The sequence below is a fragment of the Nicotiana tabacum genome, chromosome 10 (assembly GCF_000715075.1).
Source record: "Nicotiana tabacum cultivar K326 chromosome 10, ASM71507v2, whole genome shotgun sequence".
NCBI classification, from domain to species: Eukaryota; Viridiplantae; Streptophyta; class Magnoliopsida; order Solanales; family Solanaceae; genus Nicotiana; species Nicotiana tabacum.
In genome coordinates this window covers 36,955,453-37,027,541 of record NC_134089.1, presented here as the reverse complement: position 1 = coordinate 37,027,541, position 72,089 = coordinate 36,955,453, and the positions used below count along the sequence as shown (strand labels likewise).

Here is a 72,089-nt window from a genome sequence, read left to right as displayed (position 1 = left end):
AAACACGAGACCTAAAGCTCATACCATAATAGAAGAAGAAGCAGATGGCGAACCCTGGTTTCATGATATCAAGGAATACCTCAGAATGGGGATATATCCAGAACATGCCTCTAGAGACCAAAAAGAGCCCTTCGGCGTTTGTCGAATGGTTTCTTCCTCAGTGGAGGAGTATTGTACAAAAGAACCCTGGATTTGGGATTGTTGAGATGCATAGATGCCAGTCAAGCAACGACGGTTATGGCAGAGGTACATGCTGGAGTTTGTGGACCACACATGAGTGGGTATGTATTGGCAAGGAAGATCCTTCGAACAGGGTGTTATTGGCTCACCATGGAACACGACTGTATCACTTTCGTGAGGAAATGCCATCAGTGCCAGATACATGGAGATTTGATTCATTCTCCGCCAACAGAGTTACATACGATGTCAGCACCCTGGCCGTCTGTGGCATGGGGCATGGACGTCATTGGGCCCATCGAGCCGGCAGCATCCAACGGTCATAGGTTCATTCTAGTGACCATTGATTACTTCACCAAATGGGTTGAGGCTAAAACCTTCAAATCAGTAACCAAGAAGGCAGTGGTGGACTTTGTTCACTCCCATATCATCTGCAGATTTGGGATCCCAAAAGTGATCATCACGGATAACGGTGCGAATCTTAATAGCAGCTTGATAAGAGAGGTATGCCAACAATTCAAGATCACACACCGTAATTCCACCCCATATCGTCCCAAGGCAAATGGAGCAGTCAAAGCAGCCAATAAGAATATCAAGAAGATACTGCGAAAGATGGTGGAAGGTTCCAGACAATGGCACGAGAGATTACCCTTTGCTTTGTTGGGTTACCGCACCACCGTCCGAACTTCCATAGGCATAACTCCTTATTTGTTGGTGTACGGAACTGAGGCCGTAATACCAGCGGAAGTCGAAATTCTGTCCCTTCGAATTGTCGCTGAAGCCGGGATTGATGATGATGAATGGGTCAAAGCTCGATTGGAACAGTTGAGCCTGATAGATGAGAAAAGATTGGCAGCAGTGTGCCATGGTCAGCTGTACCAGAAGAGAATGGCAAGAACATATAATAAGAAGGTGCGCCCCAGGAAGTTTGAAGTAGGGCAGCAAGTATTGAAGAAGATCCTCCCGCACCAGGTCGAGGCAAAAGGCAAATTCGCCCCAAATTGGCAAGGGCCTTATATCGTGACCAGAGTATTGTCCAACGGTGCTTTGTGTTTGACAGATGTCGAAGGTAGATGTGTCGACATGGCTATCAATTCAGATGCAGTCAAGAGATATTATGCGTAGTTTCTTTAATTATGGCAATTTTTGGTTTATTTGTTTGTATTTGGCATTTATTGGATAATGAGATGACGGAGGCAATTCTTTCTTCTATCCAAACACTGTTTAACCCTTGCTTCCCCCTTTGAGCCTTAAGTTATTCTTTCATACCCCTCTTTTGGAATCACTAATGGAAAAGACATGAAAAAAAGAAAAAGAAAAAGAAAATGAAAAGAAGGAAAAAAAAAGAAGATAAAATCATAAGGAATATAAAACCGTGGGAACTACGTTTGACTTGATTCCTCAAAGAGGATACGTAGGCGCCTCACGGCTCGGTCATGGTATGCATCATAGTGAATATAGGATGCATAATGTACATAGTGTGCCTAACAGGCCCAGTGTGCGTAACGCACATAGCGCAACATAAGTGTAAAAAATAAATTCCCCAAGCAAGAAAACTGGGGCAGAGGTTATGTTTTAAGTTCCAACAAAGATTTGATTCCAAAAGTTGTAGCACACCACCCCACCAAATTATTTTCAATTTCATAGCCTTTCTTTAACTCCACACCAAAACCATCATCAACGTCCAAAAGACCTCCCGATCAATGTTCAAGAGATGTCGAGTCAGGCAAATGAGGCCGAGAACAATACACCAATCCCCAGCAAAGAAGAGGATCGTAAGACTGGGAATGAATTGATGGTCAAAGGAATCTCCAGAAGAGAGGGTCGTATCTACAACGCCCCGATTCCTCGAAAGAAATAAAATGAGAGAGTCTTATCAGTGAAAACCTTCACAGGCACCGAGAGGCGATATAAGATGAGGGATATGAAATGAGAGAGTCTTATCGGTGAAAACTTTCACAGGCACCGAGAGGCAATGTAAGATGAGGGATGTGAAATGAGAGAGTCTTATTGGTGAAAACCTTCACAGGCACCATAAGGCGCCGGGAGATGAGAGAAAAGAGAGAGTCTCATTAGTGAAAACCCATCGAAGGGCACTATGAGGCGACAAGACAGATCAACAAAAACGACCACATTTGCAACGAAATGGACAGTCATTTATCATCCCCAGCAAGTCAGACCATCGGGCAAATCGATTGATACAAATAGACTGGGTCGGGAATCTATGGTGCAAGTCATGATCACGGGGACCAGCCATGTCCTCCAGATAAGTTCTTTTGAGTTTCTTCTCCCACCAAAATATGGGTTCAGAAAGATTTTCTCCTTTTCTAGCTTTTATTTCTCTTCCTAAAATTTATCTTGAAAAGGATTTTTCAAAGCTTACTACTAGAGACCGAAGGGGAATTCATCCAATACAGGATAACACAAACAGTTTTAAAAGCCGACCCCAGGCAACGCAATGATCGTGCCCGGCAATTTTGGAGGAAGTAAGCTCCTAAAAGGGAGTGGTTTCGGGAGTTAAAAGCAGACTCCCACAGCATGTGCTTAAAGAGAAAGCAGAAAAGGGGATTAATTGAGAGCCAAATCCCCAGCAGGCTAGAGACCCCCAGCAGGCAACTCTGCCCACTAATCAATTATGGGACATAGAGCAAGAAAAGAGAAGAAAGGAAAAATCATCCGCCAGAAAAGCACCCTCTACCACCACGGTGAAAACTAATTAAACATTTTTGTCTACTGCAGGAAAACAAAGGATTGATGATGGCAGCAAGATGCAACGCCAGGGAAGTCACCAAAACCGGGGCAAAATATTTTCTGCCGATTGTCAAAAAAATTTCGGAAGAACGGGGAAACAATATCAAATACATTTAAGTTCTAGGTCGCCCACCAGTATAATGCGGGAATACATTTAAGTTCTAGGTCGCCCACCAGTATAATGCGGGAATACATTTAAGTTCTAGGTCGCCCACCAGTATAATGCGGGAATACATTTAAGTTCTAGGTCGCCCACCAGTATAATGCGGGAATACATTTAAGTTCTAGGTCGCCCACCAGTATAATGCGGGAATACATTTAAGTTCTAGGTCGCCCACCAGTATAATGCGGGAATACATTTAAGTTCTAGGTCGCCCACCAGTATAATGCGGGAATACATTTAAGTTCTAGGTCGCCCACCAGTATAATGCGGGAATACATTTAAGTTCTAGGTCGCCCACCAGTATAATGCGGGAATACATTTAAGTTCTAGGTCGCCCACCAGTATAATGCGGGAATACATTTAAGTTCTAGGTCGCCCACCAGTATAATGCGGGAATACATTTAAGTTCTAGGTCGCCCACCAGTATAATGCGGGAATACATTTAAGTTCTAGGTCGCCCACCAGTATAATGCGGGAATACATTTAAGTTCTAGGTCGCCCACCAGTATAATGCGGGAATACATTTAAGTTCTAGGTCGCCCACCAGTATAATGCGGGAATACATTTAAGTCCTAGGTCGCCCACCAGTATAATGCGGGAATACATTTAAGTCCTAGGTCGCCCACCAGTATAATGCGGGAATACATTTAAGTTCTAGGTCGCCCACCAGTATAATGCGGGAATACATTTAAGTTCTAGGTCGCCCACCAGTATAATGCGGGAATACATTTAAGTTCTAGGTCGCCCACCAGTATAATGCGGGAATACTTTTTAGCTCTAGATTTTGGAATCAACAACCTCACCTGAAGGCGGAAGGGTACAACAGAGATCCCCAAGCAGGAAACAATAAAATCCCCAGCACCAAGAAGCAGAAGGCCGCAAAGGCAAGCGCGCAGTTCAAAGGAAGAAGGGACGTGTCTCAAAAGAAGCAGTTTGGGAACGTTATAGCATGCCCAACATAACAATTTTGATAAGGGAAGCCATACCACTGGAGAGGCCAGTGAAAGATTTAAAGAAGAAAGCCATGTTCCCAGCGAATCAAGCAAAGTGATGAGAACAGACATTCAGAAAAGGTGAAGGACCAGCTTCATCTCCAAAGTTCACAAAATAAGGGCATCAGAGGAAAGCGTTAGCCGACAAGAAAGCAAGGCAACAAGAACAAGTTAAAGATAGATGAGATCTCACACTCTAGCTTAGCTTCTTGTTTTTCTTTTCAAGAACAATGTAACAAGGAGATCAGTGAGCAGTAGCATCCTATAGCAGCATGCAACAGCGCACAACAGCAGCAAGCACTACAGTCACACGGCAATCCCAGCTACCAAAATTTCCCGAACTACATTGACCTGATTCCTGTTAAGCCCAGGATATGTAGGAAACCTCTGAAGCAAAGGTTCGGTCAAATCCTTTTCAAAAAATGCTTCACACGGAGTATTCGGACGAGCAAAAATCGCCCGCTTTATCTTTGCGCGAAAACCCTTTGTGTCTTCGTGCAAACAGGGGCAGCTGTAAGCACGTGATTTTTGCTTCACGAGCAATCACTACAAAAGGAAAACAAATAGTGATAAATGACCTCACTGTACAATTTGTCGCTTTCCGAGACATGTGTTGTTAGTCATTTGTGGGTCTGCCCGCTTTGCATTTAATCTCACCGATCAAAACACAAAGCATGTCTGTCAGGATAATCAAAAATCATAATTCGGTCGTTAAAAAAGAACGAAAATTCGAAAAAATGTATACAGGTGCATCGTTCGTTCTAGGTTGTGATTTAACTTACTTAAACATTTTAATTTGGTATGATAATTGTGTTGAGGTGTTACATTGTTGTTTGTTTTAATTTTATTTATTTTATTATTTATTTTGTTATTTTTCATTTGATTTAGTTGTATTTAGAAAACAAAGAAAAGAGGGATTAAAATTGATTTGGGCCCAGAAAGTGAAACAAAAAAGGCCCAAAACCGGCACTCAAACCCAGTCCAAATCCGGCCTGCCCAAACGTTGGTTCAAACGACGCCGTATCAGCGTCCTTATTAGAGCCGTTGATCTGACTCAAACAAACGGTCCTGATCAAGCCACTCATTCAACCCCAAACGACGTCGTCTTAGGCATTTGATCTGAGCCGTTCAACCCCTTGATCCAACGGACCCAGGTTTTCCCCCCTAAACCCGTCCAGTTTTGACCCGATCCAGCCGTACCCGGCATCACCCACTACCAAAACCCAAACGACACCGTCTTCCCTAAGTGGATAGATCCTGGCCATAGATCTCATTTGATCCGACGGCCAGGATCTAAACCCCTAGACCATATATAAACTCAACCCTTCACCCCACGCCCCCTATCCGAACCCCTCCCCTTCAGTCGTCTCCTTCCCCAAGCCCTGAAACCTCCAAACCCTAACGCCGCCCTAGTTTCCCTTTCACCAGAACCCGGCGGCACGAACGCCGGTGATCACCTCCTGAACACCCTAAGACCCCCTCACTCTCCTGAACATGGATCTGCTATCCATTTGCCTCGAATCACTTTCCTTCGTCTCGAATCTTCATTTGAAGATTTGAGTCGAACCCGGACCTATACCAAATTACCCCATATTCATACCAGACACTCCCCTGACCCTCCTCGTGACCAAACCAAGCTTGGTTTGGTCCGAATCTACCCACAACTCCTAAAAAACCAGATCTGAAAATCCAGACCTTAGAACACATGCACCTGGGAAATCAGGCCAGTCTTGAAAGGGGTTTTGAGGTTTAATGGATCTTGACCAAGGTGTTCTCATGTGAGAACACCCTGGTTAAAATTTATTCAACCTCAAATGGTCAAAGCTAAGTCGGACTTGGGTCATTTCGGTTTAAACTTCCCCAGTAAGTGTCCTATATCCTTTTTAGTTTTGGTTAAGTTTGTCAGCATGATTTGTTGTTGTGAGTATTTGTTATTGTCTGTTACTTTTTCTGTTTTCTTCCATCTCTAGCAAAGACTTTTTATTTGGTCGATTGATTTTCTATGTGTGTGTTCTGAATGTATCCTATGATAAGCATGCCCGATTAGGATAGTCGTCGCATGAATAGCTTATATAGGTTCCTAGTGATCGACCAAGTTGTCCGAAGCCCTTTAGGTCCCTGTATGTGTTTGTTTATTTGAACGACTGATTATTACCTGTTATAATTAGTATAGTCGACTCGATAAATGTCGTCGATTAGTTCTCTATAATTGATGGATCAAATAAGCTAATAATTTCACGTGACTAATTGAACCTTGTCAATGACTGAATGCCCCAGCATTGTCTGAAATGAGTTTGTTTGCATTGCAAAAATGACTGAAAAGGTTCAGTCCAGGGCAGTCCTGAAATTGAACTTTCAGAAGTTCAAAAATGTCATGATGCTGCAATAGGCAGGGCAGTAATAATCAAGGGTTAACAAGGGTATTCTGGGGTGTTGAAAAGGACAGAAAAGATTAGTTTAAACGAACTGACAAGTGAGGTACTAATTAAGATTAAACTAATGCCAATGGGGAACAAAACATAAGAGCATGGGAGTTTAAAATGAATACTAAAATGAACCCATAACTCTTGATTAAAGAAAAACCAGGCGTGGGGAACAAAGGGGGCTGGCATCAAAAGATGCTTAAGGATGGGTTTAATAGGTATGGGCAGACTGCAAGTTGCAGGATCCATGCAGCTTGGCTGCACTGGGTTATTAGCTTATAAATAAGCTGTTTCAGAACATAAAAGGGGGCTGGATTTTTTTAGTCTGGAGGCTGAAACTTTTAATCTGAGGAGAGGTCTAGTGAGTTTAAAGAAAACTGGAAAACATAAGGCAGTTTCCAATAAACATTGTAACCAAACACTGCTTGAAAGTTGCATAAGAGTGCATATTGGTCAAGCTGTCTTGGCCAAGTTCTGTTGTTTGCATTGACTGAGCTGTTTGTGGTTGTCGAACTGTTGGTGTTGCTGCATTGAATACTCTGTTACTGCTGTTGTTTCATCACTCTTTCCTGGGATTGCTCATTTGGTGCTCGACTATTTGCTGGTTTTCTTTGTTCTGGGAAATATTGTTGGTTGTCGTGGGCTGTGGAAAACACTTGGATTGTTGATTTGTTGTTGTGTTGTTGCTGTGTATCTGCTGTTGCTGTGTTTACTGCATACTGCCCAGCTGATCATTCCTTTCTTCTTTGTCCTCTATACCAGGTACACAACCAATGCACTGTCAAAAAATGTAATTGGAAAATTTGAGCATGAATACAAATGAAAGTCCTGAAGAATGTCTTTTATACATAGATTTGTACATTAAATATTCATGTAATGTGTAATAGTTTGCATTCTTGTTTAGATACTGAAGGTAGCCTGTGTGCCCAGTAGATGTAAATATGGGGTGATTGAATGCTAGTTTGTATATGTAGGTTAATAGATAAAAGGGTCTCCAATGCAGTAGGTTGTATCCTAGATTTTATATGATTAGCATGTCCTTAAATACATAGAACTATCCATGCTAGTTAATTTCATGTCCTTTTGATAAATTGTCTCCTTATAATTGACAAACCATTGCCTTAAAATAAACGGCGCAAGTCTGCACTTCTCAACCTCACGAAGGTCGAGCCCGGATCAAACGAACCCGCAGGCTTTCATCGGAAAGGCATTGGCCCAGGTCCAGCCGATACTGTGTGGGCTGGGTTTGGGCCCACGATGCTCGATTAGCTGCCCATGGACATGGCTATGTTTTTTTTATTCTGCAAAGGCACTCGGAATTCCATTATAATAACCAGCAAGCATGTAATTGAATAGGGTCATTTTTATTCTCAACTAGTAGAGACAAATGCGAAGAGAAACGTAGTAGCTATAGGATATCCTCTTAAAATAAAGCCGAGAAGAGCCTCGACAAACAAAAACGCACAAGATGCGGGGCCCTCGTTAAATGTATATTATCGAAGCATTTAGTTTCCAGGACGGGTCGTTTAGCAAATCTCACAACCCTCCTAAAATAACAACACGTTAGACTCTTTAGGACGCGCCTTAATAAATCTTACCTTCTTAAACCCGTGTGCACATTTATGTGACCCAAATCCAATTCTCAACGGAGTCGAAATGTGTTTCTAATCACGGGTACATTGATTGTGACGTGGTTCGAGATGCGTGTCCATGACGTTGCAAATTCATTTTAAAATAAGAATGAGATGAGCCTCACCAAATAAAATACAAATTGCGGGGCCCTCAGTAAATATTTGCTTTTAAAATTGTTTAGATTTCAGGATGGACCGTTTAGTAAAATTCCACGGTCCTACCCAAAATAAATACGCTAGTCGCTTTAGGCGCGCCTTTAATAATTTAATTTCCTTAAACTCGGGTGCACATTGATGTGACCCAAATCCAAATCTCAACGGAGTCAAAGTGTGTCGACGACCACGGGTACATTGATTGTAACGCGGTTCGAGATACATTTTTACAACGTTGCAATTCTTGATAAAAACAGTAAATGATAAAAGCGGTTGAAAGATAAAATTTGCACATAAGTTCATATTGTATTTAAAATCAGGTAAATAAGCCGAATATAACAGTTGAGCGACCGTGCTAGAACCACGGAACTCGGGAATGCCTAACACCTTCTCCCGGGTTAACAGAATTCCTTATCCGGATTTCTGGTACGCAGACTGTAATATAGAGTCATTATTTTCCTCGATTCGGGATTAAAATTGGTGACTTGGGACACCCTAAATCTCCCAAGTGGCGACTCTGAAATAAATAAATAAATCCCCTTTCGATTGTCCTTTAATTGGAAAAACTCCCTTGCGCCCTCGCGGGTGCGGAAAAAGGAGGTGTGACACCGGTTACTTCTTTAGGAGTGTTCGTTCGCTAACGGAGCACAAGAGTTTGGTTATATTTGGGACCATGTTGGAGTGGGTGACTCTCAACAATGGTTCTAGTGGTTTCAAGAATTAAAGTGCGGTGTCTAAGGATTTGGGGTCCGTTGTGTGGTTAAGGATTGAGTTTTTGCAGCGGATTATGAAAGGAACTTGAAGTGTTTCTATGTTAGTATTGGGGTCTACGGTGCGACATTAGAGTGATAGAAGGAAACAACTTCAGATGCGTAGAAGATCTTTCAGAACGGGTGTATCAGATGTAGATACTATTGAACACATGAGGAGGGTATGGGATGGTTTATTGGTATTAAACAATGTGGTCTCATGATTTGGATCACTCAAGATAAGTGTTGTTTGAGATCCATTATGTGTTTGAATAAAGCTATTATTTCGAAGGCAAGTCAAGGATAAATTGGAAGAAGTTGTATCAGTTAGTAATGATTTGAATCAGCATGGTTGTGGAAATGATCAGTTCCTTCGGTGTGGTGAGTCTATACAGGTGATTCGTGGTCGTACGTGCGGGCTTGATAGCCATCGTAATTTGATTGATTTCGAGGTATTTGATTATGATGTCCTTGTTATGAATAAATGGATCTCGAAAGAGTTATGGAGGTGTAGACTACGACTTGAGGTTTGCATTTTCTGCCGTTATGGGAAATCGGTTGCATGTTGCAATTACTCCTCTGAAATGAGTTGAGTGAAAGGGCTCTAGCCGATGAAGTGTTTATTCTATTGGTGGTTTAGGGGTTATGATGAAATTCTTGTACTCTCGCATAGCGGCATGATAGATGTAGTGAGCGATATGGAAATTGGAAGTTGAGGATCAAGGTTGCGGTTTGGTATTGATAAGAATGTCACGAGCTCAGAGGAGCGGGGGAGGATTTCAGATGTTCAGAATATGCTGACACTATTTTCAGGCAGCCTGAGGATGGCATGTTTTGTGGTATAAGTGTTGGGTATTGAAGTGTGAATGCTTAACTATTACTATAGAAATAGCATGGTCGATGGCCATTGATGTTCAGATTTTGCTACCTGGTGCGGAAGGTTGTGGGAGTATATCCCACGGGAAGATCGTATATGTATGATATGTTAGTCATCTGATTGTTAGAGATTGAAATCAGGTATGGAGATTCTAGTATTGTCACTAATGGGAGAGTTATGCTTGAGAGGAGCTCAATTCTTTTGGTTATGGACTGTGGGAGTTTGTTACGGATTGGACGGCTGCTCGTGTGTGTCATTAATAGGGTCATTGTGGATTCTTGAAAGGCTATTGGCCCAGTACGGGATGATTGGAATCGGCTTGAGGTCCCTTGGTTAATCTAATATGAATATATACTCTACATTAGGTAGGAGGTGTTCATTCAGCATAACATTGCTCATAGAGGAGTCTTCAGACATTGGATGTTATTCTTGTCGTCAACTATTCTTTGTAATACTCTATTATGCCATGTGGGTAGTGAGACAACTTGATTATTCATGCACGTGTTGTGATCACGTATAGCTTGTGGTGTTATAGGAGCAAGATGCCTCTCGAGATGCAAGTCGTTTATTGTGCCTTAGTCGTGCTTGGCATTTTGTAGCGCATGACGCTATATGTCTCCTCGGGGTTGTGGTTATACACTTGGCGTGCTTGTGGTCGATATTTGAGCATTTTGTGGGTATGAGAATTTTGGCTCGGTAGGTATTTCCTTATTGATTGTTATGTGTGGATCGGGTGGCACGCCGCCACGAGTATCTTGTTTGGATCGGGTTGCATGTCACAACAGTGAGATGTTGAGTACAGTCCCTTATACTTATTTTTTGTTGCTTGTTTCTCATCTTTGAGATAGGCTCATAGCATCTGTTGGATCATTTTATTCGTTACGCGGGCTGGATAGTTCTTACCCGAGTTAGTTTTTCTTAATTGGTAATATTCAAGTTGTGGCTTATTGACTCATTGATGTCATTGTATGAGATGTTAGGTGATTTTTATGTCATTTGTCGGTCGAGCAGCTTGAACTAGGTGAGACGAGGTTGTCATGCATGGAATTAGTGCAATCAGATTTATATAAGGTATATCACTATTCAGTTTTGAATGAGGCAAAGGTTCTTATTGAGCGGAGGAATTCCATGAATTATTGATTTAGTAAGTAGTTATAAGTTTCTACACATATCTTTCATCATTGCAACATTACGAGGGTTGGAATCAGACTCATATGTGTTATGATATATACTGCGGGCATTAGATTGGTGAATTTACAGTTATTGTGGTGGGAGGATGTTATATTGGGCATACGAATTATGCGGTGCAATGGGTAACTACAGCATGGGTGGATGATCGTGTTTTGGGTTCAACGTGTTGAGATTGATACGGTGTTTGTATGTTAGAATCGGTCTCATGGAGAATTCTAGAAGTTGGAATTTGGTTCTGAGGCTTGTAGGCTAAGGTAGCAGGAAGGATCTTCAGTCTGGCTTGTGATAATATGATCACATGGGTTGTGGGGGGCTCGGGTAGGTGCATGAGGTTTGAATGAGTGATTTTGGGCAACTCCGAAACGGTCCTTGGCACATTCGATGACGAACATATGTTTAAGTGGAGGAAAATGTAATGACCTGACTGGTCGTCTTGAGCTCTAGCACATCGTTCGGTAGTTTGAGGCCTTGAGTAGCTTCACTTCATGTTTTATGACTTATACACGTAGTCGGAATTGAATTCCAGGAAGTTCGAAGTTGATTCGAAAGGAAAATTCTCAATTCGGAAGCTTTAAGTTGGAAGAGTTGACCAAGGATTGACTTTTGAGTAAACAACCTTGGAATCGAGATTTGAAGGTTCCAATAGGTTCGTATGATGATTTTGGACTTGGGCGTATGTTCAGTTTAAGTATCGGATGGTCTGAGAGCATTTCAGTGCTTATTGTGGAAAGTTGACATTTTGAAGATTTTGGAATTTTTTAAGTTTGATTTGAAGTAGACTTTGATGTTATTGATGTCCGTTTGGGATTTCGAGCCTTTGACTAGGTTCGTATCGTGATTTGTACGTAAAGTTTGGCGTCATTCCAAAATATTTAGATATGATTCGGACGTGTTAGTCGAAGTTTGAATGTTTGAAAGTTAAAAGAAGGAATTGATCATTGATTCATTGTTTTGATGTTACTCGTGGCATTTCGAGCCTTTGGATATGTTTGTATAAGGTATTGGATCTAGTTGGAATGATTGGAGGGGGTCCCGAGGCTTCGGATATGTTTCGGATGGGCTATGATTCATTTCGCCATGTTTGAGTTGCTGTTTTCGAGGTATGTGCATCCTTCTTCGCGATTACGAAGATATGATCGCGTTCGCGAAAGTCTGTTGGGTGTCTGGATATTTTTTAATCACATTCGCGAATAAGGGCACACGTTCGTGAAGCCTTGGAGGAGGCAGTGCTTCTCAAGTGCGAGGGTGATTACGTGATCGCATAGAAGGGCAAGCAGGAGGTGGGAACTAGGAAGTTGTCTTACGCGTTCGCGAGCATGGCGTCGCGGTCGGGTAGGGACAGTGGAGTTGGTCACCGCGTTTGAGACCGGTGTACTGCGTTCGCGAAGAGAGAATTTGGTAGCTAGGGAGTTTGGTCTTCGCGATCGCGTAGGCTTTCCCAAGATCGCGAAGAAGGGTCGTCTCGGCAAAGTTGTTTTAATTCGGGAGTTGGCTCACTTTTTTCTCATTTGCACTTGGATGGCTGAATTTGGGGAGCTATTTGGAGGAGATTTTCATCAATCAACACAAGGCAAGTGATTCTCACCTGTTTTAAATTAAATACATGAGTTATATATGGATTTAAACATGGAAATTTGTAGAAATTGTGGGATTTTGGGGAAAACCCAAATATTTGATTTTTTTAATATTTTGACCACGATGTTGGGCATGGAATTTTGGAAATAAATTGTATATTTTAGTTCGTGGCATTATGGGTAATGTTTATCTTCACAAATGTTGAAATCAGGGCACGTGGGCCCGAGGGTTGACTTTGTTAACTTTTCGACAGGAGTTGAAAATTGTTAATAAATTGATTAATTGTGAGTGTTGGAGTATATTTTTATTTATTTGCATGTTGTTTGACTAGTTTCGGATTGATGACCATCGTTTGAGGTGTTAGAGAGGTGTTGGAGCCAGTTATAGAACATCAGATCGAGGTAAGTCTTATGTCTAACCTTGTGAGAGAGAAACTACGCCGTAGGTATCAAATTGTTATGTGCTACTAGTTATGGGTGCTACATGTGCACGGGGTGACAAGAGTATGTACGTAGCTAAAAACATGTTTATGTCCAGGTAGACTTTGGACTTTATCATGTAATATTTTAATTTTTTGAACTCAGTTTGCCAGCTTAATTAATTGATTTTACAATTGAAATTGATTTGGAATTATATTAGGTTGAGCTTTATCACCTTGAGTTGCTGGCGAGATATTTGATAAACGGTAAAAGGACAGGTTTACTTTATGCTCATGTACTTGTGTTGTAAGCACGTGACTCATAATTCGATAAGTTTCTTCCTTTCTTGTTGATCGGACTGAACGCCTTCGTAGTATATTGAGATGCATCTCTGGTTCGTGCTGGTCGACCCTCGGCAGGGTACACACCACTTTGGATCGGACCTTACGACCTCGTCATAATCGTTCGTAATACCGTTAGGAGTCCGAATATTCATGAGATTCCCCTTTGATTGAGACCTGACACTTCTATAGTATTCCTTATCCGTTTGAGATTGCACTTAACATTACTGATCTGTTGAGATAGCACATGAGATTTGAGAGATTTGCATCATTAAAAGAAATATTGGAGAAATATGTGACTTACATTTTTTACCTTATTGTTACTGTTATGTTTCTTATCTGTTATAATTTATTATACCGTTTTATTTTACCACTAGTAAGTGTCGATGCCAATCCCTCGTCACTACTTCTCTATGGTTAAGCTAGATACTTACTGAGTACGCATTGATTTACGTACTCATGCTACACTTTTTTGCTAAATGTGTAGGATCTAACAGGTTCATTTGGTGGTCATCTAGCGCGTAGGCGTAGCTGCTGAGGGGACTTTGTAGTGAGCTGCTTTCTATGCTACGCACTGTAGCCCATCGAGTCTCCATCTTATTTTTTTACTTTATTCTGTCTATTCTACATTTCAGACAGAAGTTGTATTATTATTACACTCAGACGCTCTTGTGACACCCGATTTTACTATATTCTAATGATATTTATGGATTCACATAATATTGTCATCTTTTATTTTTATATCTTGTTAATTATGTATGTACTTATGATCTTCCATGCATAAACTTCTTCACGTAATCAAACTTATGATTTCAAAAGTAATAAAATGAATAATTATTTAGATGATTCACCGTTGACTTGCCTAACGACTACGTTGGGCGCCATCACGACCTGCAGTGAGTTTTGGGTCGTGACAATCGTATGGCTTAAAAATTTAATACCCTTATAGTTGTTGCAGTTTTAGATATTCCCCTTGTTCTTGTACAACAAAGTCATCATAGTCCACCTCAACTATTCAGGCATTTTCTTCCTCCAAAAATGATGTTGAACAACCTAGAAAGCCATTCCAAGCCCGCCTTACTCATGCTCTTCCAGAATTCCACAAGGATCTCGTATGGCCCGACCGCTCTACCCCTACTCATCTTGCGCATAGCCACTTCAACCTCTCGCACTCTTATGCATCTATAATACCCAAGATCTCGATACCGCTCCGAGTACTCTAACTCACCCAACACAATGCTCTTATATCCCTTTTCATTCAAGATTTTATGGAAGTACGACTGTCATCCCTGCCTAATTTGTGGCCCTCCAACAAAACTCTACCCTGCTCGTCTTTTATGTACCTCACTTGGTCAAGATCACATGTCTTTCTCTCTCTCACCTTCGCCAGCCTGTACAACTTCTTGTCCTCGTCTTTGTCCCCAATTTATTCATATAAACGCCCAAACGCCGCGGTCTTAGATGCATTAATCGCTAACTTCGCCTCCTTCTTAGCTTTCTTATACCCCCTCCCTATTATCCCTCCCCCCTCTCTCGTCTATGCTCTCAACTAGCTTCAAATACGCTGCTTTCTTAGCTTTCACTTTCCCTTGAACCTCTTTGTTTCACCACCAGTCTTCTTTGTGGCTACCAGAGAAACCTTTCGAGACCCATAACACCTATCTCATTGCTTCTCTAATACAATTCAATGTCATAGTCCATATACAACTCGCGTCCTTGCTAATCCTCCAAGCCACCATAGCCAGCAACTTCTCCCTTAATTCATGGGCTTTGTCCTTAGTCAATGCACCCCAACTGGCCCTAGATAGACTAGACATAACCCTCTTCCTCCTCCTCCACATGATCTCTAAGTCCATAACCAAAAGCATATGTTGGGTCGTAAGCTTCTCACTCAGGATGACCTTGCAATATGTCCATAAACCTCTATCACATTTTATGAGGAGTAGATAATTAATTTGGGTCTTGCTCACCATAATCCGAAAGGTTATCAGGTGCTCCACCTTCTTCAAAAAATACGAGTTAGCAATCACCAGATTAAAAGTTTTAGCGCACTCCAGCAATGAAGTACGTCCTCCGTTTATATCTCCAAAACTAAAGCCACCATGCACACGGTCATACCCCCCCTCCCAGACAACCTCCCAATGTGGCTGTTAAAATCTCCTCATATAATAAGATTCTCGGTGGATAGTATACCCCGCATCACCCATCTAAATCCACATATAATTGCCTTTTACGCCCTCGTCCAAACATACCTGAGGCGCGCAAGCACTAACTATGTTCAGAGTACACCCTCCCACGACTATCTTATTGGTCATCAACCTGGCATTCACCCTCCTAGCCTCAACCACTAGCTCCCTCATATCCCAATCAACTAAGATGCCTACCCCGTTCTTCTCTCTCACCCTTTCCGAATACCACAACTTAAACCCATCAGCCTCCTGAGCCCTGCTCCCCGCCCATCTAGTCTCCTGGACACAGGCTATCTTAATCTTCCTCTTGTGGAGAATATTTGCTAACTCTATAAACTTTTCTAAAGTCCCTATGCTCCATGACTCACTCTCAATCTAGAGGATCCCTTACCCTCTACCACCTGCTCCTTGAGGACATGACCTCACTCTATCATAACTCGCAGTGACTACTAGACCAGCAAAAAGCTACAATGAATAGACTAAAAAGTAACCCAAATTATGTATTAACTATAACACTAAAGTTATCGGCAGAGACACATAAAGGCAGGAAAGTCTAACTAAATACAAGTTAAAACAAGATACTGTAGATGTAAAAGAGATAGAAACAAATAAGTTTTACAACATATCCAACATTATCAATTTAGTTTAACTATATTATTAATGTTAAAAAAATTTAATATATATTTTTCTTTCTAGGTTTCATATTTAAATAAAAAACTTTAATAATTTTTTTGATAAATATTTGAAATCGTTTATCCGTTTAAATAATACACATACTAATTGTAAAATGAATATTAGTATTGTCTTTTTTGTAATTTAACACTCACAAGCGATTCTTGTTGCTTTCTTGAGCTGAGGGTCTCCTGGAACAGCCTCTCTGCCTCTCGGGGTAGGGGTAAGGTCTGCGTACATATTACCCTCCCCAAACCCCACTTGTGGAATTATACTAGGCCGTTGTTGTTATTGTTGTTGTAATATGTTTATCAATTATACTTAGAAAAAGGTTCTTAAGTATACATCAATATACAATGATAAAAGGTTTAAGTCTTATAGATAACATCCCTTTCTTATTTTTCCATCATATATACCTTATGTAATAATAAAACTTAAAAAATGTAACCAAGTCAAAATACTGTTTAATATCAAAGATTGAATGAATATTCCATCATAAGTTATCAAGCATTCAAGGTAGTTTACGTTATTTAATTTGGATATATACACTCACAAAGAAAATGGATAAGCAAATAAATACAAGCTAATGCAATCCATCAGAAATTAGAGTTTTTTTTTGTTCCATCAGCCTCACATGCCAAATATACTAATGGCGAGAAATAAATTAAGTTGCGGAAAAAACGGACTTACTATATTTAACAACGAGCCTAATTTATAACAGCGAAAAAGGAAATAACATTTGAAGGATGATCAAATTTACAAGCAATTTTTGAATTCAAAGCATTGAGAGTCTTGAAACAAAGCCAACGAGAAGAAAATGAAGTGGAGATCACAAAACACAATTAGCTTTGAAAAAAAATCGTGGAAATTTGTTGGAATTTGCAAGAAAAAATGGTACAATTTTCGTCGTCGTTTTAATTTCTAAATTGAAAAGGCATCTTTTAGCCTTTTGGAAAAATCAAACATCCTCTTATTAATTAACTCGAAATTGCGATGTATTCCATTATCGTTTAAAATTTGATGATTTTTTCATTAGGGTTATATGTTTCTAAAAACCCTATTATTTCTTAGTTAATAATTAGATTCCTAGCTATTTATTATAGTTATAGTTTTATTGTATATATATGGACAGATTATAAGTCCCACAAATGACAGTGGATCCATTATTGGAAAATGGAAGTGTAAATATAAATGTACAATCATAGTTATCATGTGTTGCCTTATTATAGTATTGATTTGATCCATTTTTGAGCTTCTTATGCAAATGAATACTGGCAAATCAGGCAAAGGACAAAACCTTTAAATCGTTGAATGGATTCGACTTCATTATTTTCTTGGGTTTTGTACTGTTTGATGTTTTGATTAGAAGGTTGTTGACTGCAAATTACTTTGGAACTTAAATAGGAAAAAGGGATAAACTATAATTAAAGGGAGGATAGCATGGGAACCGGAACCTAAACAAGTTTCATGGATAACTACCCAGTAAAATCCCATAAAGTGAGGTCTGAGAAGGGTAATGTGTACGCAGATTTTACCCCTACCCCAATAGGACAGAAAAACTATTTCCGATAGACCCTCGGCTCAGAACTTACCCAAGTTAACCCACTTTATATATAACTTGAGATTCTTTTTTCATTCCTTAATCCAATATTAAAGACCTACTTCTAATATTCTTTTTTCCCCTTTCTTCTTATCTTTCATACAAAAACAAGCTTTAGTGTGTAGTTCATCAAATGTTGACTCCATATAATCACAAAAGCATTGTGGCCTCAACTACCCAGTCATATTCAAAAATTTAAATGATACAGAAGAATATGAGTATGTCGTTGTAGTATTAGCACAAGACGCTACCATATTTATATGTTACGGCCATCTTTATACTCATCTTTTCAATTGAAATGAGCAAAGTTCTAAATGCTTTGTCCATGAATAACAAATTTAACTTTTAAGAAATTAAGTTATCGTTACACCAATAAACGTTCTATATTTGTCATGACTGGTGAGAAATCCTGTGATTGGACACACACTTTATGCTCCTCATTTTTTGCGTAGATGTTGTTAAATTTTTTTTAATTGATTTTAATTTTTACTTTTTTTAGGTGTTTGGATTTAGTGTTCCAATCGAAAAAAAAACAATAGGAGTTTAAAACTTAAATTTGAAGTAATATGGAGTACCTAGATTTGAATTAAATTTCATATCTTGTTTTTTTTTAACTTGTTAGTTGTTTGGGTTGATTGTTCTTCTTCTAATCAATTGGAAACATCAAGAGAAGTACAAAAAAGATGATTTGGAGTAGATTTGAAGTTTTGAACTAAGTTCGAGTTAAATTTCAGAAAAGAATCAAGGAAAAAGACGAAGTCAATTTTTGTATAATAGTGTATTGTATAATAATATATATGGGTGTATAAATACCTCTTATACATTATTAAACACTTTATATAAGCATATGTATATTTGGGTTGTAACTCAAATTAAAATTATCATTGACACAACCGGCTAAAATTCGGGCGGGTTATATATGTTTGGGTCTAATTTGCCGCCTCTACCACTAGGCTATTATCTACCTCTATTTATAACAAACTGGCAATGCTCAAAAGCTTAAGTATTGTTCCCAGAGACCCGATTGATGAAAATTGAAATGACACTTTAGTGTTAATATATTAATATCCTTTTCTCCAAAAAAAGGTCACATAATATTATAATAATAGTAAGTAATGAATAACATACTAATTATAAGCAAAACAATTTGTGCTAAACTGTAGTTTTGTTTGATTTTGAGATGAAAAATAAAGTAGTAATAAGAGTTTTCTTAAAACAATATGATTTAATATGCTCAAACACGATATATTACAACATGACATAATATTCTTTAATATTGACGGCAAAATAAATACAAGTACTACAATTAAGATGTTGAGTTGTTACAAAAAAAAGGTTATCAAATACGAGATTTGAGAAACGATTTCACGTTTTACTTCTTAATTAATATCTAATTATTATTTAAAAGATTTTATTTGCACATAACTTAAATAATTCAAATCATAATTTAACATAATTTGTACTATATGTATATCATGCGCGTACTAATACTTTCTTTAACAGTAACAAAGAGAAAAAGAAAAAAAAAGAAAGAAATACAAAGAGGATGACTGGATGGCATTGGGTGCATATTTTTAGAGTTGTGTTTGGATATTGATATAATTTTCGATTTTTTTTTAAAGTTTTGTGAGTAAAAATTTTGAAAAACAACTATTTGGAGATTTTTAAATTTTCGAAAATTTCTAAAATACATTTTCAAGTAAAAATTAGAAATTTTATGAACAAAATTTCGGAAAAAAGGAAAAAAAATTGAAAAAAGAAAAAAAAAATTATATCCAAACGGACCTTAAAAAAATTATAATCCAGCTTGAGCCTGCGAAAACGTTGGAAACAACAAAGAATGGCCAAAGCCTCACTTTGCCAGGCTGTTCCCACTCTACTAAAATCTCAATTTACATTTTAAGCCTCCACTATTCAAACAAATTTGATAAAGGAAAATATCATTATAGTTATCTTTTCAACCGTTTTTAGTTAATGAAAATATTGAACTTGCATAAATGAACTGCTTGGAAAAATCAAAGTGGCAATCTTGATCAGCCCCCTCGTGTGTAATTAGTTGTCATTATGATAATTCCACTAGGAAGATCATGGCAATCATAAATATTAGTAACAATCTAATACTTTGTAATAGCGCAATAGTTTGTGATAGGGTGCCAGTCAGGCCCCAATCCTCTGTACGCGTTAACTAATTATTAATATATATTATCTTTCTGACCGCCCTCCCAAAAAAAAAGAGAACAATATGCATTTGAAGTTAACTTATATTTATTTCTAATTAATAATGTTCTTGGCATCAAGTTAATTAACATGTTGAAGACATGAGTATGAGATTTTTTTTTCCTGATGTCTAAATTATCTTTTGCCCTATTTTATACGACATAATTGCTGTTGGAAAAATTATGTAGATATTTTATTTGACTATATATTTTTATATAATTTTTAAATATTTAAGGGATAAAAATAGCTTATAATAAATTTGGTAATTGAGAGAAATTTTAAAAAATTTCACCTAATTTTTTTAAAAAAAAGGGCAATATAAAGTCAATGCTAAATAGATTACAGCTATTAGTTGGAAAAAAAAAAAGAAAAGATTACAGCTATTACAATGATAATTTATGCTACGAAGGGTAAATTAGTAATTCCACTTCAACACCTCCAGACACCCCGCAAGGCATCAAAACGCAACCGGAGCAAACCCGCGCCCTACCCCCCCACCCTCCCCGTTCTCTTCGGAAAACCCAGATCTGAAAAAGGTCCTCAGTTCAAAAAAATTTCAAACCCAAACCCTAATTTTGCCATTCAAAACATTAGTCCGATTGGAATCAAGCTCCACAATTGATCCGGATCGAGAAATCCTCACGCAGCTATGGGGGATTTCAATCTCGCACTCGTAATCGTTGCCATAGTCGTGTGTATTCTCGTATTCCTCTTCAATATATACCTCCTCGTCAATTACCAGCATCCCGATGATGCTAATCAAGCTTATTTTCCCAAATTCGTCGTCGTTTTGGGCCTCTCAATTGCTGCCATTTCGATCCTCATGTTGCCGGCCGACGTGGCGAACCGGCAGGCTTGTCGACATGCGATTTATAACGGCGCGTGTAATCTCACGCTTCCTATGAAGGATCTATGGCTTGCTATCTACATTGCTGATGCTGTTCTTGTTTTCTTCATTATTCCTTTTGCTATGTTCTACTACGAAGGCGATCAGGATAAGTCCGTTTTATGCTCTATTTCAATTTTTTTGATATTGTTTGTTGTCGTGATGTTTTGACCTTTTTTTTTTGGTGCAGGACTATTGGAAAAAGGATTAAAAGTGCAATGTGTTGGGTGGTGACCACAGCAATCGTGTGTGCTTTGTTGCTTGGAATTTTATATGGTTAGTTTTTCAAGTGACTTGTGTTGGTCAGACTTGTTGACATGTATAATATGCTGTTGCATTTCTACCTTTTGGATGCTAGGGTCATGTAGGGTGAGCTCGGGGCGAGTCAATTTGGATTGAGAAATGTCAGAATTTAGGTACAGAGATGGGGATTGTACATACCAATCAAAATAATCAATTAACCATAATCGAAAATTAGCTGGGTTGGGTCAATTAATTATCTGTATCCATGCCCCCAGGGCTTAGTTTAAGTGGCAAAGGTAGGGACCTGTGAATTAGGTCACAGGTTCGAGCCAGCTCTATGCGAACTAAGCCTTATATTTAAGCCAAGAAAGGTAGAGGGGTGGGCCCATTATCCCGAGTTTCAAAAGCTGCAATTCGTCCTAAGGGTTTGACCCAGACAGATTTCTTTGTCAATCAAATAAATCTGTATCCATTAAATGTAAGAGTTAGACTATAAGGGTGTTTGGATTGGCTTTTAAGCTGGTCAAATCAGTTTTTAAGCTCTTTTTAGCTTTTTCAGTGTTTGGCAAAGTCAAAACATGCTTATAATAAGTTTAAAACTGCTTAAAACAAGCCAAAAGCAATAAGCGAGGCAACCCCAACTTATTGTTTTTTGGCTTAAAAGCTATTTCTGCGGAAAAACCACTTTTTTTAAGCCAATCCATTTTATGGCTACATTCGAGCTACCCCAACTCTTCCTTTATCATGGCTTGAACTGACAATGCATTGTGAAGTTCACAAAGGAAAGTTAGGTCAAATAACTACTTTAGTGGTCTAATGAGTTAAATGATCAGCTAACCAAGGAAAGCTGGTTGTGTTGCTTCACTGGTGATTGGACCTCACTATTATGTGTCTATCTTAGGAATTATTACAAATTCTTCAGCTAATAGGTTTTGCTGATGAGTTGTTGACCCCTGATGATGTTGGGGAAACATGAAGAGATATCTGAATGCCATTTATGGTTATTGTGTCAAGAGTTAAGTTCTCTGCCGCTCTAGTTTTTATTTATTTTTATGTTAGATCTTGATTTTCCCACCTTGTGGGATTTCACTGGGTTTGTTGTTGTTAGATCTTGATTCTCTTTAAAATACACCAAGTTGGTGTTAAAAACTTACATCTGGTTTTGTGGCTCAGTCACGATCTTCCCATAGATTTTCCCACCCTTGCCACACTAGTTTTTGTAGTTGCTTCCAGTGTCTAGTTTGACATACTGAATTGTGACTTTGTGCGAGATTCCACAACCTCATGGAATTTTACTTACGGACACCTTAGAAACAAGGGGGTGGGGGTGGTGATGATCATGTTCTCGCAGGTTATTTAAGAATTTTACTACCACTCAAGTAGCTTAATTTTTTTTAGAATTCTTTGGGTACCTAAAATATTTTTGCTGGCACCTTGCTCTCTATATTATGCAATGGGGAACATGTTACTTTCTTCAGGGTTTATAGTTTTCTATGTCAATTTGGTACCTTTTTTGCTTCTAATTTTGTGGATTTCCGTTGCTCATTTACCCCGTGTTTTTTCCTCTTCTGGGATAACTATACCGAAGTGGCTGTTTAATTGCTCAAATTCTGTTATTTGAGTTTATTTATTACTTTGATTTTATCATTCAACATGCTTCTTCTGCTATCTTTATTTACCCATCTTTTGAATAATCCAGGGCTTGCTGGAAAGGCGGACTTCACTGTAAGACACCTATCATCAGCCAACGCTCCCTTTCCAAATTCATTCAACTTTAACAGTGGTCAACAGTGTATAAACGGTGCTCGACAGGTTGGTTCATATCTAAATGTTTCCATTTGTTAGTTTGATATCTTTTATCTGGTTCTGAAGCTGCCTTTCTAATTCTTGCCTTCCATTGTACCAGTGTTCAGCGTATTCTGCTAATGCTTCCTCTGAAACAACCTGGACTATGCGTGCTACTTTTCCTGAATATGTTGTTGCTCTGGCTACTATTGTCGGATCTGTGCTTTTCACGGTATGCCAATGCTTAAACTTTTAGACACTTGAATATTGTTATTGTTTTGATGAAGACACTGGTTGTCCAGTTCTTCAGTCATTTTCGTCTTGGTAGAATGCAAATTTGCTGTTGATATAAATTCTTTTCGTATAAGGGTGGTTATTTGACCATGAACATTTTGTTGCCTCCTTGTTTAGTTAAGGGGGCTTGGTAATCTGTCCTTGTCAGGTTGAGGAGCGGCATTAGAGGGTAAATAAGGGAAATCATCTCCCTGATATACATGTTTGGTACTGACATATCTGGCTTACGTTATATCTCCAGATTTTTGGTGGTGTTGGCATTGCTTGTCTCCCATTGGGACTTATATTTTCGTTCATCAGGCGTCCAAAGGCTGTTATTACACGATCACAGTATATCAAGGTACTTTTATGTCTCAGCAGCTCTTGGCATATATTTTCCTGATTGAAAGTTTAAAATAAAGAAAGATATGCATGCTGATAATGCTTTACTTTGATTCTGTAGGAAGCTACCGAGCTAGGTAAAAAAGCAAAAGAACTGAAAAAAGCAGCTGATGCACTTCATCAAGAAGAAAGGAGTGGAAGTAAGGGAAGAAAATGGCGGAAGAATGTGAAGGCAGTCGAGAAGGTCTATGTCTTCTTTATCATGGGTTTTCTAAATGTTCGTTTCATTTTAGCACTGCAATAAATAGGCGGACTTAAAAATGGAATGTTTTAGACAATAGATGGAAATATGTAAACAAATTGTACTATTATGTGAAATATATAAACAACACTATCATGTGATCCGTGCATTTCACTGTATAATCATTGTAGAATATCTAAGAGAATTTTTTTGAGAAAGGTAAATATATATCTAAGAGTAAAACACTATGTTGTCTTTTTATAAAATTGAACATGCTATAAATTACTTGAAAATAGCATACGTGGCAAATCTGTCTTTTTCATATTCTTTTCCTACTTCATGTACAAAGTATTCTGACTCCTTTTAGATATATAAACATTGTTTACAATTAGAAATGAAGGACTTCACTTTACCTTCAAAAAAGAAAACACTTGAATGATGGATGACAAATTTAAAAAGTCTCTAAGTGGCTGAAGGAATCTACGGAGGCTAGAGGAGAACGGAGGATAAATTTTGGGAAGTTACTGTAAGGATATTGTACTCTCTAGATCCAGAAACATATGAAGAATTTGGTAAAATAATTTTATTTTTTGGTGTATTTGCCAACTTAAATCCCTTTATGCATGAAAAATATTCTTATTTGGAGACTACAAAAAAGTATTATAAACCACAAACTATTTTTAAAAAAGTTGTTAAATTTTGAGGGATTTCCGACTGAAGATAAAGCTGTTTAATCTGCGAATTAACAAATAAATAGAACTTTTGTTAAGTTGAGTTTGCACCTGTCCAGCAAAGTGACAGAATAAACCATGCTCTGCTACTTTATAGGATGTATGGATAGTCATGGTCTGTGTATGCAGGTGGCCCTCCTCTTGATATGCATGATCAGCTTGTTCTTTTAATTCTGTTTTGAAGTTATTTATGATTTTATTTCAGACCTCAACCAATTTTTATCACATTTATCATAGATGTTTGATGAAGAATCTGATTTTTTCTTGTCTGATAAATACATTCTGGGAAATTCTAGTTTCTTTATGTGTTAACATGATATTTGTTCAACTTTACTTTACCTTGCAGGAGGTGCTTCTTCTTGAAGAGGATGTCAAGGCTCTAGAGGAGATGTACCCTCAAGGTGAAAAGGTAAAGAAATGATGCTTTTATAGTTGGTCAGTTCCTTCCTGCCAAAGTTTATTTCCAGTGCAAACAAATCTGATAGCCTTCATTTTTGCAGGCTGAGACTGCTTGGGCAATGACAGTACTAGGCTATTTGGCAAAACTCATCCTAGGCGTTTTAGGGTATGTGGTGGTGTTATGGAAATCCTAATTTCCGCTAAATCTTTTGAATTAATTTAATGACAGTTGATAGTTCTGTGTTTTTTGGTCCAATGTAAACAGGCTGATTGTCTCTGTAGCTTGGGTTGCCCATATCGTAATATATCTTCTGATTGATCCTCCACTTTCTTCTTTCCTTAATGAGGTTTTCATCAAACTTGACGATGTTTGGGGTACATTCAACCTTTATCTCCCTTTTCTTATTAGTTATGTGTGGTCGCTAATACATGAATTATGATGCTTATTTTTCTGTTAATTCTCCAGGTCTTTTGGGCACTGCAGCTTTTGCATTTTTTTGCTTCTACCTTCTGCTTGCGGTGATTGCTGGAGCAATGATGCTTGGCTTGAAATTAGTTTTTATCACAATTCATCCCATGAAGTAAACATCTTCTGCTGTTTGAATTTTGCTTTATTGATCTGTTTGCTACCTGCGTTGCTCCTCCCTCTTCCCTGTCTCACTTTTGTGCTGGACCACTGTTTACAGATGGGGAGCTACGCTTATGAACTCCTTTCTTTTCAATGTGGGCCTCATTCTTCTCTGCTCTATCAGGTAGGATTAACACATAATATTTTCATTGATCTAACAACTGATCTTAATGATGAATATGTTATAAATGCTTAGACCGCGGATATGGTTTAGGTTATGCCCATGCGAGTAGTAAAAGTCTTAATGTACCAGCTACCATTTTAAATTTATAGGCAATAGTATAGTTACCGTTTGACTGAAGTGATGGAGGGAGTAGCATGCTAACCCAGGACCTCCAAGTAATTGCTAGACACTACAAAAGAAGCAACCTGCTTCTTGGATGGCCTTGAGGGGAATTATAGTTGTTGTCTTGATCTCATTGGGTTTAGTGGTTCTGGACCATTTACTAGTTACCACTATATGTAGGCAACTGTAGATATGAAAGCAAGAACTCCTCCAGTGGCTATCCTGAAACTTTCCTGCTGAATGTTATGATCAGGCACTTGCTAAGAGGGCTCCATTGCTCCTTATTTTTAAATCGAAATCAGCTAGCTTTTGTTTTAAAAATAAAATAAAAATAGCTTTACTTCATTGTTGGATGATGGTTTCATCTGTTAAATACTTTGCTGAGTCGGTAGGTGGTGTATTTTTGAGGGTGCTAAATGTATGTTTACTTAGTTATCACGGTTTTCTGAAAGCACATTAGCCACTCTGCAGTTATGGATTAATAATGAAATTCTTCTGCTTCCACTTACTGTGAAAGTTTGGTCATATGATCCTCTTGTCTTTCTGTGCCTGCAGTGTCATTCAGTTTTGTGCTACGGCGTTTGCATACTATGCTCAAGCCACTGCAGCTCAAGAAATATTTGGTCACAATCTGCAGTCACTTCGTGGAATAAAATATTTGTACAAGTAAGTTACTGTTATGCCTAGATTTTTTCGAAGAACTGGTTTTTCCTACTGCAAGAATCGTTTTACGAATGGTAAAATGTGTCATTGCAGGTACAATGTTTTTCAAATTGGATTCATCGTTTTAGCTGGGCTGACATTTGTTTACTATGCTGCATTTGTAAGTTCTTCACTGTCTGACATCTCAATATGTGTTCTTAAGGTGGAGGAGAAATTTAATTAGTTCTCTAACTTTACAGGGGTGGAGAAGGAAAAAGCCCAGCGGGAGGTTCCAGCTTTCCAGTTAAAAGTATAGCAGTGCATGCATCTGACCAGATCTGGACTTACTCCTTTTATCACTAATGTTGAGGCATTAAACCCTGGTGTATGTTGCCTGGTTTTGTTTTATATTATTGTTGGAGAAGAGGTAAACACCATCCGTCGTTAAATTTGATTTCTGCAGTGGAAGTTGGGTGTTGGTGACTCTGTACTGCTGCTGCTACTGTCCTTGCTGATTTTACTTTAGTTTTTTTCCACATTCTGTATCTATCATTTGTTTGGTAATGTTTTCATTCGTTTGGGCATGTAGTCATCTGAATCTTGGGCAGCTGGTTTGAGATTTGTCCTTGTTGTATCATATAGTCTGTCATATACGAAAATTCTTGAATGCTTGTATATTTATTGTAACATTTTTTATTTTGATTCTGAATCCTACCGTCCTCTTGTTGGCTGCTTCGTTTTTGGTGGAGATTGATCAGAAGATTTGTGATGGTTATGTAGCTTGTTGCCGTTATATATGAACCTAATTTAAAACTTCTCTGCATTTTTACAGTAAGCAAGAGGTTTAGACAAGAGGGGTTGCTCTGATGGTAAGCAACCTCCACTTCCAACCAAGAGGTTGTGAGTTCGAGTCTCCCCAAGAGCAAGGTGGGAAGTTCTTGGAGGGAAGGATGCCGGGGGTCTATTTGGAAACAGCCTCTCTACTTCAGGATAGGGGTAAGGTCTGCGTACACACTACCCTCCCCAGACCTCACTAAGTGGGATTATACTGGGTTGTTGTTGTTGTTGTTCTGCATTTTTACAGTGAAGTGCATCTTCGTAAAGTAGATAAGAATCAAATACCAATAGTCCAATACTATGTATTCTGCTTCCCAATTTAGACTTCCTATTTTAACAGCATGATTATTAAGGTAAGTATTGAAGTAATATTCTGACGCCAAAGTAGTTCCAGAAAGTTGAAGAAAAAGGAAAAAATTTCTAATACTATATAACTAGGCCTCGGTAAATTTTATAACACAAATTGTCGTACTAAATAGTGTAGAGAATATTTTTTTCATTTATATAAGGACAATACAAACTAAAGAGTAACGCAGTTAATACACAAGCTGCTTTTTTTGCACTCGAAAATTCATACTTTGATGCCGCCTTCGAATTGGAGCCAAAATAACGGGTGAAGTACACAAATAGTCGTTAAAGTGGATGGTTTTGAATTTTTGTCCTCGATTTCCCCGTGGGCAAAACTTTAAATTTAGCAAGTGTTGTTCATCGCTTGTTCCAGAGTAGTACTTTTAATTTTTAACTTTGAAGTTATGCCAGAGGGCAAGCGTGATTCAAAAGTTAAAGATCACCCCAAAAAGTGTCATATTTGTGCAAATTTTTGTAAAATAACTGTCCGGACTTTGGATGATTTATGCAAAAGTGCACGGTTAGCCACTAATAACACATGTATTTACTTTTAAGCCACTGTTTAAAATGTCTTTAGCCTTTAGCCACTGCTTTAATAAACTTTAACTGCCCGGACGAAAATACCCTTCTGCTCATGTCCTTAACTTTTGAACTTAACTTCAGGACTTCTGGACTACATGTCCTTAACTTTTGAACTTGGAACTCTAAGTTCAGGACTTCAGGCCTACATGTCCTTAACTTTTGAACTTAACTTCAGGACTACACGTCCTTAACTTTTGAACTTGGAACTCTAAGTTCAGGACTTCAGGCCTACATGTCCTTAACTTTTGAACTTAACTTCAGGACTACACGTCCTTAACTTTTGAACTTGTAACTGTAAGTTAAAGACTAAGTGTCCTTAACTTTTGAGCTTGTTAGTCTAAGTTCAGGACCTATTGTTCTTAACTTTTGGGCTTCTTAGCCTAAGTTCATGACCAATTCTCCTTAACTTTTGAGCTTGTTAGTCTAAGTTCAGGACTTCAGGACCTATTGTCTTTAACTTTTGAACTTGTAACAGTAAGTTCACGACCTATTGTCCTTAACTTTTGAGCTTGTTAGTCTAAGTTCAGGACTTCAGGACCTATTGTCCTTAACTTTTGAACTTGTAACTGTAAGTTCAGGACCTATTGTCCTTAACTTTTGAGCTTGTTAGTCTAAGTTCAGGACCAAGTGTCATTAACTGTTGAACTTGTAACTCTAAGTTCAGGACCAAGTGTCATTAACTTTTGAATTTGGAACTCGAAGTTCAGGACTAAGTATCCTTAACTTTTGAACTTGTAACTGTAAGTTCAGGATCCATAACGTAGCAGAAAACCAAAAATACGTCACAGAAATCATAAACCGAAATACATCTACCACCATAATTGCATACGATCAAAGATCACGACTAGTTTAATTAGCACACCACTGAAGCTCACAAACCAGAACCAACACAAATTGAAAAGAAGAAAAGAACGACATGAAGAGGACGTGCCAAGAAACGAGAACCTCTGCTGCTAGATCCACAGCTTCTACTGAAAGCAAGGTGGAAACAGAAAGTACTAAAATCTTTGTTGGTGTTCTGACCGAGCAGAGAACTTAAACTATCTTCGTTAGAGGAGAGACGTGCATTACTGGAGTTGTATATCACTAGAGAAGGAAAGAAAGAGATGGTTCCAGTGCAGTCGCCACCGGAAATCCTTCCGTCTCACAGACGGCGGCACGGTTCTTCTCCCTAACACATGAAAGAGATAGAAGAAAGGGCAACACAGTCTTTTCAGACTCCCCCGTTCCAGTTTATATGAACCTATTTTCTTTTTGGTCCGTTCCAAAAAGAATGACCCCTTTCTAAATTTGGAAATAATTTTGCTTAAACGTCCAATTCTACCCTTAATGAGAAGCTTATATAACCACACAAATACTCTAGCCCCTTTTTGACTTGTTTAGAATCACAAATTCCAAAAGTCTTCATTTTTTCTTAAACTTCGTGTCCAATCAAACAGGTTCACATAATTTGGAACGGAGGGAGTATTAATTTTAATAGACTAGTGGCTACTATTGCTAAGCATTAAAAATGTTGGATAAAAAGGAAATACCACTTTAAAAAGTGGCTACCCCACACAATTTTTATTGTCCCTTTTTATAGGCCATTGTTTAGATTTTCCCTATTTTAAAAAGTTGTGCAAATATAATCCTAAAAAATTAGACTTTGCAGACAACGTTAAACTCGAGTCTAACATTTGCTCGTATAATTTTTTTAGTTTAATCATAAAATGTTAGATTGTGGTCTAACGTTAACTTACAAATTTTAGACCGTAACATAAAGTTTTCATAAGATATTCAGTTTGTTCAAAAAGAAACTTTAGACTGTGGTCTAAAAGGTCCAAAAGAATTAAAAAGAGGACCATTTACTAAACAACGATACAAAAAAGGAAAATGGGCAAAAAATCCACCAGACTTCGACATTAAAAGAGGGGATTGTTTGTAAGATGCTATAATATTAAAATACGTAATACAGTTAATACTTCCCCTTTCATCTCAATGGTGGTATTTTGTTGCTTTTAAAGATATTGAATATGCGATGTATGGATTTAGAAAGTAGTCTAGAAAACATAAAAAAAAAAAAACCTCTTCCATGCCATATTATCCTTTTGGTAATCAGATAACCAAATTGGGTGGATTATAGGAAAGTACAGAGATGATTTCAATGCTAAAACAGTCTGCGTATACTAGAAAAGGGGAAGGGTTAATTTATTCCTTAAAATTTTGATATTCTTGAACATAGTCAATCCGCGTTCAAATAAAGGAGGACAGTAGTAGTAGGTTCACGATCAATGTAAAAGTATTCAACTTATGATGAATCATCATAGTAAACATTGTTTGGAATGAAATGGACCAAAACAGCAAAACAACAAACATGGAGAAGCATATAACTAACCACAACAAATTTAGGAATTTGGGATTGAGGTGTAATTGATGAGAAATCTTACTAGCATGAGCTTATGAACAATCATAGTCTGGATTTAGTGCCATTGAGTCTGCCATTGAAGATCCAACTGCGAAACGTTCACAGCGGTCTCACCCTTGGGATCAACAAAGATGTATGGAGAGATTTCAGGGAATTCTATAGGCAATGATCTCCAATGCAGGTTTGGTTCCCACTCTGCCTCTTTGAGAACTTTTAAGATTTCCTTTACTACAAGCTTGCTGCCTTCAGATGACAAATGTATTCCATCCCTTCAGAGCCCAAACCCGACCAACCATGCAAATGAGGAAAAACAAGAAAATTAACCTGAGACGATGATTGACAACAGAATGTGTACCAAAGAAGATCTAATATTTCAAGAAAAGAGGAGATAATGTATCATCCCGTTAGATCCATAATCACAACCACTGGCAAAAATCAAGAAATATATGGTATGCTCGATGAGGATAATTGTTGAGGACTTGAGGTGGTCTATAGATCAGATGAGCAAAAGGAGAGAAAAAGCTGTGCCATATATAAATGCTTTTCTTATCTCCTAGCATTTTCAGGTTTTGCAGAAGATCTAAAAGCAATTTCAGTCGTTACTGAGAAAACATGGTAGCGTTCCGGTTTATTACTATAGGTCTAGCAAAACATAATGATCTATTGCGAATTTGGACTTGAACCAGTTAACTCTTCAAAGTAGGAGACTTGGGGAAGGGGAAGAAAACACACTTTTTAAAGCTGGAAGCCACAGTTTTTTTTGTTACATGTTTAGCATAAGAAAACACAAAAAATGTCATAAATGGATCTCATACAAAAACAACTTACGTAAAGCAAGCAGTCAACCAATCATCCCTTTGCTGAAGAGTCTTCCAAAGATCAATAACCTTCACACCCAGCTCTTGGCATAATTGTATGCAAGCTTCTGAATATTTCCGACAGGAATCATTTGATCGACCAAGACCGTCACTGGTTGTGTGCAGTAATGAGAAGCATGTATTACTATTCTAGCAATATAAATTCAAGAAACCATTAAAAAAACCTCCATGTTTAACATTGATTACCCGAACACTTCAGTGATTTGTGCCTCATTCACAGTAGGTGCACTGAGAAAGATTATCTGAGTCTTCTCAGAGAGGCTCTGGTAGTGCAGCAGATGTATGTTAGCAATACATACCAAATTCAGTATTGTATGGAGAAAAGGGTTGAACGCTGAAGTGCTAACTAGATTTTATAAGAACTTTTAGTTTACATTACAACAACAACAACAACAAACCTAGTGTAATCCCACAAAGTGGGGTCTGGGAGGGGTAGAGTGTACACAGACCTTACCCCTACCTTGTGAAGGTAGAGAAGCTGTTTAATTTTTAGTTTACATTAATTTAATTTTTTATTTTGGTGAAATTCCTACTTGAAAAGTAAGTGCGCCAAATTTACGGTTGCATCCTGATCAATTTGATTGAGTTATTCTAGGATGAATAAAGTGTCACTAAAATAAAAAGCTGAAATGTATATAATCAATTTTGAAACAAAAAAGATTATCTTGCACATGCAGGCATTTGAGAAGAAAAAACAAAAGGATAATCTTCTTGTCTAAGTTAATCCTAACCACATTAGAATATAATCATGAAAGAAGTGCAACTCAATTTTAGAAATGTTACCTTCAGATGAATTGCAATCTTCCTCATGTTCTCTACATATTCAGGAAGAGGAACATGAGCACTCAGGCCACTTGGGTGAGGCTCCATGGAATCGTTCCCTCCGAAATAAACTATGACTAGAGAAGGCTGTACAGCTGCATCCTAAGTTGGGAAACTTCGTGAGGAGGTCGATATGATAAGGACAGAGGACTTGGGATGGAAAGATGGCATTGACCGTCATGCCACAGAAAAAGAAACTGCAATAATTTCCTTGACGTTGCCTGGCAAATGCTACATTGTTTTGGAACATGGATAAAGAACTAGGAAGGACAGCGTGATTCGGCCATTTACCAATTACCTTGGGGAACACTTCATCCAAGACTTGAAGAGCACACCTTGAATTCCAACCGGCATATCCACGCAGCACTATATCTGCCTATTTCAATAGCATAAACAACAACAACAAACCCAGTGTAATCTTCAATAGCATAGAAGATTATTATAAATTGCCAGACTTTTGTACAAACAATTGACAGGAAAATTATGACAAAATCTTGAGCACATACAAAAAGAATAAGCAGGGCATTCACCGAGGCTTACAATTATTACATGCTTGTTAAAACAGATTTCCGTAATAAAACATGTATTTACACCACTTATTCGTCGAAAACAAAAGTGCAACTCAAACTAAACAATTATCATTTCACTTTTTGACACAGGAAAGAAGAAGTACCAATACATTGAAAAGCTTTCATAAGTTAACCATATCCGGGAGCATAAAGTAACAGCATAATGCAAGATGAAATAATCATTTAAAGCAATAAAAGAGGTGAACTTAAGTCCAAACTCAATCAAAGGCTTGCTAGAAATCTTTACCATAACATCATTTAGCACTTAAAATTGAAGCTGTCAACTGACCAATTAATGATCATGATTCAAGGCGCAAAAGAAGCATCATTTAGCTGTTGGAAAACTCGCTACAACAGGATAAACTTTTCAATCAAGTAAACCTACCATGTTCTAAGGAATTGTTAATTAAATGTTTGAAAGATTCTTTTGGGCAATTCATGCCAAACCACTACAATTATCTCCCTTGTTAGAGCTGTTCAAACTCAACCTCTCTTTCTTACTGTTGATATTATTATATGAATTGCACTGATTAAGATTGATTAGGTTTAATGTGATTTATTTTGATTGTTGCAACTATGCGTAGATTAAGATATGTATCGTTTCTAGAATCACACGCTTACCAAAGTCATAATCTATGTAATGAATATATATTCTCAACCAACATTGGTGGAATAATCAAACTTCTCATGTACCATGTATTCTATCTAATTCGTCATTGACCGCTCGAATTGTTCATGGTACTGAAGTAGACAACAAACTTTCCTCTGCGTCTGTTCTACCGCTTCTGTCATATACTACAAGAGCCACTGATAATCTAATGGCCTTTTCAGCTCATCATATAGTCAAAAAAAGGTCTAAACAATATCATCTCCACTGCTTGTTAATGTCAGCAATCTTATTGCTGCTTCACATGAAGACTGGAAAAAGAGATGGCACTATGTATTTTAATGTTTGTATGTCTTCACACAGTTTTTCTCCAAATTTCTGATAACAAAAATTTGTTCACATGCAGAGGCGCGCCTTTGTTTTACTAGGATCAGTTGAACCCAGTAACTTCAAAACAAAGTATAAATATATGCGGAAAACTAGTAAAATCCCAATAAATATGAAGTTTCTTAGATAATGGTACCCCAACAGGGGACTTATAAATATATGCGGAAAACTAGTAAAATCCCAATAAATATGAAATTTCTTAGATAATGGTACCCCAACAGAGGACTACGCCAGTTGCATATAGTCCCCTGTTGGGGTACCATTATCTAAGAAACTTCATATTTATTATGAACATATACTTTCAAAAGCGCAATACATAATGGTAGGAACTAAAGGTTGAACCATTTAAATCTAAATTCTGAATCCGCATCTGTTCAGGGGCACATAGATAAAAATAAAGAAGTTTTTTGCAGCCTTAGCCTTGACATCAATCTTGTGGTATCCTAAGCTTTTTCCAAGCAACAAAAGAAGAATTAGCTTGTACCAAAATTCATGTTCACTCATGCATTGGTACACCGCAGTGTAGTTAGTATTAAAGAAACTGTTATTAGGACCATAAAAAAGAACACGCACTGAAGAAAGAGCAATCTATTCTAAGACCAGTTGAATGCACTTCTGACTCATTCTATTTGAGTATGATAAAAAGTGCAAAAATAAAGTGGTACCCACTACCCACTACCTCAAGATTCACAGCACTAATTACAGAAATCCATGTAATAACATAACACAAACACATACACATATGACCTACCATGAAAATTGAAAATCTACTAAAACATCATAATCTTTGGGTATAAAAACAAAACCCCAGAAGAAAAAAGAGATGTAGAACCCAACGGAAATCACGAAAATGGACAGAAAAGTAGCAATCTTGGAAATGCAAAGGATGAAGAAAGAACCTTGCGAGCATAAAGGTCAGCGAGAATTGCACCCCATCCTTGATAACTATAGCTGAACTGTACTATGGATGACCCAAACAGCACAAACTGTGGACGATTTGTTGGTCCTACCATTTTCTCTTGCTGATGATTCAAGTCTTCGAAAATATAGAGGAAAAACAGGAGACTCCAAAAACGACAATGTCAGATGAATAATATTTTTCTCCGACCCCTTAACTATTTTTTAATACATGGCCTTCAATGAACAATTGTTTACTGCTCCACGCGGCGGCTCTAGCCAAGATATTAAGGTGATGTTTGGTTTGAGTGAGGGATAAAGTACTCTCCTCATAAAATTATGGAAAATTTCAATAAATGGGATCCCTATTTTTTAATTTTATAGCTCATATTTTAATTTACAATCAACTAGTCCAAAAATAATATGCTAAAATTCAATATACAACTCCAATATATATTCTCGAAATTACTATTTAATTTTTAAAAAAATTGCTCAAGCTTTTAAGTTAATTTTTGAATCAGTAACTGTAACTTAAATATTAGTTCATCAAACCAAATCCATTTGGGTGGTGAAAAGTAGATTTTTAACAAGCTTAAATATGTGGGTTTAGATTCCAAATTTGATTTTGTGAGAAATTTGGAGTATGTGTTATTTAGAATTGTTAGAAATAGTATAATGAGGTTGTATATAACATTTGAAGTAATTTAAAAGAGATTTGGACTGGTTTTGAACAAGAATTGCAACTTAAAATCGTGGAAGAAGTTGGTCCATAGACGCTAGTATGAAGGTGTATAATAGTGTATAAGATGTGTTTATACATTCATATACACTATTATACAAGATTATACAAAAAACTGACTTCGTATTCTTCTTTGCGTCTTGTTGAAATTTAACTCAAATCTTGCTCAAATCTACTCTAAATCAATTCAAATTTACATTTTTAACTCCTTTTGATATTTTTCAATCAATTGGAACAACACTCCATCCAAACAACTAACAAACTCAAAAAATCATATTTTTGAAAGCAAAGTTTTGAATGGCCTTCAATGGTGGACTTCTACTCTTCAATTTTCTTACATTGCAACCAGGTGACACAAGGGGAGAATCAGTAATGACGGATGACCCCTTGAAACATATGTAGAAGATGTGAGAAGAAAAAAGAGTGAAAGCAGTGGTTGTGAGAACACACATTTAATTTCATAGCTTTTAGAAGCAATAGTTGTAAGAACACAAAGTTTGAATTTGCTAGTGCTTTCAAAATATATACAATATGAGCTAGATCAGGTAAAATTTAAAAACATAGGACATTTTTGTTATGGTGTGATGTCAAATGTATTTTCTTGTAATTCTTTCTAAATTATTTGCTTACCAATTATGGTGGTATTGGGCCAATTTGTACATACTTCCACTAATTACATTGGTTGCCTTTGAGATGGCAGTTTGGGCGGGCGGGCCAGGGCAGGCAAGCCATAACCCACTAAAATTTGACATGCCATGTCCTGTCCCGTTTAGCCTTTTTCCAAATTTTTGTCCCGCCCTACTAAGTCCTGCCTGCCCTGTTCCGTTTAGATTTTTTTTATATTTTTTCCTCTTTATTTTCTCTTTATTTAAAATTGACGTGCCGGTAAAAGTATTTTATTGACATGAAATAGTTTATTTGTATCAGTTGAATAAAATATAATTTTTATCAAGATTATAATATAGCTTATTAAAGAGTAAATCCCCTTAAATTAATGCTTCAGCCCAAGTAAATAGCTATCTGCTTAAGTCACTTTTGAAATTTTTGTTTCCTTACGTTATTATATTCTTTTTTAAGTTAGTGAACTAATTGGACTGTAAAATTGCACAACTGAACATCACTTTCATTCATTATCTGTTATTTTAAAATACAACATCAATTTATTAAATTTAATGCAATAATAATTGGATGCAGATATTCAAATTTTGAAAATTAGAACTAGTATTTCACTGCTAGGAGCAATTTAATTATATGAATTTTCTTAACAATCTTCCTGGGAAATAGAGCTCTTGTTTAAAGCTGAAGCATGAAGCTTCAAATTTCTAAAACAAGCTATACACTGTTAAGCAATTTCAACCTACGTCGTGCCCTGCCTGTCCTGCCCTAATCCATCAATTTTTTTCAAAAGTTATTTTTTGCGCCGCCCTGCCCTATTTAGATATTTACCTACCCCGCCCCATTAAGAGTTTGCCCTGCCCCGCCCCAAATAACATCCCTATGTTGCCTGTTATATTTGGTCAGTACAAGTGTAGCTAACTTTCATCAGGGGTCCTGAACTTGACAATTTTTATTTAGCCCTTGTTTGATCATAGATTTCGCCAATTTTTTTAAAAAAAATTGGTAAATTCCTGTTTATTTATAAATTTTATTCATATTTTGGCAAATTTTCAAATTCCAAAACCAATTCAAGAGGCCCAAAATATTACCGTTTAATTTTTTAAAAAAAATCAAAAATTGCCCCAAACTTTTATATTTTATAAAAAAGCTCACTTTCTGTTATTATGACTCAACTAATCCATATATACCCAATTTTTCCCCATTAAACTCACGTGGCTTTTCCTTCTCTATAAACATAAGAAAACCTTCGACAATATTGTTGTGCCAATCTGTGGTACCGCAAAGACAAAATTTGAAGGTAATTGCTAAAATCTTCTAATATTTGTATAAATTTTCTTCAGATTTGTTTCGCTTGTTTTGGCATGTTAAGAACTCACACATCCAGAAGATGAAAGTAACAAATATGAGGATGTTGAGGTGGATGTGCAGGCACACTAAGATGGATACGATTAGGAATGAAGATATTCGGGAGAAGGTGGATGTGGCCTCCATGGAGGACAAGATGCATGAAGCAAGACTCAGATGGTTCGGGCACATTCAGAGGAGGAGCATTGATGCACCGGTGAGGAGGTGCGAGTGACTGACTGTGGTGGGCACGGTAAGAGGTAGAGGGCGGCCCAAAAAGTATTGGAGAGAGGTGATCAGGCAGGACATGGCACGACTTAGGATTACTGAGGACATGGCCTTTGACAGGGAATTGTGGAGGTCGTCGAACATTAAGGTTATAGGTTAGGAGGAAGTTGTGAATAATTTCACGACGCACAAGAGTGAGACTAGCCAATTAGGATTTAGTTATAGGATGCTTGTGTTTATGTACTGATGCAGGGCTTTATCTACTGGTTATTGTTGTACTTTCCTTCTATTTTGTATTTCTTATAGTGCTGTTATTTTATTATGATTCTATTGATGATACTAATATATCGTCTCTTGTCTCCTTCTTGAGCCGAGGTTCTCTTGGAAATAGCCTTTCTACCCCTCGGGGTAGGGGTAAGGTCTGCGTACACATTATCCTCTCCAGACCCCACTAGTGGGATTACACTAGGCTGTTATTGTTGTTGTTTCGCTTGTTTTGTATGATTTTTCTTCAAAGTTGTTGGGTATTTTTGGTAGTTTTTAAAACTTATGGGTATAGGTCACATTTATGTTTTTTCCAAAAAAAAAAGTGAAATATATTTTGAAAAATTATGTCCAAATAGATTTTCATCTTCAAACCAAACTCCACCCAAATCAGTTTTTTAAAAATAAATTTGGGAATCTATGGACAAATGCTAGTTTAGTTTCCTTTTAAACTTTACGTGGTCTTTTATACCCCATTGAACTTGGCAATTTTATAATCTCAATCCCTTTGGACGCTGATAATCCATGGGAGCGTGGCACACACGCTGCTATGTGAATTCTTTTTGTCCATATGATATTTTTATCTTTCTAAGTCTACGAACTATTTAAATTATTTTTTTCGTGCCAAAATTTGTTAAAAGAAAAAAATTGAAATAACATTATTTTGACTATAATTTTTTATTTGGCTAAAGATAATGATATTTTAATCGTGTTACTTTTACATATTTGGTTAGAAAAATAAGGAATACACATTTAGAATAAATTATCATTGATATTGGCTAAATAAATATTTTAGCTAAAAATAGTAAAATTTCGGCCAAATATTTGCGAATTTACCCGAAAAAGAAAAATGAATAGTTTAATTAAATAGTCATTGCATGAAAATAATAATAAAAATACACACTATTTTTTCTTTTTGTAGAAAATACACCATTTTGAACTTTATTATTTTTGCTAAATTTTCTTTTTACTTGGCTAAAGTGTCACGCCCTAAAACTATGTGACCGACACTCAGTATTCTCGTCGACCCGAGTGAACCATCCTATAGATTGATACACATCTATATGCTTAATAGGAGGATGCGAAAGGCTCTTCAATTTCAATCATTTTAAGATATACGCAAAACATGAATAATGTCTTTAAGCAAATATTTTCCTTTGAAGGCAAAGTTTCATAAAGATAAAAGAAAATTTCGTCCATGCATGCCATGTAAGTAACCATAGGATTACAACCCAAAACGAATACTATTATTTTCTATGGAATCTCTATGACACGAGCTGGAATAGTCAGCCAAGGCATAACCCGGTGGCTCAAAAGGATATTAATATAATAAAGTCCTCCACAAATACAAGCGTGGAGTCTCACCAAATAACATCAACGGAAAATGTAGAACTGCCCTATCCACGCGGTCTAAGTTGCTTAGGTCCAGTCCCAGAAAATAGAAAATGAAAATGTGGCTGAAAGGCCTAAGCTCCACATGCCTAGTACGAATCATGAACCGTTCCCCCCCAAAAAATATGACGATATTTGAGAAGACGTAAGATCTGCAATAATAATTGATATCAAGAAAGAAGTATTCATATCAATTAACAATTTAAAAAGTACAATAAAATAATATGGTAAAACATATTTCAAAGTCTTCCTTTATCATTGATCTTTGCAAAATCATGTTAGATTTTTCATTTACCGGGAGCACTATACCATCACCGACACGAAAGAAGGTCAACTAGGTTATGTACCTAGCGGAAAGTATTATATACCCTACTTGCTCATGTCGTCTCATCGTTGTGCCGCACGAATCGACTCAGTCATGCTAATAAAGTAGCACAATAGTACCCCTAATGGGAAGTACTCTGTCGTAGTCCCCAACTGTAAGGTAGGTTCTACGCCTACACCGGCACGTGTAGTTTCATGACCTAATGAGGAAAAATGTCCAAGGTCAATCTCGGTGAATTTAAGTAACTCCCAAAACCTTTACATTTATCAATGATGATATTTATAGCCAAATCAACTATTTGAGAATAGCTATATCCAAGATATTTTACAACTCATGTATTTTCATTTCAAAATACTACAAGCGCTATTCCTTATTTATTTAGTTTTTTTCTTTAATTAAGATACAACATTTCAACAAAATAATAATCACATCACTTAAATCTTTTATGAGGAAATAATGGTAAAATCCCAACTCACTCGTCCCCACAAGCTAGGACTCACATTTTGAAACTCAGTTTAATCGTGTTTCGATATGAGTTTGGAGAAAAGTTATGAGGGTAATAAGTTTCAACATACCTCAAATTACTTCCAACCTTATCACAAATGATCCAATAACGCCAATGAGTCACGATCTACATATACGAACTCACATAATTCAAGAACGAATCACAACGATACCTACTAAACCAACTAAGTGTCCAACACTTAAAATCTAATCTTGTAAGTTTAACAAAAATCCTCTTTTGATTATTTGAATGGCAATCCTTGAATTTTAACTCCAACTTATTCATTAAACTTGTTATGGAATCTAGTCATGTCACTATAAACTCAAAATAACATCGTTCAAACAACACCCATCACTATTCATCATTCTTACCAACCAACTTTTCAATTTCAAGACTAGCTTCTAGGGTTTTATGAATAAATGTTTAAATACAAATCTAACTTCATAAATATACCCTACTACGCCCGTGGAATATGGTACATAAGATTGGAATGAAGAAATTACCTCTTTGTCAAACCCTAAAAGTTTCAAGATTTGAGCTTCTTGAAATGTCCTTGAGATTTCTTCAAAAATCTACAAATCCCAGGATGTTGGAGGGTTAAAAGATGTAATAAATGAATCAAATTTATCAAATAAAGACATTTAATTCTTACCTTGAAGATGTATTAATGGTAAATAGTTGCTCCCCATCTCTAATCCCCAAGACCAAGTCAAATATAATATAATCTCTCCCTTTACAAAATGCCTACAAAAACTTCAGCTGTGGATTTTTCGGGTGCTGAGTTGCACGCCTTCAGTGGGTTCTAATTTATTTCATCACTGAAGCAACATTTTGGTCTTCAACTGTAATCATTCTATTTCCCACTTGCTTTTGTCTTTCATAATTACTTCCATTATTTCCTTATCCTTTTTATTTAATTAATTCCATTGTCCCCCACTTGTCTTTTTGTTGGCCAACCACTTTTCCTAGTTTTTTAAATCCTTTCTCGTTTCCATCCGAAGACTAGGATTTTAAATCCTTGTTTTCCTTATTAAATTCCAACTCTTCAAGTTGGTTACATACCATTGAATTCTCAAAGTTTCAGCACATATGAATAGAAACTTGAAATGCTGCAAATGCATTTGATGACCTTGTAACATCCACTAATTCAATGAATAATTATCAATATTGTCCTTAAGCATTCCAATAACTTTGTTCCACTCGAATAAACTTAGATTTAATTACATTGCATTCTCAAGCTCAAAATTAGTAGGAGTTAACTAAAAGAATTTACGGGGCTTTACATAAAGTAAATAAAGTTTCAACTAACTTTTATAGATTTGGATCTGTAAAAAGATAAGAAATGCATAGTTAAAAAATATATTCATGTATCTACAAAAATACAACGGGGATAAAATATGCAATATATATTAAGAAGAAACAACAAGAAATATAATTGGAACAAATAAATTATTATATTTATTTATGTGACAATTAATATTTAAAAAATACCCCGCTTGGAAGCTTTTTTGATTTTATTGTATTCACGCTCTTTGCCACATCAGCATCTAGGGTGGTCAAGACTATCAAATTTCCAAGTTCAGGGGTAGTAAAGACCACGTGAGTTTTAAGGGAGAACTAAACAAAAGCTGCTAAATTTAGGGGGTCCGAACTATTCTGCCTTTTATTAAAGTAAATAAAATTATATTTTTAAAGTCTACCTCGTATAATAACTTTTAATATAACATATCAAAGATCCAATAATAAATAAGTTCTATATTACATTACATGTATATTTCGTGATCAATTCGTCCATCCAAAAGATATTCCACTCTTATGGGATGCTAGTGAACTTGCAAGGTGTGTGCACCTTTGCAATATTAATTGCCATGGAGTTCTTTAATAATAATAGTGATAATATTTTTATCTCAATTTATTTGCAACGATCTTTTTATCTCATTTTTTTCACTTTGTATTATTTAGAGAGTTGAAATTGAAATATTAGTAACTTTGTAAGGTTTAATATTTTTGTTGAGAAATATGAGAAGCCAAATTTTTAGTGAAGAACGTATAACAACTTGGAAATAAAGTATTTATGGCATTTAAATAGGAGTAACTAAACTTTCTATTTAAGCGGGATTTACATTGTGGACCGAATTGGGAAAAATAAAAAGTTGAGGGACTAGATTTATTGTGTTAAATTTTACTTCCTTTTCCTGGCACCGTCCCATACCTTCTAAGTTCTAACCTTATTCCCACTGTATATATGAAAAAAGAAAAATCCAAATCCAAATCCAAATCCAGAAGTTAAGTCCAAAAGCTGTCTGAGACGAAAAATCAAACACTTGCCCTTCATTCCCCGTCTCTCACTGTTCATAGATTGGTTAATTTTAGACATTTTTCTTTATAGACGCCTGTAGTTTTCAGACTTGTCATAATCGACAGTGTTGTCGAATCTTGATTCTAATTATGAAACGAGGTTACTCGGAATCTCCATCTTCAAGTTCTCATGGACCTCCTCAATCCAAATTTAAGCACAACCCTGAAGGTAATTTTTCTTCTTTTTCTTTTAGGAAATATCCCACTTGATTTTTATTTACCCAGAATTCTTGGTATAATATGGATACAAAGTTTTTGTTCATTGTTGCATTAATATCCAATGAAGTTAGAGACTTTATTGTTATTTTAGCTCAATCCCAGAAGGTAATTTTCCCCTATTTTGTTTATGTGTTGCATTAATACCCGTAAAGTTGGAAACTTTACTTTTGTGTAAGCACAACCTAGAAGGTACTTTTTGTCTCACTTGATTATTGGCATTTTATTTGTATTGAATGGATACAAAATATTTGTTTTCGTTGTTGTATTAGTACCCTGAAAGTTAGAGAATTTTACTGTTATTTTAGCTGCTAAAGTGTTTTGCTACAATTGGTATAATATCAGAATCTTATTTACTATGCAGGGTAGTTGTTTAACTGCTAGGGGCGAATGTATTATGCCGTAAAAAAATGAACTTGTGATGCTAAACTTTAGGAAGTTGTAACCCTTATGGATAAAGAAGTCAGAAGTTGGTTTTCTATTGCGGTTTGATTTAAAGTTTGAACTGGTGTCAGGCGACACTCATTTTCTTGAAGATGAGAGTACAAAAATCTTTGCCAGGAAGGTGGCTGATCATTACAGCGCGAGGACCAACCAAACTCTTGAAGAGCGCGAAGCAAGTCCTATCATTCATTTAAAGAAACTTAACAATTGGGTATGTCTTGTTTATTCGTGGGCAAGGTTATTCTGCATGGTTCATTGCTAATAAGGTTTTCTGGCGTGTTAGATCAAGAGTGTCTTGATTCAACTCTATGCCAAAAGAGGGGATGCAGTTCTTGATCTTGCTTGCGGGAAGGTACTTCTTGCCTACTGTACTGTATCTCAATTATCTGGCAGTCCGACCTGTTAATTTTTCTAGGTGGTAATAAACAAGTCATGCATCTTATTTTCAATGTCTTTCTGTTTGAACCAGGGTGGTGATCTTATTAAATGGGATAAAGCAAAGATTGGATATTATGTTGGCATTGATATTGCGGATGGTTCGGTAAGTTCACGCTGGATGAATATATTTTTGTTGCCTTTTCTGCTCTTGCTGCTGCAGGTCAGAGCTTCCTTTCAGCAAGCTAATTTATTTTGTTGAACTATTTATGTGACTTTCTAGAAGACATGCCATCTGTTACTTGATGACTTATAATGTGGAAAGGTGTTTTTAACCATTATTAGATGTTCTGCTGTTCAGCACTAAATTGCATGTATCCAGTCAGATTAGGTTCATGTTTCTGTTTATCGTCAGTAGTACTCTGCTAGTATTCTTTTTAAGATTCAAAATTTACTAAACTTGCTGAGCGCGCATCCTATTTGCATAAGTACCGAGTGCACCTGTCTTGTTTTCTTAGTAGTCTTCATTATTAGAATAACTCTTTGATTTGGTTAGGCTTTTGATATATTCTTTCCATGAACAATGTTGGAACAACTCAAGTTTGTTGATAAGAAGTGGAGTAACACATTGGGGATCTCTATTTTGTGTGTTAGGTTTAGAGGAGGAGCTAAGATTTGAACTTTATGGGTTCCAAATTGTAGGATAGCGATATAAGGTGTTAGTAACTGGGTTCTGCATTTAATTTTGATACATATTTAGTGAATATTTAATACAAATAAAAAGTTTGGACTAAAGCTACCGGGTTCAGCCGAACCCGCAGGTCGGCTTCGAGCTCCACCACTGGTTAGGTCATCGTAGAACTTTACCTTATCCCAAGAAAAAAGTGGGTTATCATAGACAACTTTTGCTTATGGTGAGGGTGCCATGTACCTGATCTGCATGTTATGCTATCATTTTTGCTCGCGTAATTTACCAATACTAGCTGGTCAAATTTGAATAATTCGTAGCTGACTAGTAGCATTGACGAGCAAGATAGAAATAGAAAATCAATTTTTACTTGAGGGAAATGTTGATCAAGTTGCGGTTTTAGCCTTTTAATTGGAGGTTAATCTGGATGATTCACATCAAGCGAAGGTCATAGAACCTTAAATTGTACCCAGTTGACATCACAGGCCTAAATGCGTCAGATGTATGAAATGCTTTCATTTCTTAAATGTCCTCCATTTAGTTGATTCACATGCTAGGTTTATCCTTTATTTTCGGAACAAAAATTCATCTTTTAGAAGGTTATATTTCTCTATATATTTATGACGGATTCTAGTTTTTGAGGTCCATGTTTTACTTTCTATGGTAGTTGAATGCTGGCCTGACTTTGATATTACCGTTGTATTATATAAAGATAGAAGACTGCCGAACCCGTTACAATGGTGAGGCAGATCACCATCAACGCCGCAAAAAGTTCTCATTTCCTGCCAGACTTATGTGTGGAGATTGTTTTGAGGTAAATCAGCTAACCACATGATCAAGTTCTGTCATTCTTGCAGATGGAACTGAAAATTCATTTCTTTTATACTTTTATTGCTTTCTTTCTTGTCGTAAACATCAGGAATGTTTAATGAGTCATTTCCTAGACATACAAGGACCTTAGATGGCATATCATTAGCTTGATGTGCTGTGATGATCAATATTTGCTTTAAACTACTGATATCCCAAACTGCTTTGTGCTTTAACTGAAAAATCGTGGGGAGTGACTCCACTGATATCTTTTGTGTGGTGAACTTCAGGTTCGTCTGGATAGGGTGTTAGCAGATGATGCACCTTTTGATGTTTGTAGCTGTCAGGTATGCATGTCTCCTGCATTTCATATTATATAGTAGCAAGCTTTGTTCTTCATAGGTTTAGGTCAAAAACTTAGTTTGAGATTTCACTCTCAGTGACCATTAGTATTATTTTTCCATAGAAATCTTTCGTACCAATTAGCTGTCTTCTGGCTTAGCCGATAGAGATACATGCTTCTATGAGTTGAATTGCTTTATAAGACAACTTCTCTTACTATAAAAAAAGAAGGTAATACTACCAGAAAAATTGAGGTGTTTTTGGATATGTTGATGCCCTCGTAAATATCTCTTCTCAAGCTTTCATGCTCTGCTTCCTGGCTATATTAGATGTTTCCTTTCTGCTATCGGTGTTGTCCATCTTTACCTGTTATTTTTCCATTGAAAACTAAAATTACTTAGTGCGCTCAGAAGCTTTTCCAGACTAGCTCACTGAAAAAGGAGTATAATCCACATCTTTCTTAATTTTGAAAAGGAAAAACTTTGGGGAAGTAAAGGTTGAGGAAATATTGGATGTATGGTATTCTCCTAATTGGATGCCTCTGCATAGTAGCTGTAGAGGCGACAACCCTTTATCCAGTAAATTATGCTTGTCTTGGGTGGACTTTCATGGTTGATTGTAAACTTGAACTTTGCAGTTTGCTATGCATTATTCGTGGTCTACTGAGGCACGTGCACGGCGTGCGCTGGCCAATGTCTCGGCTTTACTTCGACCTGGAGGAATATTTGTTGGAACAATGCCAGATGCCAATGTCATCATCAAGAAGCTAAGAGAAGGTTTATTTTCTGCTCTACACTGCTCTGCTTGTTCCTCTTGAAGCTATAGATGTCATGACTGTGATATCTTTATGATGTGTGTTCGCTCTCATCTCTAGATTTTCAATAAAAAGGATCTAGGAGTTGAAGTTCAACAAGAACATCGTTCTACATTTATTTATTCCTTTTTGGTTCTTTTTTTTGTGTGTGTCGGGGGTGGTGGTGGTGTAAATGAGTTGTTGCCTGATTCTATCAATCATTCAACTATGTCTCAACTTTAAACTAGATGGGTTGGCTATGTAAATCCTTTATATCCTCTATTTGGGCCTATTTCCTTCTGGTTTTGACAAATAATTTCCTGTAAGGCACATTAAGGATTCCTTAATAATAGAAGTTATCTAAGGGTGTGTTTGGTACGAAGGAAAAATGAATAGGAGTTATCTAAGGGTGTGTTTGGTACGAAGGAAAATACTTTCTGGAAAAAATCTTTTCCAATGTTCCCAATGGGAGAAAAATGACTTCTCTACCAAGAGGAGAGAAAATATCTTTCAAAACTCACTTTCAACCTCCCCCACCTTACTGCCACCCCCAATCCACACCCTCGCCACCCCCAGACCTCGACCTCACCCTGCCCACCCCCTCCGACACCCCTTTACTCCAAAATTTTCTCCTTAGTAACCAAACACCAGAAAATAAGTAAGAAACCACTTGTTTCCCACGAAAGTATTTTTCGTGGAAAACATTTTCTATCATACCAAACACCCTAAATCTAATGCTTTTCCTACACTTGCAATCAAGGATTCAACTAGCCAAAAAGACTTCTAACAAGCACCATACCTAATGTAAGAACAACATATACAACTAAACCTTAAACCTAACTTGACGGCATTTGTAGTTCCTTTGCTTCTATTGTATTCTTTCTTTGTTAAGTCCACCGATTATGGGAGGTTGTAGGTCTTTTGGGACAATTTCCCTCCATATGATTTTTTTTAAAAAATAATAACATTTGAATATATTATAAAATCAGTACATAGGTTGTACTGAAACCATATTTACAGGTAAATGCTAACTAGATTTGCTAGTGTGCAATCCTAGCAAGATCCTAATATGTCTATGATTGACAATGTATCTTCTGTGTAAATCTGTTTACACCAAAAACAAAAAAGAATACAATTGAGTTTGATGTTCTGTACTGGGTTACTTCTGTCTTCAAAACATCTAGCATTCCTTTCCTTCCAAACTGTCCACCAGATGCATGTTGGGACAGTCCTCCATCTATCCCTGTTGGTTGCTTCAGCTCCAGCTTCTTCCCAACTAAATAGAACTTCATTGATCCTATGGGGCATTGTCCATGAAATACCCCTAAGATTAATAAAGTTTTTTCATAGTTGGTCTGTTATCTTGCAGTGTAGAAATAGATGGCTAACTGTCTCAACACTTTCCCTACATAGAAGACATCTTGAGCACAAAGAGATTCCTCTTTTTATGAGATTATCCTGAGTTAATACAGCCTCCTTTGCTAGTAGCCAAGTGAAACAAGCTACCTTATAGGGAATCTTGGTTTTCCATATATGCTTCCATGGCCAATCTCTTATCCGTGGGTTATTTTGGTTCAAAATCTTATATGCTGCCTTCACCTGATAGACCCCTTTGTCATGCCTATGCCACCAAAATGAGTCCACCCCTTCCTGTATTCCTTTAAATGTCTCCAGCTTGTTATAAAGGTCAGTTAATCTTGCTATCTCCCAGTCATTCAACTGCCTTTTAAGAATTAATTCCCATCCTTGAGAACTCCACATCTCAGCTACTGTCTTGTGTTGGTCTTGTGCCAAACCAAACATATCAAGGTAGAGTTCCTTTAGGCATCCATGCCCCAACTAGTTATCATTCCAGAATGAAGCTTTCCTTCCATTGTTCACTCTTATGAAAGTGTGATTCTTCATTATAGGCCACAGTTCCCTGATGGATTTCCACACACTAACTCCATATGATGCACTAACTTCCTTTGGCACCCAGTTATTTTCCTCCCCATATTTTACTTTGATCACTTTGCTCCATAAGGTTTGGGGTTCTTGAGAATACCTCCATAGCCATTTCATTTTGAGAGCCTTGCTTTGATTCTTCAAGTTTCTGATTCCCAGACCACCTTGCCTTTTCATCACTGTGATGGATTTCCATTTGACCAAATGGAAGGCCTTTTTCTCCTTAGTCTCTTGCCAAAGGAAGGATCTTTTGAGTTTGTCCAATCTCTGTATAATTCCAGCTGGAATTGGGAACAAGGACATCATGTAAGTGGGAAGTGAATCTAAAACTGAGTTGATTAAGACTAGCCTTTCCCCATTGATAAATATTGTGCTTTCCATCTTGACAACTTCTTCTCACATTTTTCAATAACTGAATTCCAGATCTCTTCGGATTTAGATCTTGCACCCAGAGGCATCCCCAAATAAATGGAAGGTAGAGACCCTACTTCTCCTCCCAGTACCAGTGACAGTTGCTCCATATTGTGGACTTCATTGATGGGGTAAATATAGCTCTTTCTCCCGTTGATGTGAAGTCCTGAAATTCTTTCAAACAAAACCAAGATGATCCTCAAATATCTAAGCTGCTCCTTTTCAGCATCACAGAAGACTAGAGTATCATCAGCATATTAGAGATGTGTGATCTCTAGACTATTAGCACCATTCCTGTCAACCTCAAAGCCTTTGACCCATCTATTGACATTTGCTGTCTTAACCATGTTGTTTAGACCTTCCATGGCTATGATGAATAGGAAGAGAGATAAGAAGTCACCTTGTCTTAGACCTCTATTGGCAGGGAAGAAACCTTCAGGAGATCCATTTATGAGGATGGAATATCTGACAGTAGAGATACAGAATTTCATCCAATTGATCCATTTCTGCCCAAAACCCATCTGTTCTAGCATTTTCAAAAGAAAACTCCAGTTGACATGATCATAGGCCTTCTCTATATCTAGTTTGCATAGAATTCCTGGTTTTTTCTTTTTGATTCTCGAGTCCATTGCTTCATTGGCTATCAACACTGCATCCATTATTTGTCTTCAGTCTTTCAGTCAAAACTTTTGAGAGCAGCTTGTAGAAACTCCCTATCAAGCTGATTGGCCTGAAATCTCTCAGTTCTTTAGCACCTGTCTTCTTTGGAATCAGTGCTATGTATGTTGCATTGAAGCTCTTCTCAAACATTTCTTGAGAATGAAAATTGTTGAAAGCCTTCATGATGTCCTGCTTCACAATATCCCAGCACTTAATGTAAAAGCCCATTGTGTAACCATCAGGGCCTGGGGCCTTGTCACTTCCACACTTCTTAAAGAAAATTCCGTTAGATTCGGCCAAGAGTAACCTTGAAAAACTTCTGCTTTACGAAGAAAGATAGAGAATAAGCACCTTGAACCAAATTCAGAACTTGTCTCTGTATGGCAGGAAGCTCCCATTAAAAGGAATTTTTCACTCCATACGGTATGGCTACAAACCGAATGAAGAAGTCAAACAACTCAGAACTTCTTGCTCCTCAAATTTGCTTTGTAGAAATTCCTTCTCCAAATCTGAGATAGTGGGGCAGTTGTCAAAATTGGCTGCAGGTCTCCACTCTTCAGGTTCTGTGTATAACTTCTTATAGAATTCAATGATCTCATTCTTTATTCTGCTTGGCTCCTCCACTGTTTCATCTTGGATCACCAGTTGATCAATATTATTGTACCTCTTGTGTGCATTGGCAGTGCGATAAAAAAACTTTGTATTTCTATCCCCTTCTTTGAGCCACATGGTTCTAGATTTCTGTCTCCATGCACTTTCTTCATTCTTGAGATGCTCCTCAAAATCCATCAGGGCAGCTGCCTTCCTCACTGACTCCTCCTCTGTTAAAGCTTTTGCTTGCTGTATTGTATCAAATTCTGCCAATTGGCTCACTAGTTTAGATTTTTGCATTCCCAGAAACTTCTGCTCCATTCTTTTAGCTTGCCTTTGAAGGCTTTTAGTTTGCAAGCTAAAATGTAGTCTGGTCTTCCCGAGAATTCATAAGTTGTCCACCAGTTCATGATTCTGCCATCAAAACCTTCATAATTCATAAGTTTGGCTTGCTCCCAAACACCACAACAGAGGGCCACCGGGGTATGATCAGAGATCAACCTTTGTTGGATAGTTTGCTTGATGTTTCTGAAGCTATCATCCCATTCTTCTGAAATTAGAAACCTGTCAGTTCTAGAAGCAGTTATATGATTATCCCTTTGAACCAAGTGTAGTAGCCTCCTTCAAGCTGAAGGTCTATCAACTCCATGTCTTCAATGAAATCCGAGAATTCCACCATCTCTTTGGACCTCCTAAGGCCGTCCCTTTTTTCGGTGGGAAACCTTGTGACATTGAAGTAACCACAAACTGCCCAAGGGCCACTCAACAGACCCCTCACTGCACCAAGTTCCCTCCATACTGTTCTTCTTTCAATTCTGCAATTTGGAGCATATACTCCTGTTATATGACATTGAAAGTTGTGTAAGAGAGCCTCGAACTTACATGTTAGAGTGTATGCCCCAATCTGTAACACCTCCCCTTTCCATACTCTACAGTCCCATAGTAATAAAATTCCCCCTCTCGTGCCACTAACTTCTAGACATGCATACCTTACCCATCTCCCCTCCCCCCCCCCCCCCAAAAAAAAAAAAAAACTTGACTGACAATTCCCTTGATATCCCCCTCCAGTTTTGTTTCCTCCATACAAATAATATCTGCCTTCCAGTTGCTTATTTGACTCTTTATGATCTCCCTTTTCTTCTTGTCATTTAATCCCCTACATTCCATGATATTAGATTGATCTTCATATTGCAATGATTGATAGGTCTTTTCCCCTATTTCTTTTCCCATCACTCTTGAATTTGACATCAAAGGAAGCGAGACCTTTTAATTCTAGTGAGCCTTTGAATCTTTGTTTCTTCACCTCCACCTCTGTCTCCACTCTTCTAACTTGTCTACAACTGTCAATTTGCATCAGCAGCTCCAGTGCTTCTTCTTCGTGACCAAAAAAATCTACTCCGAACATTTTCCACAATTTAATCATGTTCTGGTGAACCCATAGTGTTGCGTCCATCTCCTTATCCGTTACTGAATTTTGGTGTTGAATTGAGAGAGTAACCTCCTCCAGCTCCCAGTTTTGTTCAGAATTGAGATGAATTAGTTGTTTTTGGACCGTCAGCCTGCTATCTGCTTGATCTTCCCCTAATTTCGTGTGAATAGTGAGCTCCCCTGCATTCTGTCCCAATTTTCCGGCCTCTTCATCACATTCAGGCTGTTCGCATTCCCTTTCTGTTGTTGCATGTGCCATACTTTCGAGGGTTGCGGAGGAAATTGGATTCTCTGCGTTATTTTCTTGGAATTTCGAAATAGAGACGCTGCCACGTTCCTCAAAATAAGGTGTCACTCTTTTTTCTTCATTGGGCTCCCGTGAAATGTCATTAAAAATGACCTGGGCTGCTGGATCAGGCCCATTTAATTTCAGACCAGTATTTGTGCTATTTAGGCCCAAATAGAACTTGGACTTTGCATGTGCTGCACACGTGCCTCTCCTTTACTCTTCACCTGCAATGAAGTACACCCCACGTGCTTCCCCATCATATTTATAGTTGTTTGACTGCTTTTAACCGTTGGTTTCTCATAGGTCTCCTTTGTCCACTGGTCGCTTGTGAGATTTGCACCTTTCTCTGTTTCTTCTCCGGCACAGGCTAGGGTTTCCGATGGTTTCAGCTCGAATCTTGCTTGTTTTTCAGCCCAGATTGGGATGAAAAATCTGATCCCTTCTCTTTCAATCACAATTTCAGTGGGTATTTTCCTGCCATCACCAGCAACTTTGATTCTGGCCCACTTGAGATGATTTTTGAGGTCAGTTTCTTCTTCAGTAGCTATTCATCCTCCACAGAGATCTCCTATTTTTTTGAAGATCTTTTGTGACCAGAGATGAAGGGGAATCCCCATGGCTCTAATCCAGCAGGTTTCCACTATTTGAGAATTTGATATGCAGCTAGCAGTGTAGTTCCACCATTCCAGATGGAACTTGAACTTTTTACATCTCCATTCACCTTGCAAAACCTGCTCAGCCATGTATCTATTCGGAAATTCGAATAGAAGCATGTTACCAGTCATCTCATACATGTTGACCCCAAAAGCTTTGTTCCAAGAAGCAACGACCCATCTCCTTATGTCTGTTAGTGTGGGTCGCTCAGTAATATCCTTTCCAAAGTACCCAATAATGCATCTTTTGAGCAGGCCAGTGTCCTCAATTCCGTGTGATTCCATAATAGAAATGTCTCCTTTTTTGAACGGACTACTGCCTCTTTAAGGGTATTGGATTGCCATTTACTCTCCTTAACTGCTTTGGCATAAGGGTAGTTGTCCACGGTGTATCTGGGAGGTATTTTTTCACTCAACTTGTTGCCATAATAAATGAATCTCTCTATCTTAAATGCAATGTCTTTCCAACCTGCATTCAAGGCCAGCTCTGGGATAATAATGACTGACCTTTCCTCTCCCTTTAATGACAGGATACTCATATACCTTCCGTGAGCATTGAATTTCCTAGTGCAGAAATATTCTGTCCGATGTTCCTTATTCTTCCATCTCCTCACTAGATTCTTCTGATCTTTCGAAGCTTCTTTAAGTATGAAGCACAACCATTCCATTGTCTTTTTGCCCATGGATGAGCGTCTCATCATATTGCGACTTCTCTCCACCCATTCAAACCATGTGTCTTTGTTGGAATTCCATATGGTAATATCGAAAGATTTGAAGCCAGCATTCTCCCATATTAGATCTAAACAACTACTTACGTGAAAAGGAGAAGAAGGTTTGGTAGTAATCACAGTGGGTGATTACTGGTTTAGAAGAACGAAAGGTTTGGTAATAATCACAGTGGGTGATTACTGATTTAGAAGAAAGAAGAGTTAGATTCCGGTGAAAGATTATGCCGGAAAAGGTATTCTGCAGTCCTAGGAAGTAGGAAAGAGAAGATTCTTGGGAAGCGTGCCTGAGAGCATTTTTGCGGTTCTTTTACTGTAAATCAGTTTTTTTCCCCTCCATATGATTTTAGGCCTACATCGTCCCTTTTAACACCTTCAATCATCATAGTATCACACTTACAAGCATGGTTTCCACCATCTTAGGTGACGGTTTCTCATTTTATACTCTCATGTATGTCACTGGAAGCCTCGGTGATTTTATCTAATATTATCCATTCTTTTATGACCGTGTATCCATCTCTCAGACTAGTGGAGTGATGGTGTCCTTGCATATTTGTGAAATGTGTTATGTAGTAGTTAGCTTTTTATACAGTCTTAAAGATCTTTTGATATATATATAAAATATATATTTATGGTACCTTTTCCTCTGAAATTGCAGCTGAAGGTCTAGCCTTTGGTAATAGTGTTTATTGGATACGTTTTGATGAAGAATTCTCAGAGAAGGTAATTTATGTTATCATTTTCTAGTAAATTTCTACAAAGATTTCTGTTTTTTCTTTCTATTCTAGGTATGTGTGTTATTGTTTATTAAGATCTTCTATTATTGCAGAAATTTATATCTTCAAATCCTTTTGGCATCAAATACAAGTTCCATCTGGAGGTGTGTACACCTCGTGCCTCTATGTATCTTAGCTGTGTCCTTTAATCGTATTGCTAAAAATTTAGAGCACGTGTTCTTTTGTTGATTTAGTTGCAAAACATAAAATCTTGGCTTCAATTTGGAATCAATGCTACAATTTTTATCTACCTATTCTGTAGCTATTTATATGTGCATCTTTTTTCAATTTTTGCTTTAAGCATTTAGAATCGTGCATATTGGAGGATTTTGATTTTGTCTTTTTGATTTAGCCTTGACATCGGCAATTTCTAGCAGACTAATGAATGTTCTTACTCTACTTGTGAGGATTTGCATGTGTTACAAATGAAAGCAAATATTTTTTTTGGTGCTCAAAACTCATTCATTAATATTCAATTTGACAATATTAATGCGAACATATTAACAGGTGAGGAGTAGCTATGTTAACAGAACCTACTAATTTTGTATGTACTATGCTTGGGATCTTATTTCCTCCTATTAAATCCTGACAAGCAAGTTAGGATCCTGATATTTAAAATCCTTTGATTGCATCCTATGTGCGAGTATATTTGACTTCCCTGATTGTCTACAAATAAACAATTAAGATTTGGATTGTAGGATGCTGTTGACTGTCCCGAGTGGATTGTCCCTTTCCACGTCTTCAAGGCATTGGCGGAAGAGGTATTAGCGTGTCTGTGCTTCCTGTTTTTAGTTGTTGGATATATTTCGAACCCACAAGTCATTTGTTCTTTGACTTTAGATATCCTTTTTCCTTTGATTGAAAATGAGAAATTCTAGGTTCTTATGTTCCCTTTTTTTGGATCTTATATCCTTTTTTCTTTGAATCAAGACCCTGGTTGGTTCTCTTTTATATTGAGGAGGCTCTTTTCTTGATAGAGAGCTCTCTAATGCTAGTTATGAGTGTCACAAAATGAGAGTATATTACAATCTACATGAATTCTTCTTGATAATAGAGAAATTTTCTGTTTTATATACGAGGCATAAATACTGATATAACATAGCCACTGAGGAAGGTATATCATAGATAGAATTCAAGAATATTATGCAGTTGTTTCTCGCCACCTTAGTTTTTTCTGACAACATTGTCTTTTTTAAATACAGTATGACTTTGAGCTAGTTTTTGTGAAGAATAACCACGTATTTGTGGAGGAATACATGAAGAAACCAGAGTTCGTCGAACTAATGAGGAGGCTTGGTGCATTAGGTGATGGGAACCAAGACCAAAGTAAGTTTAGTTATGTTGGCTGCTGAATGTTTACTGCTTTGATATTTCATCCAAGTATGTTGTTATTTCATATGCTTCCCCCCTAGCTTCTGTTCTAACTTACGTTGCTAATAACAGGTACTCTATCACCAGATGAATGGGAGGTAGCCTACCTTTATTTGGCATTTGTTCTTAGAAAGGTACTAATATACCTAGTTCTTGTTTTAATATTACCATTGTTTCTTAAACAATAAGCATATCCCTGTCGAACGAGCCCTTATCCCTTTAAGCCTGTCATAGTCTAGGTACCACATTAGGCACCAATATGTGTCCAACACAATAATCACAATATTAATTATTTCATATGGGAATCTCCTATGATAAGTGCCTTTGCATGGACAATGGCATTGACTCTAGTGATTGTGATGTTGGTAAAATCTTGTTTGTTCTGTAGCGAGGGCAACCAGATCAAACACGAAGAAACCCTAGACGAGACAAAGGCAAGATGCATTTGACAAAAGACGATATCGAGAATGTTAACGGTGCAGTGTAGTGCATTTGCTCCAACCTCGGGACGTGAAAAGACTGTTATGGAAGATGAGGAAGTACCTGAAAGAAAGAGGAACAATCAACAGAATGTGCCCCTTTCGAGTCGATAAAATCGAGCTGCTAATCAATTTTGCAGAATAAAGACTATAGTTTTGGCCTAATCATTTTACAACTTCAACTTGCTATAATACGCCAGCATAAAAGTAAGCCAGCATTGTTAAAAGAAACTGGCTTCTTTCCAGTTGACGTGGGCAGATATGTCTGTCCACTTGCAACCTACCTTGTAATTCTGTGTACCATTATAAATTGAAAGAGAATGAAAATAGCCAAAATTTTCTATTTATATCAAGATCAAAATATTTCTAAGGTATACTTTGTTGAGACAATTGAACGGCGATATCATGATCAAATATATGTTCTTCGATTACTTGTGTTCTGGAAACGAACTCTATGCACCCTTGCACACAACTCGCAGGATATGGAAACATTTGTCTATACTATGTGTTTGTATCAAACTAATTAATGCAAAACATATATCATGTATATAAACTCTTATTAGTTAACAATAATCTCGTGATATGTATTTTCACTTCAATTTGTAACTTCTGAAGTTACATTGTTTGGTTGGTGGAAAGTATTTAGTTTGGGAAGTATTACTTGGAACACTTACAGCAGAAGATGAAGCGTTATGATAACTTTGTAATTCTAATTCTGGGAGTAATAAAAATTCAACATGCAGAATACAAAAAGACAATAGTATGATAATCTTACAACATAGATACAAGTCCATTTCCCAGATAAGAAGTCTTTATTCTCTTATAAAAATTATGGGCAACCAGGTGCACAAAGCATTCCACATTCACGCAAGATCTGGTGGGCCGCACCCCAGGGAGTGTGATGTAGGTAGCCTACCCAAATGCAAGGATCAACTGCTGATTCCACGACTCGAACTTGTGACCTATAGGTCACACGGAGACAACTTTACCGTTGCTCCATGGCTCCCTTTTCTCTTATATCAAAACTAGCCCACCAAAAATATTAAACATTCCTCAAATCCCATTACCAGTTTCAATATTCTGAATATGGGATATCTTAGTCCAGTCAACTTCAAGATAAGGACACATCTTGATCTTTAAAGACTCTATTGATGACAGCCTTTGCAAGAGACAATATGGAAGGCTATTAAGCTTTTCACAGCAATATAATTCTAACTCCTTAAGACTAGGCATTACTGAACAAACAACTTCTGGTTTTAAGTCTGTCCATTCTTCCCACTCTGAACAATATGAAAATGTCAACTTCTTTAGCTTTGGAAATGATGCAATGGTTCCTGGCAATCCCAAGAATTCATTTCCAACATGTTTCAGCTCATCCATAAGCCTTACCCAAAGAATTTCAAGAAATGGTAACTTACCTAAAGGTGGCAGAAAGTTGCAGTTAAAGCACTCACTTAGTGTAAGAACTCTAAGATTATTAAGTGACAATGTTATCCATGTTGGTAATTGAGTACCTCTGTATCCATTGATTGTCAAAGATCTAAGGTTTGGAGGTGGTGTTAGAGCTTCAATCACATCCATTCTTACCTCACTCGTCCAATAGAAATTCAAACGCAGTTCTTTAACGTACTTCTTGCTTCTGAATTCTGCCTTCTCTGCTTCAACTACATCTTCTGCAGAGTTCAAATTGTCGATCACATGGACTGATAGATATCCTTGAAGTTGGTTCAATTTCCCAATATATCCCAACTTGCTCGATCCTTTCCCAACTACAAAGTCACTCAAAGTCCTTAGTTGAGTTAGCCTTCCAATTCCTTGAGGAAAAGATTCCAACTTTGGCATGTCAGTAGTAATGAGATGTCTCAAGTTTAACAATTTTCCTATCTGTTGAGGAAGTCTTGAAAGATTCTTACAACCGTGAAGATCTAAGGTTTGCAGATTACACAAGCGGCAAATGGCTTCAGGTAAGTCCTTCACTTGACTGCTGCTTAAATCAATGCACCTTAGATGAAATAGATTTCCTATTTCTTCAGGAAGTTCTTGCATCAAACATCCATGTAAATTTAGAACTCTTATGCATTTAAGACCTTTGAATAGATCTCGAGGAAGCTCTTTTGCGTGCAAGTGTTCAGCAAATAGACTGTGAATCTTTCCAATATCACAAATAGAAGTAGGATTCACTGTACTATCAGTACTCTCCCAGCATAGATGTCGAACACTAAGAACGTCTACTTTGTTTTCAGTTGCTTTGGTTCCTTTGATGCTATAGCAGTCATTTTTAGAAAGAAACTGAGCAAAATCATGCACTATATCATGCATTTTGCAGGATATTATAACACTTGCATTTTTATCATCTTTCTTCAGCTCGTGAAAGAAAGAGCGTGTAGCTAAGTTCATGAAATACTCACGTCCTTTTACTTCCTGTTGGTTATTTTCAACTGTGCTGAGATAACCTTGTGCCATCCAAATTCGGGTCAACCTGTCTACATTTATGACAGTATCTTTAGGGAAAATGGCACAATACGAGAAACAACGCTTCAAGATAGGGGGCAAATCGTCGTAGCTCAAGTACAAATGAGGAAACAAGTCTACTGCCACTTCCTCCAATTCCCATATTTCACTGTCCAAAACAGTTTGCCACTCTTCTTCTGTATCCTTAAACCGCAAGAGACTTCCCATAGTCTTTGCAGCAAGTGGCAATCCTTTGCACTTTCGTACGATTCTCTTCCCAATATCTTCTAAATTCTCAAAATCCTCCTTATTCCTTCCTGAAAATGCTATCCGACTAAACAATGACCAACAATCTGAATCTGATATTTGTCCCAACCGATGCATGTAAGAACTTCCCATCACTCCGACAACCCTCTCACTCCTAGATGTAACCAAGATTCTACTTCCTCGAGCTCCATTCTTGAGAGAGTTCTTCAACGGTTCCCATTTCGAATAATCTTCAGACCATACATCATCTAGCACAAGAAAGAACCTTTTCTTAGAGACACATTCTTGAATTCTTTCTAATAACATATGCAGTTGAGACAGATCTGGTGAGCTTTTAGTTAGAGATTCAAGAATGGCTTTTGCAACTTTGACTTCATCGAAAGGGTCCGATACACAAATCCAAATTCTTTCATCAAAATGACCCTTTATTTTCTCATCACCATACGCTAGTTGTGCAAGAGTTGTCTTTCCAATCCCACCTGTGCCCACAACAGATACAACAAGGAAACCATTTTCTTGATCATAATTCTCAAGCAACTTACTTATTACAACATCTTTATCAGAATCTCTACCATGTACTTCTGATTCATCAACAATGCCAGTAGTCATAACTCTTTTAAACACATCTTGATCAGAAACAACACCATTTGCATTAACTACAAAATTGAACTGATCTTTTTCTCTCACAATCACTTCTAACTTCACATCCAATTCCTTTATTTTTCGAACAATATCGCGATTCACCTCAAGTTTCTTGAAAGTAAAACAAGAAGGTAGAAAAAAGCAACTTACTTTTTTCCTTGGAATTGAAGCAGCACCAACACCAGCCTCATTTCTTTCAATTTCTTGCTGTAGAATTCTTGTTTTCCATTCATCTAACACATTATCTGTGTCATATGAAAAATCTTCAAGAATTTCTAGCCAATGTTTTACATTTTTGTCTTTGACCCTTCTTTTTTCAGCATCATCTAATGCCTCTTTTATCATTTTTAACTTGAAAGAGAGATTTTGGATCTCTTTCTTGATCCCAATAGCCATTCTTAGTTCATCAACTTGTCCCTTTACTTGCTCCACAATGAAATTGCCCAATTGGTCAAGGACAATGGAAACAAGCACTTCAGCCATGGTTGTTTGTGCTTGGTTATTTTGGTTTGATTTTGAAATAGAGAGAATAAAAAAAGAAAATGAATAAGAATGATGCAAATTGCTAAGTCAACTTGATACCATATAAAATAATAGCATGAATGATCTTGTCTTACAAGTAAAATAATTGAACTGGTCTTACAGGTTATATTATAGTGTTATTAAGTATGAACTGCAGAAAAAGTCAATGTAAATGGTCATTATAATGTACTTTCCTTAACCCTTTTCTCTGCTTTTCCAGACAAATTTCCCTCTACTTTCCCAAACGGGAAACAAAATTTGAAAAAAGTTTTTTTTTAAAAGTTATGGTCTAAAATAAGATATAGATGTATGTATGATTATAAATTATCTAAGCATAAAATAAAAAAAATTAATATTAAATAATTTTTAGAGATAAAAAAATATCAATTTTTTTGAGAGAGGTTTAAAAAGAAAGTGCTTTACATAATGAAGGAATATTATTTATTTAATTTCATGTGATATGAATGTGGCACTCACAAAGACAATATAATGATTCTTTCTTTTTTTCGTTGTTGCTTTTTAAATCCATTCTCTTTCCCATCAACGTGTGGTTTACATGTTTGTGGGGTCTTAGAGAATAATGTGCTTGTTTTTATTCTTTCTCCATTTGCTCTTTAACTTAAATTATAATTGACGAAATAAGATTTTACGTTTAAAGTTGATTTACAAATAAAATTATCTCCTATGACATAAAGATTGGTTACATATTATCCATATGATAGTATGGGAGTACATGGAAGTTGTGGTTGTAATGGATCTAGTATAATTTTGGGGAGGGTAGTGTGTATACAACCGTATCCCTATTATGAAGGTAGATAAGTTATTTATGATAGAATTCCGGCTCAAGCAATGCACATTGATAACAGTTCTTAAAAGGAAATACAATAGTGAAAAAATCATGAAAGAGAAGCAATATCATCAGCAAAAAATGATTTAATCAAGGAATACTTTGTCTCGATTTTTTTTGAGTTGTCAGGGAATACCTTTTTTAAGCTTCGTAGAAAAAAAAGTAGTAATATGTTTTAGGAAATCAATGCTTGAAAAATAATTTACTCAAGGAATACTTTATCTCGAAAGTTATCAAAAGAAATTTTGTTTTAGGGAATCAAAAAAAATTCTACGCAAGGAATACTTTATAGGAATTTTTACCTCTTATAGCAAAGGTTAACACCTTATTTATTTTAAATAAATATCATTTTAAAATATTATATTCTATAGATACCTTTTAATGTTTATAGCAAGATATCTATTTTTGGTTACTTCCTCCCCTTAAGCCACTATATACGCTATTTTTTATTTTTCTCTCTCCTTTTTCAGATTTTTCTCTCACATAAATACCGTATTTGATGTAAACTTCTCACTCCACGTTCTCTCTCTAATTTGATACACTCCATCCTCTTCTCCCATTCTAGAAAACACGAAAAAAGAGGGTAAAATTCTTCTATTAGCATTTGAGAAAATAATTGCTACTGCATTTGATTTACTCAACTTTGGGCGTCTGATTTTGTAAGCTATGATTTCCAGAAAAGAAACTGCTATTGGAATTTCAAACAGAAGAGAAACGCCGCCTGCGACACCAACGCCAATGGAATCCTTGGTACGATTTTCGGGAGGTGGTTACTTCAACAACGCTTTGTCTTTTCCGGCGAAGACTTTTGGGTTACCTAGCAATCATCCGATATAGAAATTTTCTCCGGCGTAACAACAACAACTGGAGGCAACGGTGACGGCGAGACGACATTAGGGTTGTTATTGAACAAAGACGACGGAGTTTGGGGCTGAGCAACTTAAATTTTTATTAATATATTTCATTGTATTTCAATGTATCTCGCTATATTCTATGTATTTCATTGTATTTCAATGTATCCCGCTGTATTTTATGTATTTCATTGTATTCACTGTCTCGCTATATTTCATGAATGTATTCATATGTTTTTTAATTAATAGTATAATTTATGTATTCAGATGTATTATATAATTTCTTTGAAGATTGTTATGTCTTTAGGGAGTTTTTCAGTTGAGAATCTTTTTTATAACTGGAAATACATAATTTGTGTGTTATAATTGAGTTTGTTGAGTTATATTAGGAGTCTATTATGTTATTGATTCACTTTTCGTTTAAAAATAATGCAATCCCCTGTTTCACGCCGTGAATACAATCGAATACAATAATCTGTCCAGCTGTAATCCCATGTTTCACGCCATGAATACAGTCGAATACACTCGAATAAAAAAATCTGTCTAATTGTAATCCCCTGATTCACGCCTAGAAATGCTACTGTATTCATGAATACAGTAGCTTAAATACATCAAATACACTCTAAAATTTTTGAAAACATAACTTTATCTCGAAAGTTATCAAAAAAAAAATTCTGCTTTAGGGAATAAAAAATAATTCAACGCAAGGAATACTTTATATGTCCAAAGTTAGGTCGTGTCATCATAACAATCTTAACTTGAGGATATATCAAAAAGTTTTTCTGTGATTACAATTCTATTTTTAAGGTTAAAGTCATAACAAGTTGGCATTGTACATGAGATTGTGATTGGTTGTTAGAAATATTGAGTGATAGCATTAAATAATCGAAACTTAGTTGGTAATGATTAATTTTTTTCCATGTTCTTGAATCCACTACTAGCTAAATGTAAAATATCATCTTATCAACAAACACGATTAATGGAGGTTATATTGCTATCTAATTAGAGATGCAATCAGTTAGTTTTGTATGAGTCCACCAAATAGTAGAATATCTGGTCCTTTATGAGATTGTATTGAGAATGCTGATAAAACAGTAAGTAAATAAGACATGAGATTTTTATGTGGAAAAACCCCAACTCAAAGGGACAAAAACCACGACCTACACCTGTAGACTTTCAACTTCACTAACTTGTAAACACCTATTATAAGCTACTTTGTAATGACTCCATTACAAAGAATTCAACTCAACTAACTTATGATACTCTTATCACAAGCCACTTTGTCACTCTCTAGTTACAAAGACTTTGACTTATACTAAACCTAGTCACAACATAAACTCCGAGAGTTTACGAATTTTACAAGAGGGTTCCTAATCAACGCTTCTGGCTAAGCAATTTAGGAGAAACAATAAGAACAATCACAAAGTTACAACTCAACTAAGGACAACAAAATATTAACTTTAGGAACTGGTCCGTAATAGCGTATAACTTTGTTCTTCAAGCTCGTGAGAATTAATTTCACAGTTTTGCAAAAGGCTTGAATGAATATCACAAGTGTTCGAGTGATGTTTTGATATAAACTCCTTGTTGATACACCTTGATGACATCACTTAAATGATGTAAGCACTTTAGTTGGTCAAAAGATAAGTGGCCCCTGGAAACAGTGCAGTGCAGGCAGAAACAGTGCAGACATCGCTTCCAGCTATGTCCAATTGACTTCGTACTGCTATAAGGGAACCACAAGGGTATCAGGTCCTTGTTTGGTTCTCTATCTCCTGAAGCTATAGCAGTTCATATTTAGTTGGAATCCGTTAACTTGCAGTGTCGTCCAAGTGTGTCGGGTTCCCTATCTGGTCCTTGACAGTAAGTTTGTCAGATCATCAAAACATAAGGCAAAGACATTGAAAACCTATCAATTTCCCCCTTTTTGATGATGACAAACTTAAACATTGATAACGTGTATTTAGAGCAAGGAGAACCAGATAAAGTAACAGGAGCACACTAGTTCCCCCTGACTTTATGCCTTCCTTTTTGAATCATTTTATCTCTACGCTTATTTATTTATCCCTCTTTTGGCATCATTAAAAAGACACCAGCAGTCAAACAACATAATGAAGTCTAGCCGAGCTAACTCATACCGCATATGTGCACACAACATGATAGAGAAGAGAATCATAAAATTCAAGCAATGAGATAACAAAAGAGGATAGATTTTATATTGATAAAATATATGCCTTTGCTTAAAAAGCAAAAGCAAAATTAGATTGTTAAATACGGGAGCAGTACTGTTTCATCTCAACCACATCAAAAAAAAGAAAACAAAACATCTTCCAAAAAAAAAAACTTATAACAACATTCAAGAAGCTGGTCACTGAAGGGGTACTTTGGGGGCACTAGGAGTAGAGGGATTGAATGCTGCAGCAAGTGTTTGGAGAACTAGGTCTATTCGGGCATTGGCCGACTTTTGCTCATTGAGCAGTTTTACTTTCAGGTTCTCTACTTGCGCCCTGAGATCAACATTCTCTTTTGTCAAACGAGCTACTTCATCATTTGACGCCGGAACCCCTTGGGCTTGCTGACCTTCTAGGATAGCATTCCTAGCCTTCAACCGACGAATCTCCTCAGTTGCACTATTTTGAGCATTAATGAGCTGTGAGACGGTTGATATACTTCCTACCCCCCCCCATTATTTTCTATGCACTCACATTCTTCTAACATTGTCTATGAGGTATGCTTCTTAGTTCCTAACTTGCCTTGCCCCAGGGGCACCTTGAAGAATTTAAACACTCCCGTAAGCAGAAACCCGTAAGGAAGGCCATGATTACCATCCTTGAAGGTTGCTACTTTTTGCATGTGTTCAATCATAATAGCAGACAGGCTTACAGGAGTAAAGCTATCCAATTGCTCCTTCAAAAATAGGTCAGACTTAGAAGTCATGACCTCCTCTCAGCACAAGGCAATAGAACTTTGTTTACAAATTCGAAAAGCAGTTGATAGACAGGGAGTAATGCCTTATTGTGGATCTGGTCCCCTTTTTGGTTCGCATTGTCCTTTACCACGGCATTTCGAAAATTATACTGACACACATCCTTCACACTGGACACACCAACTGTAGGGACTTTAAGAATTTCCCCAAGCAACTTGACATCGAACACGATTGTTGATATTCAATTTTTTCCTATGTATTTTTATACCCAAAACACTTCCAAAATAACATATATGTGCATATATAATCACACCAAAAGGTTTTGGCATTTTAATGATTTTTAAACCAATTTATGGCCTATTGTTATACCATAAAATCCAATAATTATTCCCAAAGCTTTCCATTTTGGAGAATAATTTATTTTATTCTCATATGTACACCAAAATATATCCAGCATGATTTTTGCACATTTTTTACAAATTCGTTTGGTATTTTCAAAGCCAAATTGCATATAATTGCAATACTAGCCTCTTTAAGATTTAATAGCATTTTATAATTACAAAATTGATCCCAATATTTTTGAATTAATATTTATATATTATTAGTTGACTCAGTGCCTTTAATTTGCTTTTAAAACATTTTTACTATTTTTATAAAATAATAAAAGGAAAAATTGGCTATTTCAATTGTGGCCTCAATTCATTTCAATTATAACCCAAATTTCATTTCAATTTCAGCCTGAAATCAGCCCAATTTCGAACTCAATTGGACCAGCCCAATTCATTCAAACCCAGCCCCTTGACCCATTTAATTCTACCAACCCCCCAACCCTAACCCTCATTTCTCTTAGATAGCCGCCTCTGAAACCTCTTCTCTCTCAAAACGCTCTCAAGCCCTCGAAACCTTAATCGCCTCCCTCGTCTTCTCCGACCATTATCTCGCTGGAGTCCATGGCTTTTCAGGCCATGGACGACCTGTGCTCACCTTCCTTCACTCCTAAGCCATGGGTGTTCGAGATTTCGAGGTTTGACCTCAACGCGTTCATTCAGATCTTCTCAGATCTGTGGTTCTATGGCCTTTCTGGCCTTGCTCCGACGTATTCGAGCTTTAGAAGCCTAGCTATGGACATCTCTGACTCAAGACCAGACCTCTTCCAAGCCTTCTCATTTCTAGGGTTTCAGAGAAACCCTAAAGCTATTCGAGGTTCCTTCCTCTTTTATTTACTTAGATCTGTGATGAATCCGTGCTATATTCAACGTTTTAAAGCTTTTCCCCAATTTTCTTTTCAAAATTAGTTCGCTTTCAATTTAGGGTTTTCGAAAAAATCTCAAAGTAACTTTTGACTCTTCTTCTTCTTCTTCTTTTCTTTGTGTGAATCTGTTTGTACTAGGTTCTTATGAGTTTTTCTCTTGTGTTCTTATGTTTGCCATACGATGTATGTTCTTCTATTTTTGTGTTCTGTTCATCCCTCTACTGGGTTCTATAAGCATGCTTTACATGTCTATCTCGTATGTTCCTCTACTGTATTTTTTACTGAGCTTTTGCTCCTTGCTTACCTTTACTGGACTTTGTTTGAACCTTAAGCATGTTTCATCTACTATTTTCCTAAACCCGTATCACTTTTTCTTTTCTGAACTTGTTTGAGTGACAGGCTTTGCCTAAATGTATTCCTTGTGTTTCAAACTTGTTTTTCTCTCTGTTTGTTTCTCATAAGTCTCTAAAAGAGACTACTGAGCCTGTTCTATTTGTTGTTTTCTCATCTATGCATCTGATTCGAGTCAGAAACCCTAGTATTTGGTTTGGGGTTTTATTGGCAAACTTGACTTTGTGTTTGGACTAGGGTTCCATTCAGAACCCTGACTCTCTTCAGACTCATTCTGAGTCTGTGAACCTAACCTTCTTGGGTACTCTGATTTCTTGCTAGTTTTACAACAACTCTCTCTTGTCTCACATGTCTGTATGCTTTTTATATGACAAATTCTCTTCTTTCAAAAGGCCTTTGGCCAGCTTGTGATTGATTCCGAGTTCCTTTCTTAAAAGGTTTGATTGTGTGTTGTTGATTTTCTTTAAATTAAACCCTTCTCACCTTTTTCTGGTTGGATTCATTCACACTAAGATTCGAATCCTGATTTTACTGGCTGGTTGATTGATTGTCTTTCCTTGTTTGACCTAAACCGTGTTCTACTAAACTGTTTCCTTAAATAGGTTTCTGTGTATTTGCCCCTGTTATACTGCCTTAGAAAAGATTGTTTAAAACAAATCCTTTCCTTATTTATTTTGCCCGTTTGAATCAAATCCCTTAACCAAAGGGAAACAACTTGTGATTGATTTCAAAACTATTCTCTTACCTTTTTTTACTCACCTTCTGCACTATAAAAGGGACTGCTCTTTTGCACTAGAAAAGGTTTTTTTGACACATGCTTTCACAGACTTTTCTGCACAAAAACACAGGCTTTTACACATTCGAATACTGAGTTCTTTCACAAAAAAAAAGTTCTACTCTCTTCTTCTACTTTGTGCTTTCTGAAACAATTTTGAGCTCTCTCTCTAAAACTCTCAAGTGTTCTGCTGAACCTAAGTCTGCTCCTGCTGTGTTTACTTGCAGTGATTGCTCTATTATTCTGCTTGTTCTTACTTTGCAACTGGTACGTTATTCTTAGTTGAATAATGCTTCTTCATTATGTGTTTACTTCCTAGTCTGTTATGTTTTTCTTTACTATGCTTCTGCAACCCTGTTGTGCTTTTCTTATGTGAACTCCCTTTCCCTTTCCCCCCTTTGTATGTGAGTATAGTTCCAGCCATAACAACACTTTGATATTGTTGTCTATGACTCTGAACTGGGTTTTTTGAACCTCCTAACTCAATCAATTCCCATTCCCTTCTCCCCTTTATGTGCTTGATCCTGGACCTGAGTCTGGTGGTGTCCTAATCACCATCCAGACCTAGGTTTGACCCTCAAGGGTCTGCTCCTAACTTGTTTGACCGATCAAATAGTCAGGGGTGTGCCAGTCTGCACCTATGGCTGGGTATGACCACCATTTGTTATGGCTCCCCAATTCCTTTTCACTTTGCACTTACTCCTAGCTCTAAGTTCTTCCCCTCTCTTGCAAGCTATGCTTTGGGACTCTTGAGCTCCTACTGAACTTGGATGCCTGAGGACTGGCTATTCCGCACTGCACTATTCTAATTCTAAATGGTATCCTGAGTGTAAGCAATGCCGGGAATCCTTGAGATTCCTTGGAACTTTGAAACACTTTGGATAAAGAGAAGGCTTTGGAAATCCGGAATTGGTTAATCACATGTTATTGGACATTAATATTGAATTAGGTTGCTCGGATCTAGCTGTTAGTTTTTAATGTATTTATTTTCTTTCTTTTGGTCTGTAATAATTTGTATAAAGAATTTGAGGAATACAGTAAAAGGGTGTGGGAGGGGTTTTGCATTCTTGCATCAGTAAAGGTAGAAACCATGCTTTAGGATTTTAATTTTTTTTTGAAATCCTGCCTATAGGATTGTTCAATGTTTCTGATTCCACATCACTTAGAGACCATGCCTATAGGGTCAACGCTTCATTGTGCTACAAATCACATAGAAATCATGCCTATAGAACTTAACGTTCATGTAATCAATGCATATAGAGATCATGCCTATAAGGAGTGCATATGCATTAGGTAAACTGTAGGGTTAATTAACACAATCATCTTTTACAAGTTCAATAACAAGTTTTAAAAGTCAAAATAAATATCATGCCTATAGGATTTGCATCAAACTCGTCTGATTCGCTTAAAGTAATAATGATCTATTAACTGGTCCTTAATGTCTTAATACAACAACGATTTCAGAAGTCTTAATTCTTTGACAAAAACTCCCTTGACTCAGTATGCTTTTAAGTCCCTCAAATTGGCATCTTTTTCTGAAACAGTTACTTTCTAAACGTTCTGCCTAAACGTTTTACTCAGACCCTGAAATTGTCTTTTAAAACAGTTGCAACTTACCCTTTTCTTAGATATTTCTATCTCTGAAACTCTTTCACAACCATTTCTGTGTTTTATTTTTACTGCAATCTATACTTTCTTTTCAAAACTCCTCTGCATTAGACTATTTTTTCCTGAAACCAGTACCTTTTAAATCACTCACTTGAAATACCTTAATTTCTGACAATTGGATCCAAGTTTCCTAATGCATACTTTCTATCTAAACATATGGGTTGAACCAGTCTGTTCGCTATTTAAGTTTAATTTAAAGACCAAATCAGTATGTTCCAAGACATGCTAAACTAAGTGTTTGTTTGATTAAGGGGTTTACTTGAGCCTTACCTATTTGTTTTGTTCATCCTTATATTTTTTACTTGTTTTGTATGTCGCAATTAGAATTTTAACATTTGAATATGCCTATATCCCTTTCCTTACCCTTTAGGATTATAAGTCCTGATACCCCGGGACTGATAGGTTGGGACGAGTACTAGCATGTAATAAGTAAACGAGACTGATTGCGTTTAAATACCTTAACGGGGTGGGAAGGGTAGAATATGGATATGATGATCGATGCGTTAATATCACGTGCGACCCCTCTTCTGATGAGTGATCGCTGGGTATTGCATTGAAGTGATCCATATTAATTATAAACTTAGGACTCCCCTCCCTTTATTTGCTTTCATCTCTTCTTGTAAAACTGTTCAAATCTCTTTTTTCATGAATTTCTTCCCTCTCTACTTACCTTCGAAAATTTTCAACTTGGTCGCAATGTTATGTGCGAATCCTTATTTGAGCCTTGATTGTTTACTTGTAAAGTCACAATTGTAACATGGCCGGGAACCACACTAGTGGATCTTGATGGGTGCCTAACACCTTCCCCTCGGAATAATTTCTAGCCCTTACCCTAATCTCTAGTCTCTTCATCTCAAACCCTTCTTAAAGTGTCCTAATGCGCTATAATCATTAGGTGGCGATTCTTCAACTTCTAAACCCAATTCTCGAAAGGGAATAGAGTTGTCCTCCCAATGTCGTATACCCGATTTCTGACCCCGCGGTTAGAGAAAAAGGGGGTGTCGAACAGCATGGAGACTCTACTGGGGATATTCTTTAGGCTTTTACCATTGCATGTTGCTTGTGACTTTATTATCTCATTAATTGCTTTATTTACTGTCTTTTACTCTGTCACTACGAAACTAACTTGGCTCTTCATGTCTTTTCTTTCCTTTAGCTGCTTTCATTTACTACTTTATTTCAATGTTGTTGTAATTACTGCAATTATTGTAATCACTTATCTTATGAACGTGAAAATACATGACAATTTGTTTCATTCTTGTAAACTGCATCTTCAACATCATATTCCACTCGTGCCAAACAAACTCCATAGCAACACTTATAATGAGTGGTTGCGCTCTTCCAATATTATCACCCTTTAAATTCGGCAAAGGCGTTTGCGGTAAAACTAGTCGATCAGCGGTGCAGTCGACAGTTCCGTGCCTTTCCCTCTTGAGTTGTCCGCTCAAGAGTACCTGTATAATACCCCAATAGAAACCTTACTCTGTCTAACTGTGCATGCATCATAGTCAAACCTAGCCGAGTTAGTTATGTTGTTCGCATAATGACTTATTAAGATAACCTTGTCCAAAGTCCATCGGGTTTCCCTGAAACCCAAACGGACACCTACATGTTCTGTGCATTTATTTGGAGAACTAAATGCTTGCTATGCTGATTATTGGTATTAAATAGTCGAGTCCGGTGGGGGTGAGGTCTTAACCCTTTTGTTTTGCAGAAACTGAATGACAAAGTTCCTGACTTTGGTATGGTAAACATACCTTCATTCTTGCAGACTTGGTGGAGAAACCTCTCATCGAGCAACCAAATCAACGAATGGAAAGAGAGAGTCACCAAGGCTAGTGATAAGCTAGAATACCTGGAGTACAACTTGCTAGAATTGGAAGGGAAAGTGAGGAAAAGAGTCATTGACTGTCAAAATGCTGAGGAATGTAAAGGAGAACGCCTGGCGATAGCATTTTTGCTGGAAAATCTGCATGAGCTGGAGGACTTGATCAACGAGAACATTCAACCTGAAGAAGGTCCTTCTGGGACCAAGTATTTAGGAGTCTTTCTTTTCGCTTTTAATGTAATAAGGCCAATGGCCACTAGTGACATTTTACTTTCTGTTATTTAGCGTCATTTTGGATTCGTCTTATTTTTTATCAATAAAATGAGGCACTTAGCATTATAAGTTATCTAAATTAATTTGTAACTAGGCCTACCTCGGGCACAACGAGACACCCAAATTAGGACGCGATTTATATTCTTGCACATTGTGTTTAAATACTGCAATATTTTTCCTCATAATCCGCACTAACTTGTTACCTTTTTTGTTTTTCTTTTATTTTTATTCCCCTACCCAAAGGTTAGTTCATGCATTCTGGCACCATCATCATACAGTTCAAGATCCAAGGGCCCGAAAATCTTCGGGGTAGCAAGGCTAAACAAAAGTACCATGCATCACATTTTACTTTTTACTAGCTGATTTTATTTCCGCATTGTCTTTAATTCTGAAAAAAGCTCTGATACTCAAAACAATTATGAATTTAATCGAAGCATTTCAGTTTATTATATATCTCGCTCTTATTATTTTCCTATCATTCACTTTATTTTACACAGCATTACTATTACTTGCCTTGGTGATGAACTAATGATTGCGACTTGCAACGAGACAACGCAACAAACAGATACGGACTCAGAAGAGGATGATATACCAGAAGAGGTCGTTAGAGGAGTTGAGAATTTTGAAAATAGGCCTAAGTCTAACTTGGATGAAACTGAGGTCGTTAATCAGGGAGATGCAGAGAATGTCAAAGAAACGCGCATCAGTGTTCACCTGTCACCATCAGAAAAGAAAGAGTACAAGGAGTTCCTAAAGGAATATGAAGACATATTCGCCTGGTTATATGATGATATGACTGGTCTCAGCACATCCATTGTAGCTCACAAACTGCCAACAGATCTAACATGCCCGCCGGTAAAGCAGAAACTCAGGAAATTCAAACCCGACATGAGTTTGAAAATCAAAGAAGAGGTTACCAAGCAAGTCAAAGCCAAGGTTCTCAGGGTAGTAGAGTATCCGACATGGTTAGCCAACATTGTGATAGTGCCAAAAAAAGGATGGGAAAGTTAGAGTTTGTGTTGACTACCGGGATCTTAATCGGGCCAGCCCCAAAAACGACTTCCCCTTGCCTAACATACACATTCTTATCGACAACTGTGCCAAGCATGAGTTGCAGTCTTTTGTTGATTGTTTCGCTGGGTATCATCAGATATGGATGGATGAGGAAGATGCAGAGAAAACGACTTTCATCACGCCGTGGGGAATGTACTGTTACAAAATGATGCCATTCGGTTTGAAGAACGCTGGTGCCACCTACATGAGAGCCATGACTACCATCTTTCATGACATGATACACAAGGAGATCGAGGTATATGTGGATGATGTCATCATCAAATCCAAGAAATCCAGGGATCACATAGTAGATCTAAGAAAGTTCTTCAACAGACTGAGGAGGTACAATCTGAAACTGAATCCTGCCAAGTGTGCATTCGAGGTTCCTGCTGGAAAATTATTGGGTTTCATCATGAGTCATCGAGGAATAGAATTGGATCCATCAAAAGTCAAAGCTATCCAAGAATTGCCACCGCCAAAGAACAAGAAGGACGTGATGAGTTTCCTGGGAAGACTCAACTATATCAGCCGGTTCATAGCTCAATCCACGGTCATTTGTGAATCTATCTTCCAAATGTTGAAGAAGGACGCTGCTACCAAATGGACTGATGATTGTCAGAAAGCTTTTGACAGAATCAAGGAATACCTATCAACGCCGTCGTTCTTGGTTCTGCCTGAGCTAGGAAGACCCCTATTGCTTTACCTTGCGAT

At 37.2% G+C, this 72,089-nt stretch overlaps 4 protein-coding genes across 4 annotated transcripts; 2 read left to right on the top strand and 2 right to left on the bottom strand.

Moving 5' to 3' along the window:
* Positions 1-20,546: 20,546 nt before the first annotated feature.
* On the top strand, positions 20,547-27,285 carry LOC107832552 (LIMR family protein At5g01460). Its single transcript, XM_016660416.2, has 14 exons — positions 20,547-21,119; positions 21,197-21,282; positions 22,949-23,061; positions 23,156-23,266; positions 23,570-23,668; positions 23,771-23,893; positions 24,968-25,030; positions 25,122-25,186; positions 25,286-25,395; positions 25,487-25,601; positions 25,707-25,772; positions 26,490-26,600; positions 26,691-26,757; positions 26,837-27,285. Exons 1-14 carry the CDS (start codon positions 20,770-20,772, stop codon positions 26,882-26,884), a joined length of 1,527 nt encoding a protein of 508 aa, XP_016515902.1. The 5' UTR covers positions 20,547-20,769; the 3' UTR covers positions 26,885-27,285.
* A 3,221-nt stretch (positions 27,286-30,506) lies between these two features.
* Positions 30,507-35,175, bottom strand: LOC107832554 (GDSL esterase/lipase CPRD49-like). The gene is made up of 6 exons (XM_016660417.2): positions 34,910-35,175; positions 32,746-32,823; positions 32,409-32,549; positions 31,812-31,888; positions 31,576-31,716; positions 30,507-31,016 (listed from the first exon to the last, which is right to left on the bottom strand). Exons 1-6 carry the CDS (start codon positions 35,021-35,023, stop codon positions 30,803-30,805), a joined length of 765 nt encoding a protein of 254 aa, XP_016515903.1. The 5' UTR covers positions 35,024-35,175; the 3' UTR covers positions 30,507-30,802.
* A 7,302-nt stretch (positions 35,176-42,477) lies between these two features.
* On the top strand, positions 42,478-56,046 carry LOC107832555 (mRNA cap guanine-N(7) methyltransferase 1). The gene is made up of 13 exons (XM_075222795.1): positions 42,478-42,849; positions 43,412-43,551; positions 43,624-43,692; positions 43,810-43,881; positions 45,116-45,217; positions 45,501-45,557; positions 46,190-46,328; positions 53,705-53,769; positions 53,876-53,926; positions 54,521-54,583; positions 55,025-55,148; positions 55,266-55,327; positions 55,582-56,046. The coding sequence occupies exons 1-13, from the start codon at positions 42,771-42,773 to the stop codon at positions 55,678-55,680; spliced, it is 1,122 nt and encodes a 373-aa protein (XP_075078896.1). The 5' UTR covers positions 42,478-42,770; the 3' UTR covers positions 55,681-56,046.
* A 679-nt stretch (positions 56,047-56,725) lies between these two features.
* Positions 56,726-59,515, bottom strand: LOC107830907 (putative disease resistance protein RGA3). Its single transcript, XM_016658590.1, has one exon. It carries the CDS (start codon positions 59,513-59,515, stop codon positions 56,726-56,728), a length of 2,790 nt encoding a protein of 929 aa, XP_016514076.1.
* Between the last annotated feature and the right edge of the window lie 12,574 nt (positions 59,516-72,089).

What these genes read in the sequence shown, in the direction of transcription:
- LOC107832554 (XM_016660417.2), bottom strand. Translation starts at nt 35,023, where the DNA reads ATGGTAGGACCAACAAATCGTCCACAGTTTGTGCTGTTTGGGTCATCC. An exon ending in AGATTGCAATTCATCTGAAG is followed by an intron (nt 31,889 to 32,408) that starts GTAACATTTCTA and finishes CTGCACTACCAG; the next exon opens with AGCCTCTCTGAGAAGACTCA. An exon ending in CAAATCACTGAAGTGTTCGG is followed by an intron (nt 31,717 to 31,811) that starts GTAATCAATGTT and finishes GCACACAACCAG; the next exon opens with TGACGGTCTTGGTCGATCAA.
- LOC107830907 (XM_016658590.1), bottom strand. Translation starts at nt 59,515, where the DNA reads ATGGCTGAAGTGCTTGTTTCCATTGTCCTTGACCAATTGGGCAATTTC.
- LOC107832555 (XM_075222795.1), top strand. Translation starts at nt 42,771, where the DNA reads ATGAAACGAGGTTACTCGGAATCTCCATCTTCAAGTTCTCATGGACCT. An exon ending in AATACAAGTTCCATCTGGAG is followed by an intron (nt 53,927 to 54,520) that starts GTGTGTACACCT and finishes TTTGGATTGTAG; the next exon opens with GATGCTGTTGACTGTCCCGA. An exon ending in TCAAGGCATTGGCGGAAGAG is followed by an intron (nt 54,584 to 55,024) that starts GTATTAGCGTGT and finishes TTTTAAATACAG; the next exon opens with TATGACTTTGAGCTAGTTTT.
- LOC107832552 (XM_016660416.2), top strand. Translation starts at nt 20,770, where the DNA reads ATGGGGGATTTCAATCTCGCACTCGTAATCGTTGCCATAGTCGTGTGT. An exon ending in GTTGCTTGGAATTTTATATG is followed by an intron (nt 21,283 to 22,948) that starts GTTAGTTTTTCA and finishes TGAATAATCCAG; the next exon opens with GGCTTGCTGGAAAGGCGGAC. An exon ending in CAAACTTGACGATGTTTGGG is followed by an intron (nt 25,396 to 25,486) that starts GTACATTCAACC and finishes TTAATTCTCCAG; the next exon opens with GTCTTTTGGGCACTGCAGCT.